This window comes from Durio zibethinus, chromosome 13, assembly GCF_047325235.1.
Source record: "Durio zibethinus cultivar Kanyao isolate XHJ-2024 chromosome 13, ASM4732523v1, whole genome shotgun sequence".
Taxonomy (NCBI): domain Eukaryota; kingdom Viridiplantae; phylum Streptophyta; class Magnoliopsida; order Malvales; family Malvaceae; genus Durio; species Durio zibethinus.
The window spans coordinates 8,693,011-8,765,099 of record NC_143174.1 but is presented as its reverse complement, the minus strand read 5'-3'; the positions used below and the strand labels follow the sequence as shown (position 1 = coordinate 8,765,099).

General features: G+C 28.9%; 2 protein-coding genes and 2 pseudogenes across 7 annotated transcripts; 2 read left to right on the top strand and 2 right to left on the bottom strand.

Moving 5' to 3' along the window:
• Positions 1 to 9,368: 9,368 nt before the first annotated feature.
• On the bottom strand, positions 9,369 to 20,244 carry HUB2 (histone mono-ubiquitination 2). Of its 6 annotated transcripts, none has more exons than XR_016327158.1 (19): positions 19,988 to 20,244; positions 18,567 to 18,728; positions 18,384 to 18,471; positions 18,002 to 18,232; positions 17,693 to 17,860; positions 17,260 to 17,453; positions 17,088 to 17,171; positions 16,860 to 16,979; positions 16,595 to 16,781; positions 16,343 to 16,503; positions 15,524 to 15,595; positions 15,117 to 15,193; positions 14,246 to 14,440; positions 11,224 to 11,296; positions 10,953 to 11,039; positions 10,718 to 10,855; positions 10,405 to 10,621; positions 9,802 to 9,964; positions 9,369 to 9,712 (listed from the first exon to the last, which is right to left on the bottom strand). XR_016327158.1 is itself a non-coding variant. In XM_022898603.2 (19 exons), exons 1-19 carry the CDS (start codon positions 20,087 to 20,089, stop codon positions 9,581 to 9,583), a joined length of 2,637 nt encoding a protein of 878 aa, XP_022754338.2. In that variant the 5' UTR covers positions 20,090 to 20,244; the 3' UTR covers positions 9,369 to 9,580. The 6 variants fall into 6 exon arrangements, 5 of the variants coding, with proteins under 5 accessions (XP_022754338.2, XP_022754342.2, XP_089598971.1 ...); XM_022898603.2 differs by having other exon boundaries at positions 10,405 to 10,607; XM_022898607.2 differs by having other exon boundaries at positions 10,405 to 10,607; positions 16,595 to 16,773.
• Positions 20,245 to 34,871: 14,627 nt separating this feature from the next.
• LOC111303970 (cytochrome P450 85A-like) lies at positions 34,872 to 36,687 on the top strand (annotated as a pseudogene).
• A 256-nt stretch (positions 36,688 to 36,943) lies between these two features.
• Positions 36,944 to 43,108, top strand: LOC111303969 (protein NRT1/ PTR FAMILY 6.1-like; annotated as a pseudogene).
• A 9,636-nt stretch (positions 43,109 to 52,744) lies between these two features.
• Positions 52,745 to 54,303, bottom strand: LOC111302779 (uncharacterized). The gene has a single exon (XM_022898602.2). It carries the CDS (start codon positions 54,098 to 54,100, stop codon positions 53,156 to 53,158), a length of 945 nt encoding a protein of 314 aa, XP_022754337.1. The 5' UTR covers positions 54,101 to 54,303; the 3' UTR covers positions 52,745 to 53,155.
• Between the last annotated feature and the right edge of the window lie 17,786 nt (positions 54,304 to 72,089).

Sequence of the window (72,089 nt, the reverse complement as noted above, 5' to 3'; positions counted from 1 at the left end):
TGAAAATTGGTAGCTATCTTTATAAAAGAATTTATCTTTTCCATCTTGAATCAGTAGGAAATAATTAAGTCTAAAGATTGCTATTATAGATGTGTCCTCTTTATGAGTCATCTAGCACCGATGGACTTCAAGAATGGAGAACAAAAAGAACTAAACTTCAAATTTAGAATGCTTTAAGGCATGTTCTCGCTTAGAATGCTTTAAGGCATGTTCTCAGAGTCATTTTTTTTTAGACATATTTGTCCCTATCAATATTAGAGATGCAATAGGGGTTGTCAAATGGTCTACGAGATGAAGCCTTTGTTATAAATCACTTTGCACTAGTGAGTTTCTAACCACCAAAAACTATTGTAGAGAACTGAAAATATTAGCCTTGGGCTAAGGCATTGCAGCAAACTATGTCTGAAAGACTATATTTTCAATGTGAGAGTGACATAGAAAAGAATTTTGAAGATATGAATTGTATGTCAAAATGTGTTCCATACCCTTCTATTTATAGAGATTTAATTCAAAGGCCATATCCCTTTAATTATGTAATTTTAATCAATAGCTGTGTTAATTGATTAAGAAGACATATCTCTGAAAATTACAGACACTTCTTTATAAGCGAATAATCACTAAATGACAGATCACAAAAATTGAACAAAAACTTTTAAACTAAAGCATTGACTCTTCCTTAGGGTAGTTAACTGCCTTTTAGTAAGTTCAAGTTCCAGAAAGTTACGTACATCAAAGGCAGCCGACTCCTTTATAAGGTAGTCGATTTCCTTGAATTTCCAAAATGTAATCTTCCTTAGAGCAGTCAACTTCATCATAAGGCAATCAACTTCTTTGAATTTCAAATGCTACAAACTTGATAGCGGTCGGCTTCTATTCATGGCAGCCGACTTCTGTGCAAAAACAGAATGTTTCAATCATGAAAATAATTGGTTCCAGCATGTAGTAGTCGTCGGCTTCTATATTTTCCTTGGAATGGAAAACATTACAAATCAAGCAATCAATTACCTTTAGGTTTAAGCAATTGATTGCCTTGATTTCCAGTTATAACAGTCAACTGCCCTAGGGTTAAGGATCGACTGCCCTTTATTAAATATGCAAGGCAACTGACTTCCCTTAAGGCAGCAACAGACTGCAATTTACGAAAGTCTTCTTTATAAAGTCCTTTGATTCTTGAAACTTTATTGAACTTTTAATTAACTTTACTAAGTTATATTTTCGTTTAATCTTTCACTTATTTGAAAATATATCTATAACAAAAAATTAATTTTACTTCCAAATCAATAAGTTTGTATGTTTACATCGATTTGATGTGGTTAGGTAATTGAAATTTTGAAAGTTAGATAGAATCTGCCTCTAGAGCTCCCAATTTCAGGCATCAAATTTTGAAAATCAATGCTTTATTATATTTATTGACAGATTTTTTTTTTTTGTTTCTGCAGGTTCCGTTAGATTGGCTTTTGCAGGTATTTCCATCTCAGTTTTTAACCTTTGTGTCAAAGTTGTTTAATATTCCCCTCCTTCGCGTTGCTTCTTCGTGGCTGAGAACATCTTAAATAATATAATTAAAAATTTGTTAAGTGAATTTAGGAAACATTTGATGGCATAACCGTGTTTTAATATAATTTGATGCACATAGTCTTTGATTTTTTTGTAAGTAGGAAATCTAATAATAACATTTAGACATTTTGTATTCAAAGTTAACATACTGAGATACTCAAATTTAATTTCACTTTTATCACTTATTATGTTTTTTTAGATTTTTTTTTAATTTATCATTTTTGTATGTATCAATAGAATCTTAATTTTTACCAACCAAACATTTATTATACAAATTTAAGAGAATATTGTCTATCATATATTTTTAATGTTTTTTCCTTTTCAGTAATATGATTTATTATATATTTCAAATTTTGTCAAACTTTTTTATAAAAAAAAAAATTTCATTTTTTATGGTTATCTTAAATATGTGTATTTCGTATATATTTTGAATATCTAAACGTTTAAGTAATGTTAATTTATAAGCTCAGTCTACACACATTTAAATAGATAAATTAACTCTGCACTACATGGATTACAAATTAATTTTTTATATTTTAAATGTATTTTGTAAAATATTAAATTTAGAATTTAAAATTTTTGTTTTTATTGTACTATCATTTATTGGTTAATTTTTTTGTTTTAATAGAAATTAGATTTCCAAAAATTAAGAGAAGTTTAAATTTTCAAAATCCTTTTGAAAAAAAATTCCACATCATTTTAAAATATTAAGTAAAAATTTCCATATTATTTTTTAAAAAATCAATTTATTAATCTATTCATAATTTTCTATTGAAAATTTTTATTTTGAATCTATTTTTAATTAAAATTTTATACACATAAAAAAAAAAGGACAATAAGAATTGCCCTTACTGCTGTCAATATGGTAAGAAAAAAAATTGGATTATTGAAAACAATATTTTTATTGTATATAAATTTATGATTTTTAATAGAAAATAGATTCAAAATAATTTTTTTATAAAAAAATAGATTTTGGAATAGATTAACAAATCTATTATTTGAAATGATATGAAAATTTTTACTTAATATTTTTAAACGCTACGGAGTTTATTGTTTAATTTTTTCAAACTAGCATAGAAATTTTTACTTATTTTTAAAATGACACGGAAATTTTTTTAAAAAATATTTTGAATTTTTTCGACTTAATTTTAATTTTATATTAAAAATATTATTTATTGATAAATCCTATCAGAATAAAAAATAAAATATTATTTAAATATATTATTTTATAAATATATTTGAAATATAAAAAATTTTGTTTTTTTCTTTAATTTTTCTTTTTTACTGTATAAAATATATTTTATAAAATATATTTGAAAAATAAAAAAGGAAAATATATGTAATATTTTTAATAGAAAATAATATATTTATTATGATTTATTAATAAAATAATATTTTTTATAAAAAATATTTTTTTTGTTTTTTAAATGATAATTTTTAAAAAAAGATTTTGAAAATTTTAACTTAATTCTAGTTTTTGAAAATCTATTTTCTATAAAAAAATATATAACTAATAAATTATATTACAATAAAAATAAAAAATATTATTTAAAAAAATATATATGAAATATAAAAAATGGAGATATTTACATCTTGTTCCCAAAATTTGAATAAAATGATATTTTAAATCTTTTATCCACCATGTAAAATGTTAGTTAAAATCATTCACATAATGCCAGTTGACATTTATCTTTAATTAAATAATTTTATAAATGAAAAAATAAAAATAAAATAATTTTGGGCAATTGGTATCTACTTAGATCTTTAAATATTAAGGACGGATTAAAACTAAATTTAATTTAAAATCTAAAACCAAAAATGGGACTCCTCTCGTTTGAACTTTAAAAAAGAAGAGTCCAATTAATGATTTATTGTCAACTAAAATAAAATTAGACTTATGCATCAAATCTTACCACATCATCAATTTAATAAATAAAAAAAAAAGGGCAAACAACTTGTTTTCATGTGTGTTTTATTTTTTTTTTTTTGACAAGTTAAAGGCATTAGGCATAAAAAATTCCATCCAGTTAAATTTTACCGCCCTAAAATTCTATGCAAGTGATATAATTAGTCTTTTTGTTTTTTTTTTTTTTTGTTCATATTTTTTTTAGAATGTTTTAAAATTACATCTAAAATTTTTATTTTTTTATATTTTAAATTCTTTTTATTATTTTTTTATTTTTTTATATTAAAAATCATAAAAGTTTATTTTATAAAAAAATTTTAAATTTTAATATTAAATACATTAAAATCAGAACTTTCTTTTTAAATTTTACAAAAATTAATATATGACAAATATTTTAAAATATAAAAAATATTATTTTCCCTTAAAAAAATTTCAATAGTTGCAGCTTTCATGATGACCAATATCCTCTTCATAAAAAAAACAATGAACTTAGAAAATAAATACAATAAAAAATAGAGAAAAGCATTTGCAAAAATTTTGAAAAAGAAATCACTTTAAAAAAGAAAAACTAGTTTTTTTTTTTCATTTCTTGTCGGGCTTTGAAAAAGGTTGATAAGGTACATGACTAGGATGGATTAGAGCTCGAAAAACCAGTTCCTTTTAGGCCATTAATCTCAGGTTTTCTACTTTTTATGAGTTTTAATGGTTCAGATTCTTGTTCACACTTTTTGGGTTTTTGTTAGGGGATTGACTAGTGAAGAAACCAAAAGGAGAAAAGGGTTTCGATTTGGTTCAACTCCTTTTTACTGCTACACTACTCACTCATCCAATAGGATTATTTTTCATTGGCTCCTTTCCAAGCTTCAAAGCCTTTTCATTGTTGAGATATTATATATGAGTAAAAAATTTCACATCACTAAAAAATTTGAATAAGATATCTTGTATATATATAAAGTACTTAAGAACCAAATAGCTTAAGCTTTTGGATTCAAGTGGTATTTAACATGTATGTATGAGCTCTCCGGTGTATTTCTATAGGCTTTAAGTGTGACAAATCTCCTTAACAAATGGTATCATAATACATTAGAGTTGGTTCAAAGTTGGCAGAAAACTGGTCAAGAAAAGGTGATCAGTGTTAGGTGCTACTGGAACAAGAGTTAGCCTCCGGGAAGGTTTCAAACATGTTGGTGCGGGCATTCGTTCAGTTGGTGTGGGCATTTGTTCATGTGGTACAGGCATCCTAGGTTGTTTCTGTGCTCGTGTGTTGGTGATATGTCCCTTAGTGCACAAGGTGCAGGCATGCAAGAGTGCAAAATAGGTGTTCGACCAATTGCTGCTGTGGTGCTATGAAAATGCTGGCGTGGTGTGTAAATGTACAGACTGGTGCTTGATCGAGAGTGCAAGGTGTGCTAAGCCTGTGTGCAAATTGTGCCTGATTGTGTATGTGTGTGTTGGTGTACTATGCTGATAGAGAGGTGTGCTAGTTCGTTAGGACCAAGACCATATCACTAGAATGTGCAGAAGGTTAAAGTAATCCTTTTATCATTGTGCATTCATGACTAATAGTGTGTTTAAGGCTATGGCATGGCTAGGGAAAACCATACCGAAGGCTAGACTGAGGGCCTTGATGAGTGCCTACCTACAAGCAAGGTGAGGGAGGCTGGATTGAGAGACATGGTGATGTCCCTAGACACCCGACTGTAGAAGTGCGAGGTGACTATTACTGATTTGAGAGATAGGTTCAAGGACAGGGAATGATCTTTGAACAAGTCATTGGAGGTGCTTATGCAGTGGAATAAGGCATTGAAGGCCACAATGTCAACCTTGTGAGAGGAGTTAGCGAGGCTCAAGGTTGAACACACTGCATTGCGAGCTGCCATAGTTGTTGGTGTGGGCTTAAAACCCAAAATGGCAGTGCTTCAGCATTTTTTAAATGGTCAGAAGCTGGGGGTAAAGATTGTGTTGTATTAGAGTGGCACACAAAAGTCAAGTCGGGCCAATGTTGCTATGAAATCGAAGACTCAAGTTGAATGCACCAAGTCTTCAAGACCTAAAGGAAACGGCTAGAGTAAATGAGACATTGGTGTTTGTTCTTCAAGATAAGAAAATGCTATGAGAAAGCTCATATTTCACAAAGTCAACAATGCTGCCAGCAGGGGCAAGTAAAAGAAGCCCTTGAATTGCTTTTGTATGGCAGTTAGCACAGGTTCAAAGAGTGCCTAAGGTATGTTAAGGCTTTTAACTATTAATTAGGTAAAGAAACTGTTCATAGGTAAGAGTAGTAATGATGATGAGCACCAAAAGGTGCCCAAGGTAATGCGGCTTGGTGCTTTTCAATTCTATCAAGAGGGCAGAACCTTTCCAAAATATGAGGGCAAAGTGGTAATAGAGTACCACAACATGAGTCCTAAGGTGTAACTAGATCCCTCCAAAAAAAGTGTGCGACGGATAACTCAGAGGAAGCAAAGGAAACATCAAACGTGTAGGCAAAAAAGACTAATGTAGTATAGGGCTGATGATACTTGGGAGAACAACCAACAAAGTACTTATTCGAGTATGGAACCGACACATGAAAAATTTGGTACAAGGGGTAGAACACGAAGTCGATGTTCATAAGGGCGTGCAATCCGGACGCATCATCCCCTTAGCAATGAGGGCATTGCTAGAATGAGTGGGGGAGAATGTCATAGTCCGAGGGGAAGACTAGGCCTAATGGTTCTCACTAGACAGGGAGCAATTTTAAGGCAACCAAGACCAAGTCAGAAAAGCAAGGGAGACCAGGCCCAAAGGCACAATGGAGGTCTTAAGGGCATGACCATGACCCAGAATAGGTGTGTGGGCATTAAAACGAGCTCAAGAAGCTTAGGCCAAAGGATTCGGTTTGGCAACTTTTAGACAAACCCAAGTGCTGGCCCAATGAAGGGCCCCATGCGAGCACTGCTGAAGGAATCCAAGCTATTTCAAACACCTTTCTAATAGAGTCCATGTAAAATTAAAACTCTCTAATGTAATCCTATTGTAATGTCCTATATATTTGACTCTTTGTGAGCCCTAGGATAAAAACTATGTCAACCATTGATTCAAAAGGGCCTTAGTTATAAATAGAATGTGCCCTTACCCTCATTGTACACACACCACAACTTGAGTAATACAAGTTTACTTTTGCCTATCTTTGTTGTTCTCTCTAGCTTTTTATCAAATAGTTTATGTGCAGTCTTGACTAGTAGTAGCCTGGGGCAGCTGGCCTTGAAAGTTTGAGTGTCCGTGCATTAGTCCAGTTGAAGGTTGATATGGGACACTGAATGAATCTATTCTCGAGTTGTGGAGCTACATGAGTCAGAGCTTGAGTCTTAGCCCTTAACAAGTGATATCAAAGCTCGTCAAGCTTGGACTCAATTATAGCACACAACCTAGGGAATGGCAAGGTTGAATGCTAAGCCTAAGGTGAGGCTAAGATGCATCAAGGCCATCCAAGACATGAGGTTGCTTAGCCCAAATGAGGTATTGATGAACTTACTCACATGGGAGAGCAGAGGTGGGACTTGATCAGAACTCACGAGTGAACAGATGAGATTGTTGAGATAAAATTTTCATGTGAGTAAAGAATCTCGTATAACTAAAAAATCTAAATGAGATGTCCTATATATACATGAAGGACCTAAAAACCAAATAGCTTAAGCTTTTGGGCTCAAGTGATATCTAACATATATGTATGAACTTTCTGGTATGCTTTTGTGAACTCCAAATGTGACAAATCTTCCCCAACACCTTTATCCCAACTAAACTATGGCTCATTCCATATAAGAGGAGCCGGGTTGGCAACTAAGAGAGGTCCTCATTCTACACTGGTAGTACTCCTTTCAAGTTCCACCTTTCCTAATCAAATTGTTTGTTTATTGATGAAAAATACAAAGAGGAAAATTTTTTTGCAGCAAAAAGTTGCATTACAAATTTGAAAAGTATTTTAGCGTTGCTCTGCAGTTTACTTGCCTATTGAAACTAAAACCAACAACATTATGAAGCAGAAATGTATCGGGAAAATCCAATCAGAGAATAGTCTAAAAAAAGAAATGTAGCAGAAATGTTAAATTTTTTTATTGAATTTTTTATGATTTTTGTTTTGAATGACTATTATTTTTTTGAATTTTTGAGATTTCAAGAAAAAAGGGATTTTATAACTTTTTTAAATTTAAATTTTCATCAATAACTAAAGGCTTAGGGGTATTTTTGAGATTTTATAAATAAAAAATAAAAATAATTTTTATAATAAATATTAATTGTACTAAAATAATACCTATAAAATAGTTTATTAATTTAATTTGACGTTTTAATAGGATTGGTATTTATAAGCATAGGATATTATAATACGTTTGATACACAATATTACGATAGAATAGGATAAAATAATATTATAAATAGGATTAAATTAAATAATATTATCTTATCTTGCATTTAATGTATACAAAATTAAGATAGGATAATTTATTTATTGATCAAAATTATTTTTTCTAAAAATTTATATAATTTAAATTATTGATGTAATTTTTAAAGATATAATAGGATATATAAGTTCAATCCAATTGATTAAAAATAATAAACTCCATTTTCAAAGATTAAATTATTTTATACCAAAAAATGATTGATTATCTTTATAATCATATTCTTTCATTTACATACAAACTAAATATAATATAAAATAATTATTATTTTATTATATCTATCATCTTATACATTAAATATGATCTTAATATATATACATATATTATTTATTTATTTATGTCTATATAATATAATTATAAATATTTAAAATATATAATATTCATTTGAGTCGGATCTGAGTTGAGTTTAAACTTTAAAATGTTATATCCAAAACCCACCTATTATTTATACAATCCTAAACTTTAGCTCCTAACTTGTTTAAAAAGCTTAAAATTCATTCGCAAGCTCTCTTAAACTTTAGACCAACTTCGATAGTCCAACCGGACTAATGTCTGTAATTTTCGATTTACATTTTCTTTATTTTAGTCCTTCCCCGTAGCTTAACTCACCGCCAATGAATTCACTTTTGCGAGATTTTTTTTACATTCTTTTTTATGTTTATTTAGTTGAATTACAAGAATGTTACTATGAGGATTAGTGGAAATGCCTCTTAAAATTCTCTATATTGAGTATATTGATTGTAACTGTATGCATCCTCCATTAAATATATTTGTAATGCATATATACTTAACATGCTTATTAAAGGATATTAATACCAAATCGAATTTTACAGAACATACCTATCAACGCTGTTAATTACATTCGAAGTCCAACTGGGGATTACTGAAAAATGGAAATATGCACAGGAAACAACAAGCTCATTCTTAAACAGAGTTGCAAAGGGTTTTGCAAAGCACATCACCTGAAAAACGGTGATCATATTCTCTTCACTTCAGAAAAATAATAAACGGTTTCATACAACAATTTTAGAAGAAAAAAAATCCTCGCAACATGTTTTTCCTTTCATTTAAAATTTACTATTTTTCTTCAAATCTACTTGCAAAGTTTTGGGAGTATCCAAGCTTAAATAAAGAATATTTATAAAGTTTTATTTATATGGAGTTGAAAAGAAAATATTAAATACTTCTGGGTAGCGAAAAGACTATCATTTAACCCAAAACGTGATCGATACTGGGAACTTATAGAAATGGTTGGTAAGGCTAATATCATATCAATTCTAGCGGTGTGCAGACTTTGCTGATCAACAACTATTTCAGAATAGCCATGCAACTTGAATTCTCTGAATATAAAGAGCATTAAAGGAGCTTTCAATTTAGGATCACATGAACATATACACCAGGAGACCCTCGTATCGCTAAAACGTTAAACAAGCATGTAAAAAAGTAAACTGCCACGGGGCCAGAGATCCAGAGGAACACAATTCTGGAGGTTATATAATGATTTTCCTCGTTAAAATTCCATTTACAATTTGACATACGTACCAATCAAATAATTACATGAAAGATAATATTATTATTTCTATAAAGTCCGAAGGCCTACTGCTAGGCATCCTAGATTTTCAGATGCTTACTTTGACTAACCTAAATCAACGATTAAAGTGCAAAACCATGGGACAACTCATATTTTTACAAATCGAACATCATTCTGACCAAATGCAGTCCCACAGCCAGGGCACTTCCGATGGCGAATCTCTAAATTTCTCTGTATGCATGGATTGCAAAATAAATGATAGCATTTCACAATTACAACCTGCCAAATATAAAACAACATAAAAGAGGTTAAGTTCAATATACATACACATGATGAGAGAGGAAGCAGGCCAGCATAAGAATTCTCACCTCCTTTGGCCGGTCAAAACACACACCACATTTGAGAATATTCTTGCAATTTTTTATTTCATCCTGAAGCTTCTGTATTGCGGTCTCTCCAGTTTCAGAACTCAACTCAGCAACCTTGCTATTCAATTGACTGAGCTCTTCCTCAAGTTTCTTCCTCTGGCTTCTGGGAAACCCCCCCATTTCATCAGATAAGAGGCATTTAATTTGCAGGAATGCTAAACAAATTATTTAAAAGATGAAAAGGAAAATGGTACGTATGTGGAAAGGTCTAGAGTCTATAGTCTAAGGTCTCGAGGGACACAAATTATAATCTTAGGAAAGCCTAAGATGAAATGTGCCAGAATAAACGCCAAGGGCAGAGGTAAAAGCCTCGTTATTGTAGCAATTATTGACCATTATGACAGCCTGTCCCTCATCTTTCTTTAGGGCTAGTTTCCTTGCATATTATATGATAGGTGATACACTGCAGAGCAATGCTTTTTCAAATCATATAACATACATATAATCTTTTATCTTCTAATTCCACCAAAACATAATGCAGTTGATAAAGACATAAAACAATAAGCCTGGGAATCCACCAAAAAAGTAGAAAAGTAAACCCACCGTTCCTTATCCAACTTAACTTGGAACTCATCCACCTTCCGCGGGAGCTGCTCATAGTCCTTCTCAGAAGATGCTGCAGCAGATTTAAGCCACTTCAACTCCTTCTCAGCATCTGCCAACTCCCACTTTGCAGTTTCAAGGCTGATCATAAAATGTCTGTCCTCTTGAGTGAATTTAATAGCATCTGTCAGACAAACTTTCATCTGCAAGGTTTAAACTATAGGTTGATAAAAAAAATAAATACAAACAAGTAAAAACATTTAGAAGGAAAATTTTGTGAAACATGTTTTAGCAAATGACTAACTAATTTTACCTGCTCCTCACTTTGTGCAATCCTCATTTTCACAGATTCAATTGATGAATTGACCTGCTGAAGTTGCCTAGCTAATGTCTGCTTCTCACAGAGAAAGGAAGTATGTGCCTGCTTTGTCTTTACACTCTCAGAGACCAGCTGCATTTATTACAAAAGTGGCCAAAGCATCAAGACCAGATAATTGAAACTACTTGACAATAGAAAAAGAAAGAAAAAAGAATCCAAGTCAATAGACCTTAATATTGTAGTCATCTCTCTCAGTCATCTGCTGCAGCAGATGCTGGTTCTGTGTCTGCATATCTTCATATGCCTGACCAATGGTCTGAAAAGAAAAATAAAAGAGATTTCTCATCATGGGGACAAAGAAGAGGCAGAAAATGGCATTAGTACCCAAAAGAAAAAAAAAAAGGCAGCTCTAGAAATTCAGTAAAAATGAGAGTAGGGTGGCCAGGAACAAAAAATGAACAAAAACTACTTTTCCTAAGGGAAAGGAATTGAGAAGACACCTCAATTTCAGAAATGTATGTCTCTGACTCTCGATCTTTACTTTTAATAGCCTCCGTGAGTTCCAAAACATCCCTGTGTTTTAGTCGCATAAAATAGTTAGATAACACTATTAAATGGAAATTTTGGGAAATGAAAGGAAACAAGTCATGAAAATAGAAACCAAACACTTATATTAAATAACTCCACCAGCTCTTACTTAAGTGACACAAAAATTTCACACTAAAGATGAAGTAACAATTTGGATCATATCATCTATGGACATAAGCATTTTACTTATTTACTGTTTAGGGAAATATCAAATGGCTCTAATGTCTAATTTCTTAGACACATCTGCTAAGGTGAATTAACCATTTTTAGCAGTCTTATAGAAATTATGGCATTGCTTTGATTTAAATATGACTTCATCTCCCCACATCTAAAAGATGCTATGTGGCCATAGATTTAAAGTAAAGCATAGGACATTAAAGAAGAGATAAACATAACACTCTCCATTCTTAATGAACTAAATAAACAAACCAAAATAAAAAGGAAAGTACTTCGCCACAATTTATTTAGAACTTCTAACGTAGAACAAGTTGGGAGTAGAGGCTCTAGATTAAAGAAATCTAGAGAGAATTTCAGAAATAGACATCATAGAGGAATCAGGGAAGAAAAAAAAAAAAACTGATAGAGAAAACCAGAGGCTAAAATATTAAAAACAACCTTTATACTTTTTTCAAATTTCTTAGATAAGCCCCTATTCTTCTATTGTACCCAATTAAGTCCTTAAAGTATTATTTTTGTACAATTAAAGTACTATTTCGTTTGATTAAGCCCTTATTTTGTATGAAAACCACTAAAATTCATTATTTCCTGTCACATCAATGCCTATGTGATCGATATCTTTGCCACATTAACATCTATTAGGCAAAAAAGGACTATGCAGACATCAATAACCCTAAACCCATAAAATATAAAATAAAATCCTAGATAGTTTAATCCCTCAACTAGCATATTTGCATCCTCCATCATTCTCCCCTATTTGGAGAAAACTCAACCTCCAGTTTCAAAAAATCAAAGCAAGAGAAATTTCCAGCAAGACACACAAATAACAGTGTCAAATCTCAACTTCATTAGTGGCATAAACATCTTTAACAAAGCAACTTGCACCTCATCTTTTAGGACACTTGGAATGATGAAGTCAATGGTAGAACTATCATCAATAACAATGGGCATAATCTCATTAATTGGACGAATAAACTAAACAGATGAAGGATATTCACTAGGAACCACTTGAACAAACTCTTCATGTTTTCAGACAGCCACAAATTTAGTTTTGCAAGCTACAGATTCAGCATTCTCATTAAGCAAATCATGTTGCAATAACTCAACAGATTCTATCTCACGCATCTCATCACTTAAACCCTCTTCTACAAGTTTATTCTTTACGGCGTCAAAAGCAAGGGATATTGCTCACAACTGTAACATCATAAACACGTTTTTCCTCAAACAGGATCTTTCTTCTCAGACACATTGGAAGAACAGTCTTGAGAAAACAACCTTGACAAGAATCAAATGATTTTCGAAATTGTCCCAATCCATCACATACATCACCGAATGCCTCTTTTGTTTCATCAAGTCATTACCTACTTTAATGCATCTTTTATTTCCATCAATTCATCGTAAATAAGATTTGATTTCCCATTTTTCAGTTTTCTCTTACTCTGATGTATATAATCTTTGAAATCATTGTATTCATCAAAGAGTAACGGACAAGGATTTTCAGACCCATGTCTATCTCTCAAAGAAACCAACTCTTGTAAACGTAGCTTCATAAATATCACATTCCAAACTCTCAACCTACTTCCAAGTGATCATGTACCTAAAACTAAAGATTTATAAACTGAGCATGAAAATTCTGACCTTTACCAGATGAATCTTGCAAAACAGACCTTAAAATTGGAATCAGGACGTTAAAATTTGCAAAGAAGGAAGTTCAACAAGAAAAGTGCTGATTTGGCCGTCAATGCTGATGAGGCAGGTGATGTCAGCAAGCTGACAAAGCAAAGCTAGCACATGACCCAGAAGTGCCGTGAATTGACCCAATGCATGCGGTAGCAGATGGCAACAAAATTCTTGTGCATCATGATCAGAGACAAACAGAATGAAGGCCTGGTGTCTCTTTTGAACAACTAGAACAATGTAGATCCACCTTTAAATGCAGTTTTCTTTTAAATCTTTTTTCCCTAGTACAGCAACACAAATGATGGCAGAACTTTCTGGGATTACCACTCAGCAGCTAACAAGGCTTTCTACAGTGACGGATTGGAGATCAGAAGGTTGGACGGTGGTGAACTGGATTTTCTCCGTCTCTTTCTTCCTTGGATGACTCTGGAAATTCCTATTTCACATTTTGTTTCCTAAACAGAAGCGATTTTTTTTTCCTCAAAGAAACATGGCTGTATTTTTTTTAAGGCAAAAACAAAGAAAAAGATAGACGCAAAAAGTTATCCTGAGCTCTGATAGCAAATGATATAGGTCAACTAGGGAGAAGAGATAGAATCCAAAAATCTAGAGAAAATTTGAGAAATAGACAAAATAACTAACGGAGGAGGAATAGAGGAAATTGGGGAAGAAACAGAATACCTAAGTGAGAAAACCAGAAAAGAATCAACAGGGAAAGAAAATCACAACACTCAAAATCAAAATAACTCAAATATTCATAATCTAAAACCTCCTTAAAACTAAAATTATGTAGATATTAACAACTAATACTAAATGCCTAATAAAATGCAAAATACTAATTATAACCCTAATACTTGGAAAAGAAGTAAAATACTGATTAATATAAATTTAATTAAATATCTATAGAAGTTACAATTGAACCCCTAAAATATAAAATAAACTCCTACATAATTTAATTTCCCAACTAGCATATTTGCATCCTCCAACTTCTTTTCAATCAAATCAATGCCGTTGCAAACCAAGTAACATCCAGGTAACACCATTTAGAAAGAAACCAGAAACTAGAAAAGAACAAACCTCTCAGAAGCATCCAGTTTAGCTCTTAACTCAGCTATTTCAGCTTCAGCAACCGAAAGCCTTTCTTGGCAAGCAGCCTCGGCCTCATTAGCTGCTTTCACTCTCAGTTCTAGACTATGTTCATCCAAAGCATTTTTCAAGACTTCAGTTTGTGAATGAGCTCTGCTTTCTGATTCTCTTATTTCCATCAAATCTCTGAAATTTAGGTTGGGAACCAAATTTATTAATAAAAAAAAGCCATATGCAACCAAAAGGTAGAAGCAAGAGAGAAAAGAAAGATTCCTAAACTAGATAAGTTATGTGAATTACATTGTAGAGAAGAAAGCATAACTAATCGTTAATGCAAAAGATTGAGTAGCTCAAACTATATCGTACATCCCAGCTCACAATCTGAGAGAACCCACTAAGCCACGGAACTTCAATTTCAGAATCACTTCAGATTCTTACTTTTGCATACAAAGAAGCAGGAACTGCACATTTAAATGCAGCAACAAACGAAACAAATATGTAACATGCAACTTGAAATATTTTACCACTTGGGGATTAACTATGAATTGAACTTAAAATTCTGAAGTTTCAGCTTTGCAAGAGGATTACTACAACTCACACACATCCCGTTCCTTTATTAGCACATCATTTCCTTCTGAATTTCAAGAGAATCAATTATAGGTTTCTTTCACTTCAAGAATGACAGACAACAGAAAATGCACAAAGAGTGATGTAAGACAGGATTTACACAAAAAGCATGTCAGATGAAGATTTAACAAAAGATCCACAGCTTAAATAAGATAGAATTAAAAAAATTCTCTTCTTTATTCCCTTCCCTTTCTTTCCCCGTGTGTCTCAAGAAGGTCTACTCAAAGTAACATACCTATTATCATAACCTTCTTGGCCGTACATGTCCAAGTAGATTTGGAGCTCCAATTTTTCCTTTTGCAATTTCTCAATCTGCAACAAGTTTATATTTTCGATTAATGAATATCAATTTAAGTCATATCCATAAGATTTCTCAAGATATTTTAGTATGAATCGTTTTGACTATGAATGCGCGCAACAAGGGACAAAAACAGAAAACTTTGAAAAAAAGCAAATGTAAAAATTCTTATATTTCAATAGTCATCAAAGAAAATAAAAAACACTCACATATAAAAAGCAAAGGTAGCTAGAATTTCTTGCAAGGCTGGGGTTCTAGCTCCAGCTCCTGCATTTCCCCTTCCCCCGGTATTATAATGAACATAAAAAACTAGCTGGAATTAACAAAATAATAGACAAACTCACCAAATCATTGAGAGATTTGATTTCCACAATCTGTTCAGCACACTCTTCTGCCAAGCGCTTTTGTTGGTTTGTCTATTGGAAATTTTAGAGAAAAGTTCATTTATTAGAGATTGAGCAGGCCTGAGCTACCAACATGCTTAAATTTTAGACAATTAGCACCCAATAAGTTCCAAACATTGAAAACTCAAATATTATATCTAATTTTCTTTATTCTATTCCTAAAATTTAAGAAATATAGATCCATTTTATTGAAGATCACAATCTCTTCAAATTACATGCTTAATAATAAAATAAAACACAAATCAAGAAGGTATATGACATTGATAGAAGAATAAAAATCAAAGACAGACCTGAGCTACCAATATGCTTAAATTTTAGACAATTAGCACCCGATAAGTTCCAAAACATTCAAAACTCAAATATTAAAACTAATTTTCTTTATTCTATTTATTAAATTTAAGAGATATAGATCCATTTTATGAAAGAACACAATTTCTTCAAATTACATGTTTAATAATAAAATGAAACGCAAATCAAGAAGTTATACAACATTGATAGAAAAATAAAAATCAAAAACCACATGGCTGGATACAAACAAACAAACTCAATGTTTCAAAATGATATTCTATCAGTCAATCAAGTTCCACCACTTGGTATAAAAGTAACCAGTCACAGTTATCTCAAGTTAGTCAACAACTTTCACTGCTAAACATAATTAACATGATAAAAAAAAAAAAACCATTTACATACATTTGATCTATATATGGCCACTTTCAAATTGTTATTCCCCCAAAAAAACCAATAAGTAGAAGATAAAACCTTATCACTTAATAAAGCTTTTAGCACTTGGGCTTCTTCACGCAAGGAAATCGCTTCATGTGCAGTCTCCTTCCAGCGATTCAACTGACCTTCCATCATTCCCATTTCCTTGGACAGAGCCGATGCCATCACACGAAATTCTGTTTTAATATCATTTCTTCCTGAAAAAAGGTAGCATTTCAATAAGCCAAAAGATCCACCATTTTCCACCTTAAACTTAAACATGTAAAATATTCCTGCTTATTATTTGACCTCCATCTTGGATAGCTTCTTCCATTTTAATCTCAAGATCATTTCTTTCTAGGATACACTTTTGAAGCTGCAGCTCCAGTTCAACAATTCTAGAATCAGCATTATCAATTGTATTCCTAGCAGCATCTGCTGAATCAGCTTTTATATTCAATTCCTTCTCCCTCCTCACGACAAGAAACCTGTCAGTCTGAAATTATACTTTCAAAACAGTCTAAAAAGTATACAAACTTTCAAAGCATATCAAATGTAGATCAAGCAGCTTAACCTGCAAAGTTTCAGTGAGTGCTTTGTATTGTTCCATTTCAGCATCCCAATGCTGGAGCTGATCGTTTAACAATGCGTATAGCCGAGATGATCTTATGAATTTGTCATCCTTCAGTTCATTCTAGAAGAACAAAATCTTTTTTAAATTACTAGAACTGCAGCAACATTCAATTTTCAATTTTCAACTAACAAGAAAATCAATTTTCTGAGGTCAATATTCCAAGCAAACCTGAAGATCCTTCAGTTGTTTTGAATAGATTAGGTTCTGTTCCTGTGCATCTTGAAGTTCAGAAAGTCGATCTGCTGCCACTATCTGTAGCACTTGTTTAGTAACATATCCTACATGATTAGTCACACAAGGGGAGAGTGGTTTAGAAAAACTCAGTTATGTAAACCAATACCTTTGTCTCCTCAATTGAATCCTTTATCTCCCGCAAGCCCATTGTCTTATCTGCAGGCTTTTCTGGTGACAAGTTGCCATTTGCTGCAATCGGAGATAATGCATGCATCCCAGATGCTACATTCTTCTGCATTTTCAGATTGACTAGTTTTCTTCTGCTTTCTTCGAGTTCAGTCATGATTTCTTCCAGCTCACCTTTCAGTATTAATAAATTATTTACAGCTTTAATAAACAATCATAAGAAGACACAAAAAACAAACAGAAAATTTTGGCACTGGCTAAAAATCAGCCAGGTTGCCTGCATACAGTGATTCTGTCAGTATCCAATTTGCCATAAAAAATTGCATTTGTACATATTAGGAAGTTATTGCATGCATCTTTATCCAATTAATAGGGATAAAATACAAATATCTTCTATAAGAACCAGTAGAGACCTTGAAGACGTTTAATCTCAGATTGGTCAGTTGAATGGCTGCTTATATAAGTTTGAATCTCATCAGCATATTGTTTATGCTTCAAATGTAGAGTGTCAATCACAACACACAAAATTTTAGCCTCCTCCTTCATCATATCATCAATCCTAGATAGCTGCACAATGGTGTCTAAAAGAAGTAATATGTAAATAATCAATATAAAACAGCAGACAGAAGTACTAAATAATGAAGAAAATAGCTAAAAAATTCATGGAAAACATAAAAAGAAAGACAAATCACTAAACAACTGAAATAAAGATATCATCTAACCTTCAACAGATAATTTTCCATGCAAAGAAACAGCCATGTTCTCAGTTTTCTCCCTTTCAGAAGAGATAGTATCCTCCAGAGATTTTATCAACTCCCTAGTGGATGCATGGCGAGAAGATAGGACTTGTTCAACATAATTAGAAATCCCATCATCACCACTACTATCAAGAAAATCTGTTTCTAGAAGCCTACAAAGAAACATATCCTCCACAGGGCATGATGGAATGGAACCTAAAGAGTAGCTCAAGTTAATCTATTGTAAATTTGAGAGAACTTGTATTTAGAATTTATTAATATTAAAAGACATAGGACTACCTCTCCAAACTCCCAAAAACACAGACAAAAAAATTGTTCAACAAATAATTAAAGTTCTGATTCAAACCTCGAGAATGGTCTGCATGGTCCATGATTTCCAAAGCATTATGGCCTCCTCCAGCTCTTACTCCAAGCAGGATCAAATCATCAACCAACTATACAGCAGAAAAACAACATAGTGTAAAACTAAAAAAACAAATCATGACGATTACAAAAGATACAGCAGTAAAAGAACACCATGCAAACATACCTGATTCCAAAGTTGATTCACATTTATCAACATATCATCATAGGAGGTTTGCTTGTCTTTTAATTCTTTAATTTTGCTTTCAAGTTTAAGCAAATCATGTTTCTGAATATCTAACTGCTGGACAAGTCTTTGATTCTGGTACTGGAGAACTGCTGCATCAACCTGGATAAAAAAATCCCTCTATATCAAGTGAAATGTATAAGAGAATTGTATAAAACACACAATCATACACACCAGAAAAAATTTTAAAAATTGACTTTCTGAATTTTAAATTTACTTCACATTTTTCATCAGCCATACACATTGGGGGTGTATGTAGCAATATCATAGTAACAGTAAGATAAAAGAAATCAGAGCTTGGGTTAAAAAGTGAAAGACACATTCAATCAGGAGGCAGAAGACATTATCTCTCCACATGAAATTGTGCCTAAGATTGAATTAACTTATGCAAAGGGCCTAGCTGCTCAAACCAGCAAATTGTGCAAATTGGAAGTGGTTAAATGGAGCCCAAGAATATTATTAGATACTTAATGAACTGATTCATGACAAATCTAGGAATGGCTTGAAGAAAAGAGACCACTGTATAACTAAAAATTTGGGGAAAATTTTTAAGTTCTGAAATAGATGCATATAAGAAACTCAGATAATTCAACATGATGAAAAAAAATCACATTTCTCTACTTTACAGTGTTTCCATTCACATAGACAGCACAGAAATTGCAGCCGCAGGAATCCACTGTTAGTGCAAACTACTGAAATTATCCACCATTACCCGCTCAATTTGATCACAACTAGAATTGCATAACCTTAGTGGAACACTTTAGTGAAAAAGATCAAAAAGTTAAAAACTTTAATTTCGGTATGTAACCCTACATCTGCACGTCTGAACAAACAAAAGCATATCAATGCCATACTAATTACGGTTAAGTCCTTAAGAGAAAGAACCCTGTTTTAGTGTTCTAATAAGGGAGAATCCAGTTTTACCGTGCACTACTTCTTATCCACCATTACGAATTCAATTAAATCACAATTGGTCCAAAAATTGAAAAGGTAAAAATTTTAAATGCCCCTCCTATTCCAATACGTTCTAGACGACACAGATATATCATTTGAAATTAAATTTGAGAATAACCCAGAAATTAACAGATACATCTGAGCACGACAGTTATGGCAGGCATAAATTTTAGGGTAACTTTGTATTTTTAAGCAGTCGAAAGTAATATCTAAATATTCAAAATTTCAGTTGTCATTGGTTCTTCCTGGCGACAGGACAAATAGAAAGCTATTCCAGAGTCAACAGTAATTTGAGAAGAAAGGACAGCTGAAAGTAAAAGAGCAAATAAAATCATGCAAAACCCTTAACTTGAGAAGGAAACTAAAGAGAAACATAAAATAAAAAATTTGAGATAAAGAGAGATTACGGATTTGGTATGGTTGGGAGAAGCGGAGGAGTTACGAGCCATGGCTGGAGAATCCAAGTGAAGCCTCTTCTTCTCTGGTTCTTCCGATTCAAAACTTTCCATTTACTAGAGTTAGTATTGTTATTCCCCTCCCCTCTCTTTCACTCTGATTTACACTTTTGCCACACCATCACATGTCCATCATCCTTCTCAAACCCTAACCAAACGCAAACTCTTCTCACTGGGAGACAGACAGAGATCCCAATACCTTGCTTTTCAGAAGAAACCAGAAGAAATGAATCGGCACACTTCAAAATTATCCTTGGGCTTGGGCCTTATGGCTCTCCAACCAAAATTCCCCAATTTGTAGTAGTCCTTCCACACAATAAATTTAACTCGTGCCACCTCCCACCCAATCAGATTTTTTATTTTTCTAATTTTTATTATATTTAATAAATAATTTTATTTTCTTTAATTTTTGTTTGGTTTCGTTTAATATTTTTTATTAGAAAACTTTTTTATATTTTTTAAATTACATAATTTTTTAAGAAAATGATACCAATGAAAATATTAATGTGGCATCCAATTTTTTTTCTGTTTTTCCCTTTTTTATTTTTTTATATTAAATTTTTTATAAAAAAAATTAATCGAACTAACTGAATTAATTTTTGTCAGTTAATTTTTAAAATTAAGAATTCGATTCGATTAATGAAAATAAAATAACATAATTTGGTTAATTCGATTTTGAGTAATTTCATTTGAAATTAACTAAACCGACTGAATGAACACCTCAAATTAGAGGTAAGGATGACAAAACAATATATTTTCAATAGATTGCAATTCATCTCAATCTAAAAGAAGTGCTTTTTAAAATTCAAGATCAAGTTAAGTTTTTCTTTTTAAAGATTAAGGTCAAGTCAAAAGCAGATTTAGAATGTTTCGCTCTACTTCAGTATATATAAATATATATATTTTTATTTATGTTAGTTATATATTATGTGTTATATTAATAAATTATTATTTAATACCTTAATTTAATAAAAATATTATATTTATACAAAATTAAGATGTAATTTATATTCAAAATTTTTTATAAATATTGTCAGCTCAAAGACTTGAATTAGGCCAAGAAAGAGTAAATTGGTTGATTATAAATGTTTCAAATTTAATATCCAATAAATATAAAATTCACAAATCAATTTTTCTAAGTAAAAAAACACAACAAATATAAGTATACTAATCATCTTAAAAGCAAAGATATAGAAATAGAGAATCAAACATCAAAATTTATAGAGGTTTGGTCCTTCCTTTAGACACCTACGTCTTTTCCTTTACCCTCACTTGCCAATAAGTCAAATCCACTATATGTTAAATGTTACAACCTAGCTTTTCAAAACTTTATACAATCAACAACACAATCCATTAAGGGTCATCCTCTCCCTTAAGCTCACAACCTCACAATACAAGTTTTGAAGTGTTTTGAAAACTCAAAGAAACTCTTTAAGGTTGGGTACTTGCTAATTTGAAGTACAAATCAAGATTAAGAAGAATATCAAGAGAAAAACAAATACAATAAGAATTTATGCACTTTTCAAACCAAAAAATGTTCTCTTAATGCTTGGAGAAAATGATAAATGGAAGAAATAAGTTTTCTTAGCTCTTAATACTTTGAAATGTGATGGGAGACCTCCATTTATATGTTGAGATTAGAAAATAGTCATTGCTTGCATTAATTGTTTGGAGCCTCTACAAAATTTTAGACAAAATAGTCATTGCTTGCTTTTAGGCACTAAGGGATCGATCCCCTTATGTAAGGGATTGATTAGGTTAGTTAAAATACAAATAATTTTTTACATATAAAGACATACCCAATCAATCCATACTAGGTACCAATCAATCTTTTTTTTAGGTGATCAATCCGTTTTCATGTTTTGAAACCAATTTTTCATTTTGATTAAAAAACCAATCAATCCCTATAAGGAAGGGATCAATCTTGTCCTTGAAAACTTGTACCAATCAATCCATACAATAAGAGGACCGATTAGTTTTCATGAAAACTACACGCAATACCTTTCTAGCTAAAAAATCAATCGATCCCTTTGAAAAAAGATCAATCCCCTTTATGCAATTTTGGCCAATTTTGTTATTAAAGTATGCCAGATGAATTGAACACTTTTTTACTAGACAAAAAAGCTAGAAAAATATTCAAATTAAGTTCAAATCATTTTAATTCAATTTCAGCAATTTTTTGTTTTGTCATTTCAAAATACTTTATCAATTCAAGGCTAATAATCTCCTTCCTTTTAATATGACAAAACCAACAGATAAAATTTGTTTTGAAAACTTTTTGTTTCTTTGAAAAAGTAAGCTCCCCTTGAATTTAACCATGATTAACAAAATTAAAAGGCCATTTTTCAACAAGCTTTCAACAATTATACAAGGTCGAAGTTTTCTCTTTTCATTAAGCAAATCATGATATCAAAAGCATTTATAGGACATAGACACAAGCAATATAACAATTTAGCAAATTTTCATAATACACAAACTTCTCCCCATTTTTGTCATAGAAAAAAGTATCCAAGAGCATTCATTTAAACCCCACAAAGTCAACTTGCTCAATCAATTCAAGGTAACAATACCATAATTAATGCAAGGCTAATATCATTGAGTCTCAATACTGTAACCCACCATAGCATTATAATATTAAGAATGAACATAACCACAATAGCACATTCATAGCAACACAATCAAGTACAATAAACTTTGAATCTCAAAGCCACACAATCAAGCACAATATAAAAAAAATTCATGTGATTAAAGATAAATATGCAAAGTACCAGAGTTGATACTATAAATAAACTGTCTTTTAGAAAATTAAAAAAAAAACATAAAAACATAAAACACAATGTAGGAAAAACATTTAGGCTTAGCTTAAAGGATAGGTCAAAATAAAGGAGGATAACGAGAAAAATGATGAAAACGCTACTTTATTTGCTCTTGTGTAGTCTGAATTTGTCCAAAATCAATCCTGACTTATTAAACTTGTGAAACCAACTCATTTTGGGTTACTTCCGTATCTTTTTATCTAAAGTTCATATCACCAACCAATGAGTGTAAATTGTTCATTTAAGTTATAAGAATTTGTAAAACTCATTGGGTATCAAATGGTAGACTAAAAAGACTTTCTTGTGGAATATCTTGTGGAACATGTTGTGGAATATCTTGAACCTTATGCTTAATTTTAAGTTCACTTTTCTTAATCCACACACCAGTAAATATCCCATACGATAAAGTGTTTAAACTCCAAGAATATTAGTAGGATCGAAAATAATCTCTCCATTACTTCTAGTATTGATACCCAACCTTTTTAATATATTGCTAATGACTATCCCATATACCAAAGTGTAGTCCTTATTCTAAACAACCCTCATTACATCATTAAAAATGAAATGCATAAGATTTGGTTTCTTCTCATATTTAATCTTATACATCCACCAATAATCTTATTTCCTAATGATGAAATATTGAGTTGCAAAAGATGCTAACAATTACGTGATGATAAGATGAAACAATCTATCATGCATAGTCAACTTAAAAGCCTAAGTTGGAACAATCCTCAAATCATCATTCTCAAAAATATCTTGGGCCAATCCAAGTATATCACACCTAGTGTTTGTGCCTCTATTATCTTATAACATGAAAGCTTCAGCCAATAAGTTCTTGTCCATAATTATTTCTTTACCCATTACAAATGTCCTAAATTTGTTAGTATAATACCTATTTCCATGTCCATCAACTTCAATACAATTTGCATTATTATAAAATACCCGAACTAAATTCTTAAAGATAATTCCATCTAAGCTAAAATAGTTCATCCAACCAAGATCTTTAAAAACATGTAAATATGGAAATTCAATGGATTAGAGGAAATTAAGATTAATTACCTTTCTTTGCTTGACTTCTCTATGAGTAAAATAAGTCTTATATCTCTCATTTGCTGCAAGATTCTCAAAATTTTGATTAAATGAGAGATTCCCCTTGGTGGATTTCTCCTTATGGCAAGAGGGGATCATGTTTTAAGTGCCAAGAGAAATTTTGAATAAAGAAAATAGGTAGGCTTTAGTGAAACTGATGAGGAAATTTATGAATGTAGGTGATAAATAGTAATATATGCTTAAGAAAGGCAAGAAATTTTAGTGAATGATGAAGTTTTAATAGAGGCACAAAAGATGATCAAATTTTAAGAGAGAGAAATGTAAATGAAGGATTTTGTGTGATTTTAAGAATTTTTAAAGAAGATTTTGCAAGAAATCAAATAGATATGAAGTAATTTGCAAGAAATTTCTATTAAAAGTGATGAGTTTTAAGAGAATTTGAGAGAAATTAAAAAGCTTGAATACCTAGGGTTTAAAGAGAGAATTTTAGGGAATAAAAGGTGAATAAGGTTGACTAATGAAGAAAGAAGAAAAACTAGTTTTTAGAAAAGCTCAAAATGATGCGCATAAGTGAAGTCAGCCAAAAGAATCGATTCGATCTTATAATTTATGTTTTTGATGAGCCAACCATGGACTGATCGATTAGGACCTAAGGGGATTGATTGGGTCATGTAATTCTAAATGAATTTGGCTACTGAAAGAAAAACCAATCAATCTGTTCCTCTAGGATCGATCGGTTCACTGGTAGCAAATTTTTTTAAGTGAATTTTGAAAGATTTTTTTTAATTAATATGCATGCAATATAACTATTTAAATATGCACCAAATAATCACAAATATGATCATAAACATGTTATCAAATGTATACAAAAATAAACATGCATTTATTTAAACAAGACATAAATATATCAATTTATTAAGAATTGCATTTCAAAGAGTATTCATTATACTAAGTTCACCTCTAATTGTATAAAATCTATCTCTATCAAGAAATTTTATAAAAATATCAACTAATTAATGCAAGGTTTCAACATATTCAAGCACAACATCACTCTTTTGAACATGATCTCTAATAAAATGATGTCTAATTTTAATATACGTTGTTTTTAAGTGCTGAATTAGATTTTATTTGAGATTAATGGCACTAGTATTATCACATTTAATGAGAATGTGATCCATGGTAATCTCAAAATCTTCTAATTATTGTTTAACCTACAAAACTTGAGCACAACAACTATCGATCACTACTAATTCGACTTCGATTGTAAATTAAGCAACATTATTTTGTTTCTTAAAAAATCATGATATGAGCATATTCCCTAACAATTGACAAGTACTAAAAGTGCTATTTCTATCAATTTTACAACCATCAAAATCTGCATTGGAATAAGCATCCAAAGCAAAAGATGAACTTTTAGATACCATAATCTTAAATTAGAAATGTCCTTAAGGTATCTAAAAATTATTTTAATAGTAAGCAAATGTGATTCTCTAGGTATTGATTGAAATCTAGCACATAAGCACACACTAAATATTATATTAGGTCTTCTTGCAGTAATATATAACAATGTATCAATCATATACCTATATAATTTAGAATCAATACATTTATCTCTTTCATCCTTATCAAGTTTTGTTGAAGTATTCATAGGTGTTGAGTAAGGCTTTGATTCCTCTAATCCAAACCTTTTGAGTAAGTCCTTAATGTATTTGGCTTGATTAATGAAGGTGCCATCTTTATTTGTTTCACTTGTAATCTTAAGAAAAATGTAAGCTTTCCCATCATGCTCATTTCAAATTTACTTTGCATAATCTTAGCAAATTCTTGATAGAGAGATTAATTAATAGCACCAAATATAATATTATCAACATAAACTTGCATAATGAGAATGTCTTTTTCTTTTATTTTAATAAAAAAATGTAATATCAACTTTTCCTCTATTGAACCCATTTTCAATTAAAAACTTTGACAATTTTTCATACCAAGCTCTAGGAGCTTGTTTTAAACCATATAAAGCTTTTGTAAATCTATAAATATAATTTGGAAATTAAGGATTTTCAAAACCAGGAGGTTGTTTTACATACACCTCTTCATTTATAAAATCATTTAGAAATGTTCTCTTAACATTCATTCGAAAAAGCTTGAAATCTTTGAAACATGTAAATGCAAGTAACATCCTAATGGCTTTTAACCTTGTAGCTGGGGCATAGGTTTCATCATAATCAATTCCTTTTTCTTGGCTATACCTTTAAGCTACTAACATAGCTTTGTTTCTAATAACGTTATCATGCTCATCTATTTTATTCCTAAAAACCTATTTAATGCCTATAGTTGAATGATCACTAGGTCTAAGTATAAGGTTCTTCACTTGGCTTTTTTCAAATTGGAATTCTTTTTGCATAGCGAATATCTAATGATTATCTCCTAAGGCTTCATCTATATTCTTGGGTTCAATATAAGAGAGAAAAGTAATATAATTATACACATTGTAAGAAGATTTAGTTCTTATCCCTTGAGTTGGATCATCAATAATCTCACTATCTTTGACATACCTCATTTCTCTATGGTAATTTGGTTCTTACTCCATTTGTTGTGGTTCTTTTAGAAACTCGTTATCCTCTTTTTTATTGTTTTACTTAATGTCATGGATGCATCATTGATATTCTTTTAAAATATACCTACATCATCATCATATGAAAAAATTTTCTCAAAGGTAGATTAGATTCATCAAAGATAAAATGTATAGACTTTTCAACAATAAATGTTATTTTATTAAAGACTCTATAAGCTTTTGAATTCCAAAAATATCCTAGGAAAATGCGTTTATCACTTTTTGCATCAAATTTTCCAATATTATTCTTTGCATTGTTCAAAACAAAACATTTGCAACCAAAAAGATGAAAATAGCTTATATTAGACCTTTTTCCTTTAAAAAGTTCATAAAGAGTTTTATTCAAGATTGGCCTAATCATAGTTTTATTTATAATATAACAAGAGTTATTTACGGCTTCTGTCCAAAAATATCTAGGTAAATTACTTTTACAAAGCATGGTTCTAGCCATTTCTTATAAAATTTTATTTTTTTCTACTAACCCATTTTGTTGAAGAGTTCTAAGAGCAAAAAAATTATGCCTAATACCATTTTCACTACAAAACACATTAAAGCTAATGTTTTTAAATTCTTTTTCATGATCACTTCTAATACTAGAAATTGAATAACTTTTTTTTATTTTGTATTTGTTTGCTAAAAGTGATAAATTTTTCCAAAGCTTCATTCTTTGAATGCAAGAAGATAACCCATGTATATCTTGTAAAATCATCAACAATATAACTCATATATATCTTGTAAAATCATTAACAATAACAAACCCATATTATTTTCTACCAAAGCTCATTGTCTTAGGAGAACTAAAAAATTAATATGAAGGAGTTAAAGTGGTCTAGTAGTTAAAATACAATTATTAGATTTGAAAGAGATTTTTCTACGTTTTCCTTTAGTACAAGCATCACAAACCTTGTCATTTTCAAATTTCAATTTTGGTAAATCAATAACTAAATCATTTTTAGAAAGTTTTGAAATTACATGCATACTTACATGTCCAAGTCTTCTATGCCAAATCTAATTTTTATTTTCTTTTTAAGCCGTAAAACAAACATTTTTAAAAGATAAATCATCCAAATGCACCACATAAACATTTTTTTGATGATGTCTAATAAAAACTAGTTTATTAATCTTGATATCAATCACTTGACAACACATGGATTCAAACATATCTTTAAGTCTTTTATCACACAATTGGCTAATACTTAGTAAATTATGCTTGAGTCCTTTCACAAGTAAAACATTTTCAATAATAGTAGAAAAATAGTTACCAATGGAGCCAATCCCTCTAATTTGGCCTTTGGAGTTGTCTCTCAACGTAACATCTCCTTTATTTTTAGCCCTTAAATCATTAAATTGAGTCTTATCTCTGGTCATGTATTTTGAGCATTCACTATCAAGGTACCATGGATTATTCTTACTTGAATTTGCCATGTTGTATGCTTATTCACCTACAATAACATAATCAAATTGTTTTGGGTACCCACACTTTCTTAGGTCCTTAAGTTTTAGTACTCATAATTTTTGTGCCTTTTGAAATCCACTTCATCCTAGTAATCTCATATTAAGATGTGCTAACTCATTTTGGAATCCATACACTCATTATGAGTTATAAGTGACCTTTTACAATGAACAATATTGGATTGAATGATACAATTTATGACAATATGCACATGTATTAGATAAATCATTTGATTTAACAAAAAAAATTCTTCAAATGAGTTTCTTTCTCACCACCATTATAGCCTAATCCATATTTATCAAAAAATACTCTTTGTGTTTCAAGTATGTCATTAAGTTTTAGATGTCTTATATAAAATCTAGAAAATCAATTATGCAAATTCTCATTTTTTTTAGTCAAATCATCAACATTCAATTTTAAAAGTTTAATTTCTTTTTTAAAGTTATTCATTGTTTCAGTCAAGAGCTCATTCTCTTCTTTCAACTTAGAAATTATTTTCTTATACTTCATGTTCATGTTTTCAAATTCTATAGCTATTTATCAAAAGCATCTTACAACTCATCAAATGTGTATAAATTTAAATTATTTGGATTAAAAATTACCTTGGGCTCATCAAGAACTATGAGACATAGATTGGCTACTTTTTTCTCATTTGATTTATCATTAGAGAAGTCACATCACTCCATAATGCAATCATTACCTTTTTCTTTGGTTTCATTGTATTTTGTTCTTCCATAAAAGATAATTGAATTTGATATGACCTAATTTGTTGCATTCATAACAAATAACTTGATCATTTTCTCTTTTACTTGATTCTTCTTTGATATTCTTTTTGTAGTATCTTTCTATTTAAGAACTTGTTCATCTTCATGAACTTACTGAACTTTTTTGCAAACATGGCCATTTCTTCATCTTCATCAACCTCATCTTATTCAAACTTTTTTTTTCATATTTTTGAGAGGTTGATTTAAGAGCAATACTACTTTTTTGATTGGTTCTTGTCTTTTTTTTAGCTTTATGTCATATATAAGGAGAAAACCTATGAGTTCATCCAAAAAGAATGTGTGAAGGTCATTGGACTCTTCAACGGCTATCACTTTAGCTTTTCAACTCTTTAGTAGACTATTTAAGATTTTTTTCACCATCTCTACAATTGAGTAAGTTTTCCCAAAAACCTTCAAACCATTAATAATGTTGGTGAAGTGGTTTGACATTTACTAATGGTCTCTTCTAATTTCATCTTGAATAGCTCATAATTATGAGTAAGCATGTTAACTTTAGTCTCTTTCACTTGATTAATACTTTTATGAGTGATGGTCAATTTATCCTAAATTTTCTTTGTATTTTCACAAAAAGAAAACTCTATTATACTCACTAGGCCCTAATGCATAAAAAAGTGTATGCATTGCTTTGGCATTGAGTTGAGCCATTTTCATATCATGTCATCCCATTCATTTTCTTACTTAACCTCATCTCTAGCATCCATTTTTCATTGAGATTTGAGGACCATTGACAATAACTCTCCAAACTTCAGTTAATGGCTTGAATGAACAATCTCATCATAGTATTCTAATATGAGTAGTTATCACCAACAAAGAGAGGAGGTCTTACAATGGAACGACATTCACCTCAAAGAGATGTAGCAACCATTTCATTGGCTATGAGACATACTTCTTGTTACTTACCATATTTGTTGTATCTTGGAGATGGTTGCTCTTTATTTATCAATATACTTTTTTGAGCCATTTTTAGGATCACTGTTAGGTTGCTTAGACTTATAAAATAAGACGCTAGCTCTGATTCCTATTGTTAGCTCAAAGACTTTAATTAAACTAAGAAAAGGGTGAATTGGTTAATTATAAATTTTTCAAATTTAATATCCAATAAACACAAAATTCACAAATTAATTTTTCTAAGCAAATAAACATAATAAATATGAATATACTAACAATCTTAAAAGCAAAAAAATAGAGATAGAAAATCGAACACTGAAATTTATAGAGGTTCGATCATTCTTTTAGGCACTTATATCCTCTTCTTTAGCCTCATTTGCCAAAGAATCTAATCCATTATGTGTTGAATGTTACAACCTAGCTCTTTAAAACTCTATACAATTAACAACTCAATCTCTTAACGGTTATCCTCCCTATTAAGCTTATAACCTCATAATATAAGTTTTAAAGTGTTTTGCAAACTTAAAGAACATTTTTAAGGTTAGGTATTTGCTAATTTGGAGTACAAATCAATATTAAGAAAAAGATTAAGAGAGAAACAAATACAATAAGAAATTTTGCACTTTTCACACCACAAAGTGCTCTTTAATGCTTAGAAAAGATGATAGATGAAAGCAATAAGTTTTGTTAGCTCTTAATACCTTGAAATGTGGTGGGAAACTTCCATTTATATGTTAAGAGTGAAAGATTGCCATTGCTAGCATTAATTTTTTGGAGCCTCTACAAAATTTTAGACAAAAATAGTCATTACTTGCTTTCTAAGAACAAGGGGATAAATCCCTTCATATAGGAAATCAATTAGGTTAATTAAAATACAAACAATTTTTTACGTAAAAAGACATACCTAATCGATCTATAATGGGTACCAATCGATCCTTTTTTTAGGTAATCAATCTCCTAGTCTAGATAATCAATCTTTTTCATATTTTGAAACCAATTTTTTATTCTAATTAAAAAACCAATCAATCCTTATAATGAGGGGATCGATCCTATCTTTAAAAACTTGTATCAATTGATCTATACAAGAAAAGGATTTATTGGTTTTTGTAATAACTCCATAAGATACCTTTCTAGCCAAAAAATCAATCGATCTCTTAAAGAAGGGATCGATCACTTTTGTGCAATTTTGGCCAAGTTTATTTTTAAACCACGCCAAATGAATTTAACACATTTTTTATTAGATAAAAAGCTAGAAAATATTCAAATTAAGTTCAAATCATTTTAATTCAATTTTAGTCAATTTTTGTTTTGTCATTTCAAAATACTTTATCAATTCAAAGCTAACAAATATTGTACTAAATTTAAATCATTTGATTAATTTTGGATTAATATGGATTAGATATAGGTTATCATTTTATGTGTTGGGTTGGGATTAACTATAAAAAATAATAACTCGATGATGGGTCGTAATCAGAGTTGGGTTGAATTATTTTAAAAAAAGGTCAAATTTGGGATGAGCATAAAACTATCAAACCCAATTCATTGCCATCCTTAAATGAATGTGTTCATATGGTATTCTTATTTGACTTTTCTTTCTTGGGCCTATTCTTTTTGTTTAGGCTTCTTTTAATTATTTATTTTAGTATTTCTTATCTATGTTTAGTAAGATAAATGAGCATTTAAAGTGTCAACATGATGCCTTTATTTAACTTATTTCTTTTTTTTCTCTTTTTAGCCATTTTTTTTGTCTTTTTTTTAATAAGATAAATTTTGTAAGAAATGGGGTCAATTAAGGTTATGATAGCAAAATAACAAGCATCCAACAGGTTTTGATCCACTCATCCAACATGGATAATTCTTTTAAGATTGAAATTGGATCAATGCAAAGTGATGTTCCCTTTATGAAAATCAGGATCATATTTGAAACGAATTTAGGGTGCCCTGTCTCGCCCCATCTTTAAGTATGTATAAGAATATATATTTATTATTTATTTAATGGTATTATTATATAAATGTATTATATTAAAAAATTATTATTTAATATCTTAATTTAATAAAATACTATATTTATATACAATTAAAATGTAATTTATATTAAAAATAATATTTTCATGAATGTTATACTATTGAATTTATTTTTTCTGTCAAGTAGGGTCGAATGTGGGTTATACACACACATATATATATATATATTGGCTTGGGGTCCAGTCTAAAAAATAATAACCTGATATCGAGTTAGAGTCGAAGTGAGCATAAACATGCTTCTACCCGACCTGTTGTTATTCCTAAGTTAAGGTGCTCAATTGACACCCTTATTTGACTCTCTTTCTTTTTTATTTTGGACCTTTCTTTTTTTTTAGTTTTAACTTTTTTATTTTTTTAATTATCTATTTTGATATTTTTAACTATGTTTGTAAAGATAAATTTAAAAGAGTGGATATGGATCGGATTTGTTATATAAGTTATGAGAATGAAATACATACATTATCCACAAATTAGTTGTTAAATTATCCTTGAACATTGCTTTTATTAAAAAGATTATAAACAAAATTATACTTATTAATTTATTAAATTCATCATGAACATTATTAACTACAAATAAAAAATTTTGAACTCGTAACAATGCGTAAGCTTGTTGCTAGTTAGTATTATATTAGCCCTAAATTTTGGAAAAAGCTAGATTGCTTGAGGCCTATTTATTTAGTGTTCATGAAATGATATCTTCATCTTTTTTTAAAAAATACATAGGTGTATACACCATGATTAACTGGATCATATCAATTAGTGGGAAAGCATTCATTGATTATAAATGAAATACTCAACTTAAGTAACTCCTTTTGGTAAAATTAAGTTAGTTTTGTCGATTTTGATTTGAACTCTAATAATTCATTTGATTGTCGGGGTATGTATATGATGAGTGACTCGACCAAGGAAATCAAAATAAATTAAATATTTAAAAAATAAATATATTACTAATATTTAATGCCTAACCCACTTGTTTTGTTTTACATGATTAAAACACTAGCCTCCCAAAAAACTTTTCTTCCTCTAATTTTAGTTCACTCTCACTGATTCTTTTCTTTCAACCCCTCTTGGCTCTCAAGCTCCACTGCACCAACTCAGAGTCTCTGATTTTTTCCCATTCTCTAATTTTTTCACTAAATCGCTACAAAACACCCCAAAATACTTTAGCATTTATCCAATGGTCATGATTAATTTAATTTGTCAGAGCATGACTAGGAAACCAATCAAGATTAAGTGGATTGACATAAGCATAAAAGGAAAAATGGTTTGACCCCAAATTTATGTTTTGTCATTCATTGCCTAACCAATTATGTTGAAATAATTGTTTGATATAACTATGAACACAAATACATTGGATGAGAGATCAAACATAACTATATATAAGTAATTAGAAATAATTGATTTAAGTGTGGATATAATTAGTTCGGGTTACAAGATGAGATACATATATATTATATGGAGCATTAGTTTTATGTAATTTGGGGATGACTTGATGCAACACTACTCAATTGATTGCTTTTCATTTGGTCTTGCACTCTATTTCCTAGAATGAAAGGTAGTGGCAGCTAATAGTTCTTTGAAAGAGAGTACATAATAATGCCTAATGTGTCTAAGTGTAAAATGTCCAAATATGGGTCAAGCCAAACCCACACTACTTGAAAATAAAGTATTATCGACAAAAGTTTTCCATCAATAATACTGCATTTTTTTGACAAATTTACCTACTGAAAAATTTTGTTAGTATAAGCGTCATTAGTAATACAATTTCATCTATACCATAAAATCTTGTTGGTAAATTACAAATAGAAAATTTAGTCGATAAAATATTTTTTTCTATTGATGTACTATTTTAATAAATTTTTTTGAAATTAATTGGCAATTTTTTTAAAGAAATCTATCATTAATAATTAAAATTTTCTCGATAAACGTTAATAATTCCATCGATAATACTTATTTTTAGTCATATTTAATTTTTTTATAATTTTTATCACTTTATTCTAATTTTAAAATTGTTTTTAAAAGCAACTCATAACATTAAAATACACATAAATAAAAATAAATAAACAAAATCTTGTAAAATCAAATGCACAATTTAACTTGAAATATAATCCAAATCTATATCTTTATATAGTACATAGTATATAGTAAAGGAATTCCTTAAGGGTCTTTAACTGCCAAGTGTCATCTAAAGATCCCATGGTGTCCTTTTATTTTATTTCATTTTTACCTTTTTTTTTAATTTTTGAAGAATTTTTAATTTTTATTATATTTTTCTTTCAAAATTATGGATAAATATTTTTAAATAATTACAAAAAATGAACAAATATAAATTAACCTAATCTAACTTTTCTCATTTTTATATTTATTTCATTTTCTTAGACAAAAAAAGAAAATAACTCCATTATTTAAATATTCTAAAAAATCAATTAAACCATAATAAAAAATTCCATAGTAAAAGAAAATCATCATTAATAATAAATGTCATTTAAATAACAAATTTTCAAAATAAAAAAAATATAAAGAAGAATTCAATATAGAAAAGAAAAATGAGAGAAAAATATATTAATTTAAATTATAATTACTATAAATTAAAATTTAATGAATATAAAATTTTGCTATCATTATATGTCATCACAAATGAAATTGATATGATAGGTTTTTTTCTGTGTTTTTTTACATTTACATGATATATTTCTTTTATTATGTAAATTGAATCATAACTTTGCATAGTTTTAATCTTTAAGGTCTTAAAATGAGTTGATTTTCACAATTCTTTAATTAAAGAAAAATCATTCTTTGATCCATAATAAATTTCTATGAAAAGAAAGTTTTATGAAATTTAATTTTTCTCTCTCTTAACTTTTTTTTCACACACTTTTTGAATGGAAATAAGGTGTCTTTTTATTAGCAAAAACAGGAGCAAAAGTTTCTTTATTTAATGAACTTTATTTATATGTTTCGAAAATGTATAAGTTAATAATAACAACAATATCTCTTTAGTTTTATTGATCAATAAGGATTTTTAACTTAAAACATTTATTAAACCATAAACTATCAATACATTGGCAACATAATATCAACATCCCCCATTTGGCCTAGTATTATTCAACTTTATGGTTTAATAAAACTTAATGCTTAAAATATAAGTTAATCATTTCTTAAATTGATCAAATCATAAATCATCATTAAGTAAAAAATAATAAGGATTATGATGATTGTATGTCATTAGCTCGACATAGTTTCTTCTATATATCATAATATTAGTTCTATACTCAACATGACCTGTACTGAGAGATAACATAATGTTCCAACAATAATTTATTTGTTAGAAACAAATTTTGTTCATATTTATATAATTCAATCATGAGTTTTTTGTTTTGTATATTGTTTGAATAAAAGTTGTAATTTTGTTTTTTATTGATTTTTTGTAGTTTTTTTTGTCTCAAGGTTTGTTCAAACTCTTTGGTAATCGAATTAGGTTTTTTTTCCTTTGAATTGGTTTTTGTTTTTTCTTTAATTAGTGTTTGTTTGTGCAGGTATTATTAATGATGCTGGGGATTAAATTGAAAATTAATGGGTGTTTTCTTGTTTTTGTGATTTTGGGTTTGTTTTTGTGTTTAGATTTTTTTTCTTGTACGTGCTATCTTTTTTGTTAACCCTTGTTTTTTATGTTTGGTTCCTTTAATTTTTTGGCTTTTTATTTTCTCAAATGAAGAATTGTAGGGAAAGACATAAAGAAGGTCAAATATTCTATATAGGATTTATTATAGAAGATACTGCTTCAAATAATGTTTTTCTTTTCTTTTCATCATCTAAATTTTGGTTTGCTAAGGAATCTACACAATAAGCTCATGAGGACACAACTGTTTAACCATGGATCCACCATAAGCTACATATCTTAGGAAAATACAACATTGTAGCAGTCCATGGCTCCACTCATAAGCAAATGATAAGAGTTTTGCTTGCCCTCATTAGCCATGTCATGATCAAATAACAACTTTTGCCAAAAATAGATGAATTCATGAGAACTTTCCTTAATAATTGGGACAATAAAGTAATTAACATATAAGAAAAGACCAAAGAAATTTGTATGACATTCAAATTCATACAAAAACTATAAAAATTTTAAAATGTTTTTGCTCATAGTTCCCCTATTTCTAATTTGCTTCTGTTATGATATTTTGTATAGATGGCATTTTTATCATCACTTAAGCAAAATGCCAGTGTTGAATCCAGTTCAGTAGCTCAAAAATTCATGCCTAAGTCTTTTAAATTGGTTTTAAAGACCTTATCACTTACTATCAATCATCCTGATTTTAGGTAAATTGACAGGCATTTCAATTCATATATTTAATCTTTCATTGCAGTTTCTATTTATAGTAAGTAAGATGTTTTACCATGATTTGCAGGTAGGAAAAATATTGTAAGAATATTAAGAGAACTTATAGAGGAGAGAACAGATTCTTAAAAATCCCACAAGTACATGCTTGGATACTTAATGAGAAAAGATGATAGTAATGACATAAACTAAGTGATGATGAGATGATTAATAAAAAATTACAATTTTATATATTGGTTATGAGACTATTTCGACTACTTCAATGATGGCTGTCAAGTATCTCCATGATCATATAAGAGCTAAAGTAAGTTTAAAAAAAACAAAACATTTTTCTTCAACTTGAAAATATTTTCTATATCTTTGTTTCATGCTTTTTGGGTTTTTTGACTTATTGTAAAAAAATTTGTCAAAAAGAAAATATGGCAATTAGAGATAGAAAAAAAACCAGAGGATCCAATTGAATGGAATAACCTTAAGTCAATGAGGTTTACAAGTGTGATAAGAAATTTGTAGGTTTTCTTTTTAGACAAACCATTTTTGTAATCACTTATCATAAAGAAAAATTCAATGATTTGTTGTGCTTATTGTTATTCAGGTGATTTTTAAGACTTCAAGATTAGTTACAATTGTTAAGGGAGTTTTGAGGAAAGCTACTTAAGAAATGGAACTAAATGGTGAGCATTAAAATGTTCATAGTGGGATCCATACATTGAAAATAATTCCTTTTGGTTCTACCTTTTTATATGAACTTTATGAGCTCAAGACGCTGAGTTTGCAGTTAACTTTTTAAACCAGAAAAAAATCATGTAAAAAAATGTAACGGATATGAGATCATCTTCCTTTGGTGGACCTTACCCTATCATGATTTACATGGCATACCTACCAATCCAGCTAGACAATTTCTACTGAATCCGAGAGAAAAATAAAGGTAATACTACTGAATGAGTTATGGTCAGCGGTTGTTTGGTTTGCTAATTTTTGCAGTTAAGAGTGTTATACTATTCTATTAATAGTAAAGTGTGTGTTTTTGTCAAAGTTAAAACTTTTTAGACAAGAGAATCTTATAATGAACATTTTTTTGTTTGGTGAACTTGACCCTTTTTTTTTAATCTAGAAAATGAGATGGCAGAACGAATGGCTTATTTTGGCCTCTTAGTTAACATGTTGGTCTTTATGTTCTATGTATTGCATAGACCCCTTTTTGAGTTCTTCAAATGCAGTTAACAATTTCCTCGGGATATCTCAAGCATCATGTGTTCTTAGTCATTTTATAGTTGATGCTATCTTGGTCGATATTGGATAATAGCGATTTTCACCACATTCTATCTTGCGGTGAGATATCCCTATAAAACCCTTTTTTAAAGAAACTGTTTCCATCGATTTTTATTCACTCCTCAATCTAATTGTATCCAATAAGTTTTGACAAGGATAACTTTATGCGCAACAATGAAAATTTTTGTGTGAAATTAAGATCAATGCGATCAGCTGTCCCTGGTTTTGGGTAGTCGCGAGCCTGTAAAACCATGACAGATGCTTTATCTATATACTGTCTTTTGTATAACTATTTTTAGAGCCATAGGTATAAGGCCCTACATCTCTTTTTTGGGGCTGATCAGTTTGATGAAAGAAGTAAATATTACAAGACTCTCATGGATAAATTTTTCAACTTCTTTTATCTCTTCGTTACTATTAGGGCAATTGTGGCATTCACTTTGGTAGTTTACATTCAAATAGAGTGTGGATGAGTAGCAACTTTCGATTCATTAGCTATAGCTATGGGCTTATGCAACATGTTATTTTTTGCTGGTACTCTTTTGTACTAGCATAGGTTGCCAGGAGGCAATTCCCTAACGCGAGTTACCCAGGTCCTGGTTGCTGCCTTTAGGAAACGGAATGTCCTATTTATTAGAAGCGAGTTAGTAGGACTATATGAGCTTCCTGAAAGACATTATACTATAAGGGTAGTAGCAAGATACCTCACACTGATTTCTAAAAAGTACCATTAATCTACTTTATTCATGACTTCTGATTTCCAAGTTTTGGTGTTGCAGATGCTTGGATAAGGCGGCTCTCCAACTGAAGGAAGAAGCAAGCAATCCCAGTCCCTTAAAGCTTTGCACGGTGACTCAATTGTAGGAAGTCAAGATTTTCATTAAACCTATTCCAATACCAACTCTCAATAATTTCATTCGTCGAAGATGTCTTTAATTTGCAGTATACAACAAGTTGCAGCCCTAGAAAAAATTATCTCTTTTATGGTAGGGTAGATGGGTATTTGCCTTCTGCTATGTCTTTGACAAGACTTGAGTATTATTCAGAGGTCAAAAGGAAAGTTCGTCTTTTGATAGAATTTCACAATGCTAATTATGTTGGGTTCTACCGTCCCTTTAATCCCAACTTAACATTTCTTGTGTTAGGAAAATGGGGTCCAGTCCCATGTAAGTGATTTTGGACCAAGTAAAGGCCATGAGCCTTGATCTTTTATTTTACACAGAGCCCTAGCTACTTAATAAAAAAGAGGTGGGGTTGCTTTAGGTGTGTGTGTCGAAAACTAAGCAGAGAAGGAAAAAAAGCCAGAAAAAATAGAGAGAGAAAAAAGAGAAGGGAGAGTTGGTTAAACGGAAGTCGATCCGTGGTCCGATTGAGTTAGAACCTTGTCAGGAGGTTTATGATTCAGAGTTCTACATTCTGAATGGTGAAGATCGGGTTTGAAGCTTTCTAGGAACAAATCCATGGTGTATTTGTTGAGTCACTTATTTTGTGAGATTTCTCCAATTGTTTCTCTAGTTGTTAATTAGCTCTAGTTTTAGCTAGAGAAGAACTTTGTATAACTATTATTTGATAGTGAAGATTTTTTTGATAGCTCGTGGTTTTTTTCCTCTACACTGAAAGGTTTTCCACGTAAATCTTGGTGTGCTTTATTTTTCCTACGTATTTGATTATTGATTGTTGTTTATTGCTTCTGTATTGTTGGGATTATTGCTTCAGGTGCAACAAGTGGTATCAAAGCGAGGATTATTTTGAGACATCGATACAGAAGCAATCCAGGATAGAAGTAAATTCTGTTTGAGATCATGGAGGGTGATATAGGTTCCATGATAAAATTGACAGCATCGAATTATTCAATTTGGAAGCCTATGATGGAGGATCATTTATACCGTAAAGATTTGTATGAGCCAATATTGGGTGATTCGGCTAAACCAGCAGATATGAAAGATGAAAGCTGAAAGAAGCTAGGTAGAAAGATGCTGGCTACAATTAAAAAATGGGTTGATATCAGCGTGTTCCATCATGTAACGTAGGAGTCAGATGCTCACATTGTTTGAAAAAAATTGACAGCATTATATGAGAGAAAAACAGGTATGAATAAAGTTATGCTTGTTAAAAAGATTGCAACTTGTAAGTCTAAACATAAATCCAAGTCTAGAGGTAAAGTGAAGTGTTTTCATTGTGGTAAGGTAGGTCATATAAAATGAAACTGTAGAATCTTAAAGCAAGAGCGAAAAGATGAGAAAGGTAAGAGTTCAGATGATGCCAATGTTGCAGCAGTGAATTCAGATAGTGATTCAGTTACTTTGATTTGTACACATGGTGATTGTAATCATGTTAGTGATTCCAGCATTGAGTGGATAGTTGACATAGGAGCGGCATATCATTGTGTTCCTAAGAGAGAGTTGTTTACAACTTACAAAGCAGGAGACTTTGGTTGTACCAAAATGGGAAACAAGAGTGTGTCACAGATTGTTAGGATTGGTGACATTGTTGTACAAATTAGTACAGGCTACATGTTGACTTTGAGGGATGTCAGACACATTCCAGATATGAGAATGAACTTGTTTGCTATTAATGTCCTTGATAAGGAGGGATATGAAAGTCGACAAAAGAATGGACAATTGAAGCTTCTCAAAGGATCTATGGTAGTTGCAAGAGAAACTATGCTGCACAATGTATAAGATATGGATGCAATTGAACGGTAACCAAGTAAATACCGTTGAAAATGATGCTTCAGCAAACTTGTGACATAAGAAGCTGGCACACATGAGTGAAAAAGGGTTATAGGTTTTGGCAATGCACTCTCTCATTCCCTTGACCAAATGTATGTCTCTCGATTCATGTGATTATTGTTTGTTTGGTAAGCATCATAGAGTTTCTTTCCGTAAAAGTTCTCAGAAAAAAGAAAATATATTAGAATTAATTTATTCTGACGTATGTGGTCCCATTGAGGTTGAGTCATTAGGTGGTAGCAGATATTTTGTTACTTTTATTGATGATGCTTCACGTAAGACTTGGATGTATATGTTAAAATACAAAAGTCAGGTACTACAGTATTTTTAAAAATTTCATGCCATGGTTGAAAGGATGATAGGGTTACCCTTGAAGTGTATTCGAACTGATAATAGTGGGAAATACACATCTAAAAGCTTTGAAAAGTATTGCTCAAAGTATGGGATCAGGCATGAGAGGACAGAACCTGAAACACCGCAGCATAATGGTATAGCTGAAAGAATGAATCGCACCATTATGGAAAAAGTCATATGTATGTTGAAGATGGTAAAATTACCAGTCATTCTGGGGTGAAGCAGTCAACACAGCTTGTTATTTACTTAACAAGTCACCATCAGTTCCTTTGGGCTTTGAATTCCAAAAAGAATATGGATAGGGAAAGATACTTCATACTCTCACTTAAAAGTTTTTGGGTGTAAAGCATTCATGCATGTGCCGAAAGAGTAGAGATTAAAGTTTGACAGTAAAGCTACACAGTGTGTGTTTGTAGGATATGGTGATGAGGAATTTGGCTACAAGGTATGGGATCCAATAAAGAGAAAGACAGTCAGAAGCAGAGATGTGGTCTTTCATGAAAAAGAAACCATAGTAGACTTTGAGAAAAATGAGAAGACTACACAGGTTACTGTTAAGTGTGATGTTTCAACACCGACAGGGATTTCATAGGAAAGAGCCACAGATGGTGAAAATGAGCAAGAAACAGAACTTGAGGATATAAATGAGCCAGCCACAGTTGGTGATGAGCCAGATGCTATTAGTTTTAAGTAGGGGGAGCAATCCTTTCTACTTGAGAGTGTTGAGCAGGGGGAGCTACCTTCGGTATCAAGTGATGTAGAGTCTCAGTCCAGGAGATCTACTAGAGAGCGCAGGCCATCTATCAGGTATCTAAGTTCAGATTTTATTTTAGTTACCAGTGAAGGGGAGCCAGAAAGCTTCCAAGATGTGCAAGCTACTTCGGATAGAGAACACTGGTTAAAAGCAATGAAAGAAGAGATGGAGTTATTGCGAAAGAATGGTACTTATGATCTTGTTAAACTTCTCAGGGAAAAGCTTGAGCTTTATAATAACTTGGCCGGAATGAGTTCTCTGGCCAAGGTAAGTTCCAAATGAAACTGCTATGGTGATGAATCTCCTCCTAATGGGGCTAGAGGGAGAGATTGTTAGGAAAATAGGGTCCAGTTTCATGTAAGTGGTTTTGGACCAAGTAAAGGCCATGGTCCTTGATCTTTTATTTTACACAGAGCCTTAGCTACTTAATAAAAAAAAAGTGGGGTTGTTTTAGGTGGGTGTGTCGAAAACCAAGCAGAGAAAGAAGAAAAGCTAAGAAAAGCAAAGAGAAAAAAAAGAGAAGGGAGAGTTGGTTAAACGGAAGTCGATCCGTGGTCCGATTGAGTTAGAACCTTGTCAAGAGGTTTATGATTCAGAGTTCTACATTCTGAACGGTGAAGATCGGGTTTGAAGCTCTCTAGGAACAAATCCAGGGTGTATTTTTTGAGTCACTTATTTGGTGAGATTTCTCCAATTATTTTTCTAGTTGTTGATTAGCTCTAGTTTTAGCTAGAGAAGAACTTTGTATAATTATTATTTGATAGTGAAGATTTTTTTGGTGGCTTGTGATTTTTTCTCTCTACACTGGAGGATTTTTCACGTAAATCTTGGTGTGCTTTATTTTTCCTGCGATTTGATTATTGATTGTTGTCTATTGCTTCTGTATTGTTGTGATTATTGCTTCAGGCGCAACACCTTGGAGAAGGATTATGGGATGATAAGAAGAATCAGCTATGTGTCTTTGATTGTCAAATATTGGACTTTGAAGAATCTTGGTCTAATGCCCGAGTTGGGGATTGCACAACAAGGTTGACTTTGAGGTTTCCCTGCATCTTGTCCCTGAGAAAAACCAGTAGCATGGTGGGTCAAATTTGGACCAACACAATGTGAATGATTCAGGTTGCTTCAATAAAATTATGTTTCAAAGTACTGAGAATCGTGTGGAGGGGGTTCCAGGCTTAAAGTATGAATACACAAAAATGGAGAGAGTAAACAAATCATGCTCGAGAAAGAAGCCTGCCAGAAGCAAGGGGGAAAAATATCTAACTGGTGATAATTTCATTGATATGAAATTTGACGTGTCACTTAAAAGTTCTGAAGGCAAAATTGGGTCAGGCTTTATAGTTCCTGTCTCTGTGGGCGATTGGCTTTACAATCAGTTTCTGTATCTGAAAGGTGTTTCTTCTAGCTAAAGGCCTGTAAGAACAGCGTTAAGTGGTTCTGTCAATATCAGCTATGAGATAGGCATTACACTTTGACCTACTCCAAAGGTAGATGGCGGAGCTGTTCTATATGATCTAACCAGAGAGAAAGTGGAGATTACTGCTGAAGGGATTTATAATGCTGATACATGAGCCTTGTGCATGTTGGGTTGCAGAAAGATTGGGTTAAAAAATCAAGTTTCCCAAAATGCATTCGTGGACTATGAAATTCTTCTTAATTTCCAACTACCTCTATTAAAACCAAATAAGAATGGAGGCTATATTAAGGGAAGCATTGAAAGCACACGAAAAAGCATTGAAAGCATTGCACAACAGGCATATTGCAAATTAAAGACAATGCTTAATGTTGTCTTAACAAAATTTATAGCTCTCTCGGTATAGCAGGCATATACATTGAATACTCAAATTGATAAACTGAAACTCCCAGTAACATGCATGCCTGTTTTTCCTGGCCTCAGCATCTTTCTTCTAGTATGTCTCTATTACTCTGTATTTGTTCCTATATCCCGATGAATCACTGGTCATCCTCAGAGTGCTTCTCAGCTTCTTTGAGTTGGCTTTAACATGCATACACAAGTCTTTTTCTCTATATTTCACATTTGTTGAAATGTAACATAGAAATATATTTTGTTTAATTTTTCTTTATGGCCAATAAAACTAGATGTAAAGTGGTTTCATACAATCACATGTTTGGTTTTGTGTGTTGAGTTGTTACTTTTAGTCACAGATCCTGTTAGTGGATAATACTCAATGTATATATTGATTGGAGCTATAATTATACTGTAGTCTACAGTTTCTTTAGTCATTGAATTCAAGTATAACCAGTTGCACTTACAAACTAAATGTTTAATTACAATTTCTGTTTAACAACCATTCTTTTTATCTTAAAAATACACGACCAACATTTTCTATTTAATTTTATATTAACTTTCTATTGCTAATTATTTAAAAAAAACCTTTGTACACTTAACAATATTAATTTTATATTAAATTATTTTAAATTTTAATTTAATCAAATATTAATGAAATAAAATACTACAAATTAATTTAACACACCGAGTGAAACATGGGTCCAGCCCTAGTCATTTATAATTTAAACTGGTTTAAATAGAATATCAAGTAATTATAAAAAACCAAACTAATTAATATCTTGTATGGAATCACTTAATTTTATTTACTATCCAAGTAGTCAAATTTACATATACATTATCATTCATATATAGTGGAATTACTAAGCACTGGGTATACTCATAGATTAACAAATTTATATATAATTTTTTTTAAAAATATTATAATATAAGTTTTAAGTTTATGGATAACTCAAATTTTATATTTGTATGGAACATTTCACTTACAATTCATTTTACTATACTTTTTCAATTATACAATCACAAAGTAAAATTATGTAGAGGTCCACAACTTATAAGTGTAAACTTCATATAAAATTTTAATAGATTTCACACATTTCTGAATTGTGAATAGTTAATTGCAGTACAATAATTATAGGTGAAATGTTGGTGATATGCTCCTTTTTTTTTATTTGGATTATGTATATTTCAAGATAGTAAAATAAATAAATTATATATTGAATATAATTATGCAATTATATATTTGTTATATTTATTATATTAGATTTTACATAACCTATATATTTATTATCAGGTATTTGAACTTGATGTATTCATGCATGACATATAAATATATATCAAATAAAATATAGACTTAAAAAATTTACTTGGATAAAACATATTTTTGTCAAAGATTTAATGATATATGAATATATTTTTGCACATAACATGAGTTTAAAACATAATAGACATCTACTTAAATCCGCTTTTATAACATACATTCACAGATAGAGTATGGAAAAGAGGAATAAAATAGAACAATTTAATTTGTTTATATTAAGTTTGATTAATACAATAAGACCAAAATATTTTAATAATTAGTAATATATAAATTTCACTAAACCATCAAATATATAAACTATTTTAAAATAAATATAAATCTTAATAATAAATAACTTACTTCAAAATGAGATAGCTATTAGTAATATATAAATTATAATCAAACCAATAAAAATAATTTTAATTTCTATAATTATTATCAAAATCTAGAAAATATTAAGTCTATAATAACCATACAAATATATATATATATATAAATATTAATACACATCAAACTCAAATTACCCGACCCTACATCTTACACATCTAAAAGTTAATAAATATATATTAAAAAAACCCAACAAATTTCAATAAAACTTTCATAAATAATACATAAAAAACTCAACAAATAAAAAAAAAACCTAAAACCAATACTAAAAATAAATCCAAACAAAAATTAGCAATGCTCAACATTAATACTCAACAAAAAATCTAATAAAAATATATTACCAACAAATTTTAACAAATATATAACCAAAATCTAAACAAATTTCAACAAACATAAAACCAATAAAACTCAACAAATTGATAACCAAAATCCAAATAAATTTCAACAAATAATTAACTAATAAAAACTCAACACATTGGTAACCAAAACCCAATCAAATTTCAACAAATTTATAACAAAAAAATTAAACCCTAAACTCAACAAATAAACATAATAAAACAAACATAAAATAAACTCATTAAAAAAAACTGACCAGAGCTAGAGGATAAGGTCATAGCATCGGTGGCAAGGTGGCGGTGGGGAATGAGGGAAGGGGAGAGGGGTAAGAAGATTAGGGATTAGTAGATTTGGGGGAAAAGTAAGGGAGCCGATGATAGAGGATTTTGAAATTTTAACTTTTAGTGAAGGTTTTACAAACAAAAATTATATCGGTAATAAAAATAATTTTAAACACTACTATCGATGGAATTTCCATCACCCAACAGTTTTACAAACAAAAATTCCATCGATAATGTCCAAAATTTTTTTTGTTGAATCTTTTTTAACGATGAATTTTTTCATCGATAGTTATTAACGATGTGTTTTTTGGTCAATAAATCTGCCGATAAAATTGACTACAATTCACACCAGACTTATAATGATAGATTACCTATGGATTTTATTCCGTTGGTAAAAGTATTTTAAAATTTTCGTCCGTAAAAATCCTTCGGTAATAAACGTTTTTTTGGTAGTGGTAGGGAAACACAAGAATATTATTTTATTAAGGTAAAGTAAAAAGTAGATTTCTTTTCTTTTTGTTTTTTTGAAATAAAGTAAATGAAATATTAAATGCTAATGGTTGACTAACAATAATGTTAGAATTAAGAGTAATTACACCAAAAATATTTCAATTAGTAATAATGCTTATTTAATATATAAACACTACAAAAATTATAAAGGTAATGAAAATAAAATCAATAAAAATTTGTATTTACGTTTGGAGATAATTAACTCCACTTTATTGTAAATAGAAAATAGAATCAATCGAAAACTACTTTTAACAATTTTGATTTATGCTTAGACAATAATTGGCACCACTTTATGGTAAATCATGAAAATGATAATATCAAAGCAACAAGCATATCTAATGACTAAAACAAAAATGAAAAATAAAAAATCCTATCTTAAATAAAATCATTTCATACAAAAAATAAAAAAGTACATGCTTACTACCTATGATAAGATAGGTGATAGACAATCACTTTCTTTTAATCTACCACTTAACTTGTTCTCTTGTTTCATGATCCAAAAAGAGAAAAATAGTGGGCATTTGGCATACAAATCAATACCATAAAAAAACTTACAAGAAAATATAAAATAATATGTACAAATATATTTATAATTTAAACTGCAATAGAACTAAAAACAATGGCCAAATATAAAAAAAAAATCCAAATCATTAAATTTTCAAGAAATTTTGCTTAATTTTTTGGAACCCTAACAAATTATTTTAAAGGGAATATATTTTCAAAATGATTTTTTTTCAAAAAATAACTTATTATATGATTACAATGAAGCATAACATATTACATGATTACAATGAAACATGAATTTGGAAGAGTTTCACTTAAAATAAAAAAAATAGAATAGTAACTAAAATAATACAAAATCAAACATAAAGTAATAAAAAACTTTAAGAAGTAATTGACAATATTTTGTGCATCTAATCGACCTGTATAGATAACATCACAAAAAAAAAAAAAAAAAGAACTTAAGCTATTTTTACTACATGGCAAAATGAATATCAAGGCAATGAGAATAAATATTGAAATGATACAATCTATTTCTTAAACATCCCAAAACACCCTTACTTATAGGATGGGTCTTGCCATCTTAAAAATAATTATGAAATGATTTATAATTTTTGAATGATTAATTGATTAAAATGGATTTAAGAACCTAGTAAAGATCAATAATAGTATTTTAAATTGAGAGTAATTTATACCTAACAATTGTAATAATCAAACATAATGTGTATTAACTTGTTTGGGAAAAATGAAAAAGGAAAGATTTTCAAATTAGTTTAATAATGGTAATGAAATCCATTTGATATTATATATACCAAAATTAATTTTAATTGATTTAATCATCTATTAATTATTTTAAAATAATATATATTCATATTAAATGCATATATAGATACATATATATAACATAACTTAAATGGCGGAGTAAATAAATAGGTCATAGGTTAAAAAATTTCAACTAAATTAGTTTTTTTTTACGCAAATGTAATTTAAGAGTTGAATATTTACAATTGGAAAAGGAGGTGACAAAATTATTATATGATAATGGCAATTAAAGTTTTATTGCTTTTAATATAAATTTAATTGAAAGTCAGTTAAGGTAAATAATAAACTATAAATTTAATTAATTTATTATAAAATACATGATAATTTTTAAAATTGTCCACATATTAATTATATAGGCTATCCATGTTGGACAATTTTCTTTTTTATCAAAGGCTTTGGCTTTTATATATTATATAAGATGATTTGTAATTTTTGAATGACTAATTGATTAAAATGAATTTAAAAACCAAATCAAGATCAATAATAGTATTTTAAATTGAGAGTAATTTATACTTGATGCAAATACCCATATGTGTCCGAGGCAAATCAGGATTGATTTTCTTTATTATTGTCACTTTTTTTTTACTATAGTATAGTGTGCTATTATGTATTATAATGTATTATTATTAGTATTATCATAGTATAGTATATAGTATAGTACCTTATATTATATGTTATTATACTATTATGTATTTATTATACCATAGTATATTATTATTATTATTATTATTATTTATGATTTTTTCTTTTTTTTCTTTCCTTTTCGTTCGAATCTACTCATGAATAAGGAAATCTGAATTTGACTAGAATCTCATAGTCATAGATCTTTAATACAAAGTCAAATTGGTGTAAATGCTGAAATTAATTGGGATCAAATCAGAAACCCAAGATCACGCTCAAACAAAACCAATCCCAGGATTCAAGCCAGGATTGATTCTGTCTATTTTCTAAAAATCTTCCTAGGACTATCTATAAATTGAATTGAGAATCAAAGGAACTGGACAAGGAGGAATTTTTGAAAAAAATATATCTGAAAAATTTTTTGGAAGTAAGGTTTTTGAGATTTTGATTCTAGGAGTGTTTGGGTTTGAGATTTTGGGTAATTAGGAAGTTTGGATTCGTAGTTTTAGTCTTAGGTTGTTGGGATTGGAGTTTTGGAGTTCTGGGATCAAGGTCGAATTTTTGAATTTTTTTGGATTTTGGAAAATTTTGGGTTTTCTAGGTTTTTGGATGAATTTTTGAATGAAATTTTCCGATAAAGGTTGAATTTTTTTGTGAGATTCTAACAATTTTTCTAGAAACCAGTGAGTTTTCCAATTTTTAGTTGAACTTTTTGGCAAGTTTCCTAGAAACTGATGGATTTCCTAGTTTCTAGTTGAATTTTCAGTGTTGTTCTTGGGATTTTAGAGAAAGTCGAGGATTTGGAAACTAGAGAGAGAATGAGTAGGGAAATTTTGAAGAAAACGTTGAGGATTTAGTTTTTATACTACCATAGTATGACACCATTTTGGAAGTCCTAGGATCCACGTGCAACCCGCTGATTTGCGTATTAACCCACATATTGACCCGACCCGAATCACAAATTTTTCTTTTTCTATTTTATTTTATTTTTTGATTTTATTTTTTTTAGCTTACTATATTTTCAATTTTATTATTTTACTGATTTTATTTTATTATTTTATTATTTTTATTTTGTAAAAATTCTTTCTGTTGTTTCATTTTTTACAATAAATAATTTTTATCTTTTCAAATAATTAAAAATATATATATAAAAAAAAATCTTTTTTCAAATAAAAATCCTTACAAAATAAATTCATGAATTCTACCAAACTATTTGATAATTTTCAGGAATTAAATATTAAAAAAATCCACCAAACTATTGAAAAATTTCATAAATTAATTTTAAAAAAAAGAAAAAAATATGAAAATATAATTTTTATCCTCTAAACTATTAGAGGAATACTTCAAATTAAGTCCTACTAAGCTATTGGGAGACAAAATGAAATTCTTAAATTTTTAAATCTTTTTACAATAAAATTTCACGAAATTATTAGAAGATCTGCCTCAAAGTAAGTCCTATTAAACTATTAGAAGACTTTACTGATTTTTTTTAATAAAATACTATAATATATCTGACGATGGAGCCTCTTCAAAGTGGGACACTAGTCTCCATGAATACTCTTGAGATGAGAGAATTATCTTAAATTATTACCAAACTATTGGGATGATTTTAAGATTAAGTTTCAGTATTAAAGATTTTGGTAAAATATAAACATTTTCAAGGCTTGGATAATTTGAGACCAAACTGGCACCATCTTTTGATAGCCGTTGTGAGGGTGCTATAACCTTCCTCACACATAATCATATTCTCGAACCTAAACTCTGATTTTGTAGATCAGATTCGATCAGGTGGCATATCACACCTAAACAAAAAAGATGGTGGTAATTCCCTTTAATCCATGTTTAGTGGTAGATTATGACACTTGACAATTATAATAATCAAACATAATGTGTATTAACTTGTTTGGGAGAAATGAAAAATGAAAGATTTTGAAATTAGTGTAATAATGGTAATGAAATCCATTTGATATTATACATACCAAAATTAATTTTAATTCATTTAATCATCTGTTAATTATTTTAAAATAATATATCTTCATATTAAACACAAATACACACACACACACACACATATAATATAGCTTAAATGGTGGAGTAAATAAATAGGTCATAGGTTAAAAAATTAGTAATTGGCAACTATTTTTTTTTTTTTTTGCACATGTAATTTAAGAGTTGAATATTTACAATTGGAAAAGAAGGTAACAAAATTATTCTATGATGATGGCACTTAAAATTTTATTACCTTTAATATGAATTTAATTGAGAGTGATTTAAGGTAAATAATAAAACATAAATGTAATTAATTTATTAGAAGATTATTGATAATTTTTTAAAATTGTCCACATGTCAATTATATAAGTTATCGACGTTGGACAATTTCCTTTTTTATCAAAGGCTTTGGCTTTTATAAATTTATATAAGATGATCTGTAATTTTTGAATGACTAATTGATTAAAACAAATTTAAGAACCAAATCAAGATCAATAATAGTATTTTAAATTGAGAGTAATTTATACTTGACAATTATAATAATCAAACATAATGTGGATTAACTTGTTTGGGAGAAATGAAAAAGGAAAGATTTTCAAATTAGTGTAATAATGATAATGAAATCCATTTGATATTATACGTACCAAAATTAATTTTAATTGATTTAATCATCTATTAATTATTTTAAAATAATATATATTCATGTTTGACATGTCTATATATATATAAATGGTGGAGTAAATAAATAGGTCATAGGTTAAAAAATTCACAACTAAATTTTGCTTTACACAAATATTGTAATTTAAGAGTTTAATATTTACAATTGGAAAAACAGGTGACAAAATTATTCTATGATGATGGCAATTAAAGTTTTATTACCTTTAATATGAATTTAATTGAAAATGATTTAAGGTAAATAATAAAACATAAATATAATTAATTTATTAGAAGATTAATGATAATTTTTTAAAATTGTCCACATGTGAATTATATAGACTATCCACATTGAACAATTTTCCTTCCTATCAAAGGCTTTGACTTTTATATATTTTTATCAGATGATTTGTAATTTTTTAATGACTAATTGATTAAAATGAATTTAAGAACCAAATCAAGATCAATAATAGTATTTTAAATTAAGAATAATTTATACTTGACAATTATAATAATAAAACATAATGTGTATTAGCTTGTTTGAGAGAAATGAAAAAGAAAAGATTTTGAAATTATTGTAATAATAGTATTGAAATCCAATTGATATTATACATACCAAAATTAATTTTAATTCATTTAATTATCTGTTAATTATTTTAAAATAATATATATTCATATTAAACATGTGTGTATGTATGCATGTGTGTGTCTATATATATATAACACATAGCTTAAATGGTGGGGTAAATAAATAGGTCATAGGTTAAAAAATTGGTAACCAAATTTTTTTTTTATACAAAAATGTAATTTAATAGTTGGATATTTACAAGTGGAAAAGAAGGTGACAAAATTATTCTATGATGATGGCAATTAAAATTTTATTACTTTTAATATGAATTTAATGAAAGTGATTTAAGGTAAACAATAAAATATAAATGTAATTAATTTATTAGAAGGTACATGATAAAATTTTTAAAATTATCCATATGTCAATTATATAAGCTATCCACGTTGGACAATTTCCTTTTTTTATCAAAAGCTTTGACTTTTATATATTTATATAAGTTGATTTGTAATTTTTGATTGACTAATTGATTAAAATGAATTTAAGAACAAAATTAAGATTAATAATAGTATTTTAAATTGAGAGTAATTTATGCTTGACAATTATAATAATCAAACATAATGTGTATTAACTTGTTTGAGAGAAATGAAAAAGGAAAGATTTTGAAATTAGTGTAATAATGATAATGAAATCCATTTAATATTATACATACCAAAATTAATTTTAATTTGTTCAATCATATATTAATTATTTTTAATCATCTATTAATTATTTTAAAATAATATATATATTCATATTAAACATGTTTGTGTCTATGTGTGTATATATATAACATAGCTTAAATGATGGAATAAATAAATAGGTCATAGGTTAACAAATTGGCAACTAAATTTATTTTTACACAAATGTAATTTAAAAGTTGAATATTTACAATTGGAAAATGAGGTTACAAAATTATTCTATAATGATGGCAATTAAAGTTTTATTACCTTTAATATGAATTTAATTGAAAGTAATTTAATGTAAATAATAAAACATAAATCTAATAAATTTATTAGAAGATACATGATAATTTTTTAAAATTATCTACATATCAATTATATAGATTATCCACATTGGACAATTTTCTTTTTTTTTTTAATCAAAGGTTTTGGCTTTTATATATTTATATAAGATTTGAACCTTTTTAATGTAATTACTTCTAATCTATTGTTATTGTTAGTCAACTATTAGTATTTAAATTTAAATTTTTCTTTATTTAAAAACTTTATTAATTAAAATTATTGTTAATTAAAATTATTATCCATATATCGCACGAGTTTAAATCTAGTGTACAGTCAAATACATAACAACTAGATAAGCATAAAATAATAAAAGATTTTTTGTTTACATTAATGGCTTTCATAATCATTATAAAGTATATAATATTTAAATGTATTCTTAATACTAATAAAAAAAAGTCACAAAACAAATCTTAATGATTTACAAAACTAAGGAAGCCCATCCAAAAGAAAATTTCAAAACCTGATTAGTTTTAAACAAAAACAAACAAACAGCCACTTTAATTTAGTGGATAGGGCCAGATGTTTCTTGGCATGCCATTTTCAAACATATTAGCTTTGCTTAGAACCTTCACCAAATCTGAGTAGAAGGAAAGGTGGCAGAATCAGCCTCCGTTCTTGGATGGAGAAATTAGAAAAAGATAGGGATTGTCAATTTCTTGCTTGTGCAAGAGTGTAGAAAGCTACTGCCTAAACACCAATAGAAAGATTCTTTCGGTATCAAATTCTTCTTCATTAACTTAGTTGAGTTCAATGTATGCATATTCTTGTTAGTTTTATATTGAAATATACATAAAATAAACTCAGGTTTAGTAGATTGTTTCATATATTAAGAGGTGGCATTCAATAAATTTGGGTTCAAATTTAAATACCTAAAATTCTATCCTATTCTCATATTATGGCCTTTTTTTTTTTAATAAAAAAAATACATAAAATCACAAATCACAATGAAATCACCCAAACCCCAAAGCTCATGAAGTCAAACCGAACAATATCAGACCCATTTCTCTGTACCAACACACTTTTGTCGACATCCCTCCCACCACAAGACATTTTGCCGTCATTAAGCCCCAAATTATTGCAAAGCTTATTGTTTTTTGATAAGTTGCAAAGCTTAATTAAAACAAAGTGGGTTTTCCACCATACTAACATTGTACACATAGCTAATTCACATCTAATTCTTCCTTTTTCATTTGTCTTTAATCTACCTTTCAATGTCCATAACTGCATATCCTTTTCCCATTTGAATAAAGTTTGTGGGCTCCCCACGTTTGCTCTCCTTCTGAGATTCAACATCATCAGAATCTTCTTCCAGTTCCAGGTCTTCTTCCTTTGTCAATGTGGAATACTCAGCATGTTCTCCATATAATTTTACCAAAACCAAATAGAAAGACATAGCAAAAATGGTAATAGCTATCAAGGTCCAGCTAAATTGAATATTTACTAATGATTTAGCTCGGTGTAGTGCCTCATCGCTTGAACACCTAACCACCTGGTGACCTTCTTCAGAGTGAATGAAGCATCCTTTGGGAATCAACTCTGGAGTCCAGAGCATGTACCCCATGACTATGAGCCACACACCTTGATACAAAATACTGAGAGACCTAATAAAGCTGACTATGAAACTCTTAGGAAGCCCAATTCCCATGAGGGTGGTGAATAAAGAAACAACAATGGCACTCTGTAAAAGCAAGTGATATTGACCCTCAACCCCCATGTGATCAGCTGAATGAAGGTGGAAGAGGAGTAGCTGTTGGGCAAAGGCTACTGCTCCAAGAAACTGTGTTAGGCTATACTTAGCTTTGGGGCTAATTTTATCAAGGAGTATAGCAAAAGCTGCATAAATAAAGAAAGTCGTTGATATAGAAGAGTGCTCAAAGTTATGGAGATGATTTGATGGGATAGTTCCATCAGGATCAAAAGGTTGGTGGCTTTCAGGGCCAATAAAGAGCTCCATGGAGATGGAGATGGAGGAGCCTACCATGATAAGGAACAGCTCCAAGTACCTTAATTTTGATGTGGGGAACCATGGAGAAGATGTGTAGGAATTTGGATGGAGAAAATGGAGCCTGATGTGATTAAAGAGATGCCAAAAACCAAGTGCAAAGAAGGCAAAACCTGGTGCAACATGCCCCACTAAAGTACCCATATCTTCCTATGTCTGTATCTCACTCTTTTTTCTTTTTTTTTTTTGTAATTTGGACAAGGCGAGGGAGAGAACGAGAGGAAATAGTCGCAGGGGGGAGAGGAGGGAGAATTTGGTGAACAAAGTTGAGGCAAATGGTTTAAGGGAGCTAGGTTTTAAGGGTGGGCTTGTTTGAATTTCTAAGGACTCCAGAGCCTTCTATTGGGGGGTTTTTGAAAATTTGAACTTTTGACGAGCTAAGGCTGTTGGCTAAGAAATGAGCCTTAGCCAGCCGCCACCTGTTTTCTAGAATACAGAATTTTCATAACAAAATCAGAATAGGAAACTTTTAGTAAATGACAAATATGTCATTGGCGGATTTCTGAAAATGAAAAAACGACCAGGTTGTTTCAATTCCATGGGTTTGTTGCTCGTCAAATAGTATTAATTTTATGAGAGGCATGTGTTTCATGCCTGTATCATTTATCACATTTAGGCGTTCCAAAAAAAAAAAAAAAGCCAATAAAATCTTAATTTAATGATAAGAAAAAGATTTTAGAATCTTGATATATTTTAAAGTTAAGTGTCATGTATTTGAGTTTGATTCAATTTTATGTTAAATTTATTTAATTATGTTTTAGTTTTGATTTATTTGATTATTTAATGATTTTTTATGTGATATAATATTTATTATTATTGTAACTTATATTTGTAATTTTATTAAAAAATTAAAGATTTGCTATTGCTGTTTAGGTGGCTTACTCATCTATGCTTCTTTATTAAAAATTTAAAATACTGCTTTCTTGTTTTGTTGGCATAGGATGATTTTTAATTTTTAGTTGCTATTCACATGATATGCGGTTAATCATCATCATAGTGTTATGTATTCACCCACAATTGATAATTCAGATGGTAAATAAAAGAGCATTTTTTATCAATTAAGGTTTGATTTTCGTAAAAAAATATTTCAAAACTAAAATTTTAATATATCAAATTAATATAAAAAAAGTGCATGGTTAACGTCGCCATATTACTTACATTAAGTGAAGCCCAAACTCAACTTTCAATACTTAAATGAATAAGAGTGTCTAAAGGAACTATGATGGGGATTACAATTTACAAGTTTAATTAATTTATCATTGAGTTGTATAAATTTTATATATTATTAATAAATCATATGATAATATTTTATTAATGAGTAAATACCAATGTTTAAAATAAATAAACATAAATTAAATTATTTTAAAAAATTTATTTATTAATAAAATATTATCATATGATTTATCTTATTAATAAATTTTCATTATCTAATTTATTAATAATATATTAAATTATATATTAATAATATATCAAATATAAATTTTTTACCATTAATTGAAACATATTTTTATTCGGAGGATAAATTATTTTCCTTTCAAAAAGTGACTGGTCCAAATACTAATGAAATAAAGGGAACAAAGGAACGAAGTCTTGAAAAAAGAAATTTCCCAAAGTCAAATAAGTTATGCCTATCGATTAGGCCTACGTACGTAAGAATAGTTGATAATTCTCTAGGATTATCAAACCTGTACGCATTAATTTAGCACCATTTTTCACCAAAATTAAAATCATTACATAATAATTTTCCTACCAACTAAAAAGGAAATTTCTTTACCTATTATACAAAGAAAAAAATCAAAATGATAATTTTGGATATCAATGGGTAAGTTTATCACGTCATTGCTTTGGTTTTGATGGTGAAAAAAGGGTGTTCAAGAAATTGAAAGGTGTAATTATAACAAAATACTTTTTAATTAAAATTATATAATCATTTAAATTTATATTATTTTTTTATAATTAATTGAGTCTTAAATATTTATTTTTATTAATTGAATTTTTATTAGATTAAAATTAATTAATTATCAACATTTATTTTTATTCATTCAAAAACTCAATTAATAAAATAAATATTTAAATATTTAATTGAATAAAAATGAATATTCAAATATTAATTTTATAAAAATAAATGATTGAATATTTAATTGATTATAATAAAATGATAATAACTTAAATAATTATTTAATTTTTATTTAAAATTTTTTTAATACTTTAGTCGTATTGAAAGTAACCTTATTTGTTTATTTTTCGTTTTTGGTAATCTAAATACGCCTCTTGCATGATCAAATACAAACAATTTATGAAAAGAAAAAGCAAATGATGGAGTCGTTATTACCTTTTTTTTTTTTTTTTTAATTATATAGGGTAATGAATTGAGTCCATTCGCTTACGCGTGCACGCAATTTTCTTTGCAAACGGCCACCATGTACAATTCTTCTGCCTTGGAATTCGAAACCTCAAGTACAAGACATTTTTCTTTTCGGCCTTGGCTCAAGTACAAGATTAATGTAAATAAAACTGTAAAACCAAGACTAACAGCCAGTTCTTTTTTTTTTTTAATAAAAAAAATATATATCATAATACTCCGTTTTATACATTTTTGACCTGTCTTTTTCCCTTCTTCAACTTCCTCACCCCTATTCACTTTTTTTTGTTCACTTAACTAACATATAATATTATTTAATTATTATTAATTTATTATTTTTCATACTTTAATTATTACTCTCTATTGTTAAAAAAAAATTATTATTATTCTCTATATATGTATAATTATATATATCATATGTAGTTCTAAGCCATATTAATGAATTGATACTTTCTTTCTTGCTTTTTATTATTTGTTTTCATTTTGTTGAGTTATAAAGTAAAAATAATATATATCATAGTTGATTTTTTTTTTTTACATAAATTGATTTTAAAACGAAAATAAATTGAAAAGTAATGAATTTTTTGTAAGTGGATTAGTATTAATTGGTAATTTTAATAGTTTAATAAAATGGTTGATATATTTAATTTTAATACAAAACAAGTGTGAGAGTCTAAATAATTTAAAATGATCATTTATGTGTGGGTTTTACACATCTTACTAGGTTAATGTGATTTAGCAGTTATATAAGTTTTTGGCATGGTAAGCTTTTGATAGTGAGGATTTTAGGATTTAATAAAAATAAGTTAATGTCCCTTTTTCACTTCTTTGAGTTATGGTTACTACCCATTAAAAGCCACCAATAAAAGAAGAGTAAAGTGGAAGACTTTGCTACTCTAAAATCTATTTTGCTTTCGCATATCAATCATAGCCACTTAAACAAGTATGTCATAGCCTTTGCTTATTTTATTTTACAATGAAATATTTTGGCATGCTAGGAATCTAATGATCGTAATTACTTTATCTAAATAGACCTTAATATTTATATGCTTTCGAGTTGAATTTTATGTGCATAATTTTTTTAATGATTAAAATTAATTTTAAATAGTTCAAGATCCAAGTTTAAATGCAATATACACTACTTATAGGACCTAACGAAGTATATTTAGATTTAGTATCTCAGTTAAAGTAAATGGCGAATCTTTTAAAAAGCCTAGAGTGCCCATGGCCTCCTCAAAAATTTTGAATTTTTTTTATTCATATGTTATTTTCATAATAATTTTAAATTTTTTTATAATAAAAAAAACTAGTTTGGCCCTTTCAAACTTAAATTTATTGTGTTGATATATATATATATATATATTATTCTTTATTCTATGTATTTATATTGGATATATAGCTACAACAGTTATTTGTATCTAAATATTAGAACTCTTAATTTTAAAAAAAATACAATTTTTTAACTTTTATTTACTTATTATAAATGATTTTTAATTTAAAATTAATAAATTTGTCAACAATATATTTTCACAAACATGTAAATTTACGTTTAATATATATGCAAGTATTATAATAACTAAAACTAACTTGACAAATATCTAATTGTGACTTTTCTCAACCAATTTTTTTACTAGATTTTGCATGCTCATTTTATTTAAAAATTATTACTTATCAAAATAATTAATATGATTAGTTTAAATACCTTTTCATTTTTCATATGTAAAAATACCATGTAAAAAATTTAAAAGGTTATAATTTATCGTATCAAAATATTTACTTTATTGTTTTAAAATTTAATTTTTTATTTAAAAATATATTTTTATGATTTTTTTGCTTTAATACTTTAAATATTAAATATGTCAAAATAATGTATTAATATTGTAAAAAATATAATAAATTTATTTTTAAAATAATATTGTTAGTGATTTATAGTTAAAAATCATGAGACCAATTATTTAATGTATCTGTTTTGTTATATAGATATATATATATATATATTTATGTATTAGCATACTTACAATTGTAAGTTTTATTATTATATGTTTCCATATATTTTTTTATTATTAATAGATTAATATATTTTGAAAAAAAAAATACTTTAAGCCCCCATCAAAATTAAATGTCAAGATCTGCCACTGGTTGGAGTGGTCCATTATATACATTATGGTTGAGTATGCAAATTGAGAATTTTGAGCAATTAATTATATTTTTGGTGTGAAAAAATTTTCATTAATTGATATAAGTCTTTGGCTGCCAAATTACTCACTTATTGAAATTAATGAAATATTTAATCATTCTATGGTTACAAGATGGTTATTGAATTATTTTATGCAATTACTTGTTTAAAGGGCGTTATGTATACGGTAATTTGTTTTGGTATATGAAGTATCATATTTGAGGGTGTACTGATCTAGAAAATCTATCTACCTAAAGGGAATAGTTTTTTTTTTTTTAACTAAAACTTTTTCATATTAGCTTTATGTGAAAAGTTCCTACTCGCATATTGCATTCTCTACCCAAAAAAGAGTTTGTCGTGATGGACTAGGACTTTTTAATTACGGTTAGCACATCATGAATCATTCCTACCTTTTTTATATTGTTGACCAACTAATGTTACATTTTTTTTTTAATCTTAAACAGTGACTTTTACTATCAATAACAATCAAACCACTATTAAGGTTCTTCATGGGTCTAATTATAATAAATGGTGTAAACACCCCATTCTATCTAGAAGTCTACTTTTGATTTTTTCTAATAAAGAATAAAAACTAAAAAAATAAAAAAACTAAAAAAAAATGAAAAAACAAGTAGTTGAATTTAGGTAAAATTGTTGAAACTGGGTTGTGTTTGAGTTTGGGTTGAATTTAAGATTTCTATGTGAATTAGAGTTCTTTGGATTAGAACCCTATAGACCTTAATTGAGGTTGGAAGGGACACGAAACAAATCGCAGAAACACAACAAGCATAAAGCAGTTAAAAAATTTTTCAAAGATTTTTTTTAGGTTTAAAAAAAAAAAGATTTTTTTTGAAAAAATCCAAAAAATTTCAAGATTATGGTGAAAATTTTCAGTTTTCAATGAATTTTTTTATGTTGATTGAATTTTTTGGTGAGTTTTTTGGCGCTGGTTGAATTTTTCAGCAAACTTTCTAGAATCCGGTGAAAGATTTCAATGCCGATTGAATTTTTTGGGGAGCATCTGATGAATCAACCTAGATTCTGATGACTTTTCTAGAATCTAGTGAAGATTCATTCGAAGTTCTTCAGATTTTAGAGAAAGAAAGAGAAAAAAAAAAGGGAAGAGAGAGAGGGGGAAGGAGCAATATAAGGAAAAGACCAAATTTAAGCTTTTATATCACTCCCAAAATGACGTTGTTTCGGCATTCGAAAACCTACTAGGATCCGTGTGTTTTTGTTTGACAACCCAACCTGAGTGCAACCCGCTTCACCAACTCACATCCTAAATTGAACCTTTCAGCCCAATCGAGCTAAGCCAATCCTCCAAGCTGAGTCCCCGAGCCCCAATCTGTGTCTGAAGTCGAGCCGTACCGAGCCGCTCCAGTCGAGCCATTTCTATTTTTTTGTATTTTTTAATATTTTATTTAGTATTTTATTTATATATATTTTTAGTTTTTTTGCATGATTAAATTTGAAAAAAAATATAAAATATAAAATATTTTTTAAGACTAAATAATAATTATCCAATGATAAAATTTTTAGAAATTTCAAATGGTAAATTTCTAAAAAATTTCTAGGTGAGAAATTTTTTTTAAATTTGTCCCAAATGATGGAATAATTTAGATAAAATCTCAATAACAATAATTAATATTTATTTTCAAACAAAAAAAGAAAAAAAAAATTTTTGTTGAAAATATTTGACAATTATCCAATGATGAGATTTTTAGAAATTTTAAATCGTAAATTTCTTTAGAAATCTCTAGGTGAGAAATTTCTTTAAATTTATCCCAAATGGTGGAAGAATTTAAATGAAATTTCAATAAAAAAATAGTTGTCATATTATTTTCTTTCCAAAAAATAAAAAATTTTTTAAATTGACCCAAATGGTGAAAAATTTAGAAATAAAAAAAGAAATAAAAAGAATTTCTAAATACTCCTAAATGGTGGAGAATTTAGAAATTCAAAAGAGAAGATATTTCTAATTTGGCCCAAATGGTGAAATAATTAGATATATTTTTAACAAAAACCAAAAATAAAACTAAAAAAATCTTTCTGACGATGGAGCTTCTTCAAGAAAACAAATAAGATTCTTGAATACTCTTGAGGTGAGAAAATATTTTTAAGAATTTTTTCAAATTGATGGAAGAATTTTATGAATTATTTCCAATATTTAACATAAAAATTTGAAACTATTAAAATCAAGACCTTAGGATAAATTTAAAATAAAATGGTACCATCTTTTGAATGGGCATGTAAGGGTGCTATAACATTTCCTTTATGTAACTGAACTCTTGAACCCTGTTCTGGTTAGTAAATTTTGAACCTATTCTTTTAGAGACTCTTAGCCAAGCTTAGGAGCCCCTTAAAAGGATAAATTTATTAGGTGGCCAATCATTCCTAGTTAAAAAAGATTGGTGGCGACTTCATTTGTTAAGTCTAGCTATAGATTTATGGATCTATATATTATGACAAATGGAATGAAAATTTGAATTTTGCTTTGGTTATGAGTGAGATAAAGATAACCTTGCATTTTTAAAAGCCTATTGAGATTACTAAAAAAAGTATTGTTGAACAAAAAGAATTTTTTACCAAATGGAAAAGGGTAAATCATATATGTTTGTATACCATTAAGAGATCTGTTTTTAAACATTTTTTTAAGTGGGTTGTATACCATTGAAATAGGTATGAACCTTTACAATATTGTAGGTGATAGATACCAAAAATCCTGTAAGTCTGAGGTTGGGAACCTTATGAGTGAGCTTACATGTATAAGGTATGGCACTATGGTGGGTGTTTGAGATCTTATCATGAAAATGATCCACATTTAAACCAAATTGACTTCTTATGAAATTATCCTCCCTAGCAAATTCATTATTCATCAAGCTATTAATGCCTTACCTACTAAGTTCACATATATCAAAGCTACATACATTGAGGTTTGAAGTGTTAATAATCTTATTTCAAAATATATCTTTAGGGAAGAAAATTTTAAAGAGTGAGATTGCACGTCAAACCTAATTACCAAAGAAATTCTTAGAAAATTGAGAAATTTGGTCCTAATGCTTGAAGAAAGCTCAAGATAATAAAGCACATGGTAATGGTTAGACTAAAGGAGTAAGAGCTTTTAAAGCTATCATTAAGAAAGATATCAAGTGTTTTGCTTGCAAGAAAAAAAATCACATGAAACATGAGTGCCTTAAACATAAAGCTTAGTTAGAGAAAAAGAATAAACAAGAAGGTAACTTATTAGCTCTTGTTTGTTTTGAATCCTGTTTTGTTAGTACCCCACCAAATTCATGGTAGCTTGATAATAGTGCAACTATTCATGTTGGTGTTACCTTGTAAAGGTTTAAAAGCAAATAGAAACCAAGTAACAAAGAGGCTAAACTTAGCGTTGGAAAAATATTGAAGTAGACGTTAGTTATGTAGGAACAATAGGTTTAAATTTAAAATCTGATTTTGAACTTACTTTAAAAAATGTTTTTCATGTACTTTCATTTAAGAGGAAATTGATTTCATTTTCTATTTTACATAAATGTGGTTACTATTTTAACATTAGAAATGGAAATTTTGACTTGTTTTTAGGTTTCATTTGTTTTGCAAAAAATGACTTTCAAAAAATGATTTTTGAAAAATATTTACATTTTTTGAAATGTAAGAAATTTTCTGTTATTCGGATAAGTCAATGAACAATGTTTTTCGTTGTTTGGTTGTTTTATGAAAATTTTATTTTTTTCAAATAATATTAATATAACTATTAAAATATTAAAAATTATTTATTATTAAAGTATATTGAAATTATTTATTATTAAAATTATTAATATTAAAAAATAATTATATTTTAATAATAATATTTATTATTAAAATATTATGTTAATATTAAAATACTTAAAATAAAACTATTTATTATTCTTTATATTATTTATTAATATATTATTTACTAATATAATATTATTTATTAATAATATTTCTTAATATAATATTTATTATTTATTAATATATTATTTATTTATTATATAAAATATTATTTATAAATAAATTTATACTTAAAAGCATTGATAAATAGTTCTACTTATAGGCAGTTTTTTTTGAAAAATATCTTTTTTTTTTCAAATTCATAAGACAATTTCGATAACTTTCAGAAATGGCCTTATTTTTCGTTGACCAGCCAATTTTTTGTCAAATAAACACATGAAAATGCAAAAATCATTTTTCGAAAATAATTTTTCACAAAACAAACAAAGCCTTAAATTCAAATATTGTTAGTGAATTTAAACTAGTTGACAATTTATGTAAACTGTGCTTGGCCTACAATAATGAAAAGATTTTTGACTAAAGAAAACTCTTCTTTGTTATGACGTAAAAGGTTAGGTCACATTTCTAATGAAAGAGTACAAATATTGATAAAATATGATACTTTATCTTCTATTAATTTTGAAAATGTAGACACTTGAATTGAATGCATGAGGGGAAAACTAACAAGACAAAGAAAAAGGAGGTAACTCGTAGTTTTGACCTTTTAAAAATTGTTCACACTAATATTAGAGGACTTTTTACATCTACCTTGTTTAGTAATAAATATTTTGTTACTTTTATTGATGACTATTCTTGCTATGGGTATCTTTATTTCATTGATGAAAAATCAAATGCTTTTGAAAAATTTGAAAACTTTTAAAATTAATGTAGAGAAACAATTAGGTAAAATCATCAAAGTCATTAGGTTTGATTGATGTGGTGAGTATCATAGCAAACATGGTGAATTGAAAAGCATATAAGACCCTTTGTCAAATACTTACAAGAGTGTGGGATTGTTGCCCAATATACTATACTTAGTAGTCTTGAACAAAATGTATGTGGCCAAAATGTAGGATCAAACCTTTAAGGATATAATGATAAGCATGATGAGTAGGATCAATCTTCCTAAATCTCTTTAGGGTAAAGCTATTAAAATTGCTTTTTATATACTTAATAAAGTGCCAGTAAATTTGTTCCTAAAATACCTTTTAAATTTTGAATTGGTAGGAACTCAGCTTGAACCACTTTTAAGTTTAAAAATGTCTTGTAGAAGTTAAAATTTATAATCTTTTTGAAAAAAAGATTGAACTGAAGAGTACTTATTGCTATTTCATAGGATATCCAAACCATTCTAAGAGATATAGGTTTTATTATCCTAATATAGGACTAAGGTTGTAAAGTCATAATGCCAAAGTTTCTTAAGCTAGATGTTACTGATAAGGTTGTGACAGAGGCTGTTGATAACAATGAACCTATTAGACACATCTTAATTCCTTTGTTTACAACATAGTGTAAAAAATCAAAGGCATTAGGATACAAACCCTCATCCTACTAATTTTGCTCCTGTTGAGGTACCTTAAGTTCAACAAAATAAAGTTGCAATGCCCTTGAGGAGATCTTTTAAGCAAAGAAAGCCTGCCATAATTTATCTTAGAGAGAGTGACTATGACATTAGTCATATTAGTAATCTTATGACTTTTGGTGATGCTATTAGTAGTCTATAATATGATGTATGAATGGATGCAAAAAAAAAAAAAAGAATTTTATGGGTCAAAATGATGTCTGAGAGCTTATTAACTACAAAAAGAGTGTAAACTCTTTGGTTGTAAGTAAGTATATAAAACCAAGAAAGACTCCAAGGGAAACATTAAGAGATTTAAAGCTAGATTGGTAGCAAAGGGATTTACTCAAAGGGAATGAATAGATTATAATGAAACATTTTCACCAATGCCTTTCAAAGATTTTTTAAGATCATTATGACCTTAGTAGCATACTTTAACTTGGAACTTCATTAGATAGATGTGAAGATGACTTTCTTCAATGGTGATTTTAGAAAAGAGGTTTATATAGTGCAACCTGAAGTGTTTCAAGAATCTAGTAAGGAACATTTAGTATGTTGACTTAAAAAGTCAATGTTTGTTGACTTAAAAAGTTAATTTATGGCCTTAACCAAGCTCCTAGGCAATGGTATCTAAAATTTGATGAAGAAAATAAAGTTGATCAATGCATATGCCTTTAAATTAGCAAAAGTAAGTATATATTTCTTGTATTATTTGTTGATGATATTTTACTGGCTTGTAATGATATTGGTTTGTTGCATGAAACTAAGCAATTGTTATCCAATAGTTTTGATATGAAAGGTCTTGGGGATGCCTCTTTTATTTTTGGGATTGAAATTCATAGAGATAAGTTTCAAGTTTGGGGACTATTGCAATGGTCTTACATTTATCATGTGCTTAGTAGATTTAACATCCAGAACTATAAGGCTAGGGATGTACTTATTATGAAAGGTGATAGATTGAATCTTAGCCAGAGCTTAAAGAATGATTTGAAGAAGGAATCCATAAAGAATATATCATATTCTAGTACAGTTGGGAGTCCTATATATGCTTAAGTTTGCACTAGGCTAGATATTGCTTTTGCAGTGGGAGTTATTAAAAGATATCTTTCTAATTTTGGTATGGATCTTTAGGTTACTGCTAAGAAAGTGATGAGATACTTACAAAAGACAAAAAACCATATATAGGTATAGAGAAAGGTGAATAATCTTAAGATAGTAGAGTATAAAGATTCTGACTTCACAGTTGTCAAGATGACATTAAGTCCACTTCAAGATACATTTTTATGTGGCTAGAAGAGCTGTGTCTTGGAAGAGTGTGAAATAAACACTCTTAGCTTCTTCCACTATGTAGGTTAAGTTTGTTGTATGCTATGGAGCTGTTATGTAGGTAATTTGGATTAAGAATTTTATTTTAGGCCTTCGTATTTTTATTCCATCTCCAGACCAATGAAGATTTATTGTAACAATAGGTTTGCTATATTGTTCTCTAAAAACAACAAAACTACTAATGGGTCTAAACATTTGAAAATAAAATATCTTACAATCAAGGATTTTGTGAAAAATGGTGAGATTATTGTCGAGCACATTGAGACTAACAACATGATTGCTGATCCTTTGACTAAGGAATTAAAACCTATAGTGTTTGGTATACATGTTGAGAGCACATGTATTTTGGGGATGTAATTCATTAATGTGATTATATCATTTATATTTCATACTCATACACCATGGTTTACTTTATTTTGAACCCTTTTCTATGTTTGGAATATCTATGTGATATTTGATTCCATGCTTGAATGATATCATTGTTAGTTTATGTTTTTATTTAATTTTGTTAGTACATGTATTGGAAAATTAAAGTTTGTTATATGCATTGTGAAATCTTAAGATTTTGTGTTTGTCTTAAATATGATTATTTTGTCACTTGGGTATGTCTCATGAATGATACCATTAAGAAACCTCGAAGATATGAAGGAGACATACAGACACATCTAGATGTTATAGAGATTTTTCAGTAAGTTTAGAGAAATCGACAAAAGGACCAATAATAAAAATAACACATCAAAATCACATTGATGTGTTATTTTTTTGCTACATAGCCACATTGAAATTCATTGTCGATAAAATCACTAGTACTTGTAACCATGAATTGGTCTTATGTCAATAAGAGACAAAAAAGCCTACCATGATTCGGTATTCTATAGTTATGTTGGACATGATTATTAAGTTGTTGTCCTAATAGACTAAATTATTTTTAAAATTGTGGCTACATCAAAATAAAGTAAATCAGTTTGGAGTCTTATTTTTTCAATTACATATTTTTTTAAATCCATTAACCTAATTAATATTGCTTAAGTGGGATAATGTCAGAATTTTTTGTAAATGGGCTATTATTAATTAGTGATTTTAATAGTTTAATAAAACCAACTGGTGTGTTTGGTCATAATACGAGATAAACATGAGAGTCCAAATAATTTAGAGTGATTTTTTATGTGTGGGCTTTACACATCTTACTTGGTCAATGTGATTTCACGATTATGTAGGCTTTTAACTTAGTAAACCTTTGATGGAGAGGTTTGTAAGATTTTAATAAGCATAGGCTAAGGTTCCCTCTTCACTTCTACGAGTTAGGGTTATTTTCCATTAAGAGTTGTCAATAAGAGAATAATGAAGAGGAAAACCTAATTGCTCCAGAAATAAGGAAAACCTAGTCATTTCTAAGAGTTATGGTTAAGTTATTGTTTTACTTCTACATATAGATCATGGTCACCCAAACATGTATGTTGATTCTCTTTATATATTTATGGTGTCCTAATAATAAAATAATGATCTTGGGTATATTCTTACATTATAATCTAATTAATTTGTATAAAAGTTAAACCATGTATTTTGGTCATCTAAAAAATGTACATATTCTACATGTAATTTAATTTCATTTGCTACTATATCAAGAGCATATATACCTTTATAAACTATAAACTATAAATACATAAATATAACCTATAAATATAAATATTTGTATACCTTTATAAGCTGCTGTAGTGTTTATATACCTTTATGTATATATGCTTGTAATGTTCATTACATATCAAGCTTGACTTAATTAAATTCAATTGTATGAGCTACAACCTTGAAATCGAGTTTGGACTTGAGTTAAGTTTGAATCTCAAATAAAATTTTTAAATACATGAATAAATATATATTTATATGTTTATATTTATAGTATAAAAATTTTAAAACACTTAAATATTCAACTAATCTTGCAAGCAGTTCAAATTGAGTATTAAATTATTCACACTAAACTTGTGTTGATTTTGAAGTTGTTTAGATTGAAGCTCAAGCTAAAGAATAATGATTTGAATTCGAACAATTCCATTCAATCAAATTCGAATGGTTAGAATAATTAAACTTATTTACCCTTCTAATATAGGCATCATGCATTATGTATAAGGCACAAAATAGATACATTCTCATGCTAAAACCTTGAAACCTATCGTAAATATTTGAAAAGGACCTATATATTCACAAGTTTTGAAAGTAAAATAAAGGACAACAATTTAGATCAATTTCTTCTTTTCAAGTAAATTAAAAGATTTATTTTCATAGATTGATTTTAAATAAGTTGATATGATATTAAAATTAACGCTTGAAGATTTAAATTTTGATTGAGTTTATAATTTTTTATTGGATAAATATAAAAGAATTAGGGTTTAAAAATAAATTAAAAATTTTTAAAAATTATTTTCATCACTTTTTTAATAAGCAAACCATATTAAATCTTTATTTTACACACCTAGGTTGTGTCAATTTATCAATAGTGAAAAAGAAAAAAGAAAAAGGCAAAATGCATTTTTAGAGTTTCAAGATAAATGTGCATAAGAACTTAGAATGATAATTAAAGACAGAATAATTAAGGATTTTTCTTAAATAATATTTAAGCATCATATATATCGAATTATTGATATTCTTGCGGGATTTGAAATCAAATAATTAGTATATGTACTCTCTAATTATTTAAAATTCAAATTTCAATTTTCAAACATTAAAATAAAAAATTAAATTAATTTATGAGATCATAGTTGGTCCTAAAAAGCTGTGAGATTGTGGGGTGTATGATGTATCCTGTTTTTTATTATTTTTTCCCTTTGATTATGTTTTTAATTAGACTGACAACCTACCATTATTTTACTAGTCATGCTTCAAAAGCGCACGTAACTTTAATAAAAAATAATATTTTCGTGTAGAATATGCTCAATTAAAAATAAGTACTATATGTCAAATTCTCAATATGTTAAACTCTTGCCCTTTTCTTTTTCTTGGGCTAATTATTCTGCTTCTGTTTTCTTTGTATTATTTTATACAAACGTTCATCAAAGTTGACTGACTGATATTGTACTAATCAGAAGATTAATTTTCACATTTAATCCATTAATTGGTTCTCAAGAAACACATCAGATTTGAAATCACTGGTGACGTTGGGCAACCTTGGACCAACGTGTATAATTGAGAAATTTTTTTTAAAAAAAATTACATTGCACATTTACATAATTTTATATATAAAAAAATCAACATCAGTATTTTTTTTTTCTTAACCAAGTTACTCTTGCACTAATTTATTGCCAGATTAAAGGGTCGGTAAATTCACTTGCAAACAATTACGTAACTCAAATTCTAACTAATTTTCAAATGTATCATTGCGATTGCACCTGCATTTGATCTTCGCATTCGTTGAATTTTAGGCAATTGCAATGCAAATTACATCATAAAATTTGCAATATAAAATCTTGATTGTGGCAATTAAGTTTGCATCCCATACCTAGAGCATTAAGAACCTCCTTTTTTATTGAAAGTGATTTTATTTAAACTAGAAACACAAATGTATATGATTTTTTTTTTATTGGCAAAGAGCTTTGAACCAAACAAGAATAAAAAAAAGGTTCTTAATGTTTTAGACGCATTTTAATTTTTATGACAGTTTCATCACAACAGTACCAAACACTTTTTACTGTCAAACCATAATTTTTCATCTCAGATTTTCTCAGTTATCAAACCACAATTCTCCAGTTGCTAATCCTAATTGTGATGCCAAACTAGGCGTAAGTCGATTATTCATTATAGAGAAAGTTCAAAACTTTTTGTTTAATAAAGTTGAACCATATTTAGTTGAATTAACTAGATTTGAAAATTAATCATTGTAAGCTTGGTAAAATAAAACTCTCAGCTCAGCCGCCGATTTTATTCAAAACTGTGCAGAACAGTAATCAAAGTCAAATTCTTTTTCTCTATTTGGACCAAATTAGGTGTCGTGGGAAATTTAATGGTTTGCGGTTCTGGAACCTGACATATAATGGGGTCCACAAATGAATTTGTAATGGGAAAATAATGGTGGGAAAGTTGTTGATACAATGAAGTTAATATCATCCCCGTTTTATTTATATGATTACCTATTATTGTAGAATATATTGGGGGATAAATCATACTTAAAGTATATAAGAGAGTTTATATATATATGTTAGATATCATTTGAGTTTAAAAGCTTAAGCTATTAGGTTTTTAGATTCTTCAAGCATATATAGGATATCTCATTTAGATTTTCTAATGATGTGAGATTTTTTATTTACATGTGAATTATATCCTAACAATCTCCCTCGTTCACTTGTGAGTTCTAATCAAGTTTCACCTTCTTTGGGCCAGGCAATCTCTTTTTTTGGGCCAAGCAATCTCACACTTCTAGTGCGCTTTTGGGTCAGGGCACAACACTCAACTTGGTTGCCTAGATTGTCTCAGTACTCCCTCAAGCTTATATTCCAAGTTGACTCAACACATTGCCCACTTGGGTGTTCCACTTTTGCATATTATCATAGACTTGTTGCATCAAAGTCGAACCTTTTAATACCGACATTCGAGCACATGGAGTTTATAGACATAGTCAACCTCTGATCTGCTAACAATCTCTCTCATAGCAACACCACTGGGACTGAACCTGTCGTAACCTTGGCTCTAATATCACTTATTAGGGAGATAAACCACATTTGAAGCCCATGGAAGTATACCAGAAGCCCATACATACATGTTAGACACTATTTGAGCCCAAAAGCTTAAGCTATTAGATTCTTAGGTCCTTCATGCATATATAGGACATCTTATTTAGATTTTCTAATGATGTAGGATTATTTACTCACATGTGAACCATATCCCAACAAAATATACATGCCACAATATGATGCTAAATAAAAATGATATAAATCCCTTCCCGACTATGGAAAACTTTTCTTATTGAAGATTTTCTTTTGTAATTTATTAGGTTGATTTTATGACAAAATTTACATTTTTTTATGCATAAGTAACTTGGATTTATGAAAAAAACTCATACTTTCTTTCATAAATTCTATTTATTTTGTAAAAATTTCTATTTTTTTCAAATTAGCTTTTGCTCTTGTCTACTTTATTTTCTTTTAGGGATTAAAATGAAATTTATCATTAGAATATGACTCAATATTTAATTTTATCACTCTACTTTAAAGTTATATTTGATGAATAAGATGATGAATAGAATATGATGATAATCATCCTATACTATGTTTGGCTTGTATTTAAAAAAAAGGTAGGATTATAAGGAGGATTAATCATTCTCTTGGTATAATATGTTTCAATCTTCTTAAAGTGGAGATAATTATTTTTAATTTATAAGATTGAAATTAAATATTCTACTATACACTTAAAAATTATATCAATAATTTAAAATTTATAAACTTAGAGAAAGGATAATTTTAATCAATAAATAAAAGGTCAATTTCATAAATATATCTTATGGTTAAGCCTAAAATAAAAGTGCCCCTTGAAATTTAAAATGTGACACTTAACCATCCTACACCACTATTCAGCTATCGCCTATTAAACGCCATTAGAAAAATAGTTACAACAAGTCTCCATTTCTTGTTCTTTCTATGATTACTGTTCATTTCTTTTTTTTTTTATTCCTTTTCCTACTTTCTTTATCTCTATTTTCATTTCCTCCATTTTTTTCTCTTCCCACCACATTAGTTTGAGAAAGAGGAGGCTCGCTTGCTCGCATAGATTCTTAACAATTTGCAAAAAGTGAAGAATTGAACACTTAGGCAAGGTTTTTAGATAAAACCTTTTCTTTAGAAGAGAGCAGTTGGTTTAACGATTTTCAACTCTTTATATAAGAATGACTTAAATCTTTATTAATGAGAACTATACCGGTATTGAGTTGAGAATATCCCAAAGTATTTTCTCAGTAGCAAGCTCCATAATATGACTCCAAAACTATAAACATTGGATTAATCCCAAAAAGAACAAGAAATACAAGGTCAATGGTAAGGGAAAAGCTAAATGTCATGGAATTGGTGGATGGGGAATTTGTTATGTGCAAGTGAAAAAGAGAGCAAAATGAGTAATAAACTTCTCATTTGAAGGTTCATTATGAAAAACTTTTGGTGTCATCCATTAAGGCTAAAAAAAGACATGGCATTTATAAGTCAACAAAGAAACTAGAAAGTTATGCATCCTCACAAAATGATTTAGACTCATTAGATTAATATTATTGATGAAGAAAATAAAGGTTTTAGTAAATACCATTCCTTTCCTAGTCTTTGTTGTGAAATATGTTTTGTGCTTGAGACATGAAAAACCAAAATCACCAACCTGTTCAAATAGAATTATGTTACTTTTTACCTTAAGTAAACAAAAAGGTATCCTCAAAACTATGAAGTAAACTAAAACTGGATATACAATTAAAAAACATGCATATAACTAATGGCAAAACTTCATAGTCTAATTCTTATCAACTAGGAGATTTGAAGATTTCAAATCATGATGAATGATAGGTGGATTGCAATGGTAAAGATAATTAATGCCACGTAATAGTAAAAGTTCAATCAATAAGATGAATTGATAGGGAAGGGTAACTCTAGTGATGAAAGCAAGAATGAAATAAAAACAAATTCGGACCAGCGCATGATGGTACAACATCCAAAATAATTATAGAATCTTCATAATAATGCATGATGGTAAGTTTTCGATCCTTCACTTTTTACAAATTGTTGAGAATCCATGTGGGTAGTTAAGCCTCCTCTTTCTCAAAGTAATGTGGTGAGAAGAGAAAAAAATGAAGAAAATGAAAATGGAGATAAAAAAGGTGAGAAGAGAAAAAAATGGAAAAAATGAACAGTAATCATGGAAATGGAAGAAATGAATAGTAATCGTGAAAGGAATA

Bases quoted from the DNA above. Each gene is read 5' to 3' on its own strand.
- HUB2 (XM_022898603.2), bottom strand. From the start codon at position 20,089: ATGGAAAGTTTTGAATCGGAAGAACCAGAGAAGAAGAGGCTTCACTTG. The intron at 18,233-18,383 runs GTTTGAATCAGA...GCTACTCTTTAG, and splicing joins CCATGCAGACCATTCTCGAG to GTTCCATTCCATCATGCCCT. The intron at 16,980-17,087 runs GTTTGCTTGGAA...TTGTTCTTCTAG, and splicing joins AACAACTGAAGGATCTTCAG to AATGAACTGAAGGATGACAA.
- LOC111302779 (XM_022898602.2), bottom strand. From the start codon at position 54,100: ATGGGTACTTTAGTGGGGCATGTTGCACCAGGTTTTGCCTTCTTTGCA.